This window comes from Drosophila yakuba, chromosome 3L, assembly GCF_016746365.2.
Source record: "Drosophila yakuba strain Tai18E2 chromosome 3L, Prin_Dyak_Tai18E2_2.1, whole genome shotgun sequence".
NCBI classification, from domain to species: Eukaryota; Metazoa; Arthropoda; class Insecta; order Diptera; family Drosophilidae; genus Drosophila; species Drosophila yakuba.
In genome coordinates, this window is record NC_052529.2 from 22125849 (window position 1) to 22194843 (window position 68995).

The 68995-nt window shown below is 44.0% G+C and overlaps 8 protein-coding genes across 13 annotated transcripts; 7 read left to right on the forward strand and 1 right to left on the reverse strand.

The window, feature by feature from the left end:
* Positions 1–434: 434 nt before the first annotated feature.
* LOC26535082 (organic cation transporter protein) lies at positions 435–5020 on the forward strand. Its single transcript, XM_039374868.2, has 5 exons — positions 435–883; positions 963–1200; positions 3535–3638; positions 3696–4647; positions 4713–5020. The coding sequence occupies exons 1-5, from the start codon at positions 669–671 to the stop codon at positions 4908–4910; spliced, it is 1707 nt and encodes a 568-aa protein (XP_039230802.1). The 5' UTR covers positions 435–668; the 3' UTR covers positions 4911–5020.
* On the reverse strand, positions 5008–8404 carry LOC6535122 (DNApol-eta). Its single transcript, XM_002095748.4, has 3 exons — positions 7804–8404; positions 7245–7741; positions 5008–7186 (listed from the first exon to the last, which is right to left on the reverse strand). Exons 1-3 carry the CDS (start codon positions 8233–8235, stop codon positions 5428–5430), a joined length of 2688 nt encoding a protein of 895 aa, XP_002095784.2. The 5' UTR covers positions 8236–8404; the 3' UTR covers positions 5008–5427.
* A 260-nt stretch (positions 8405–8664) lies between these two features.
* LOC6535123 lies at positions 8665–16377 on the forward strand. Of its 2 annotated transcripts, XM_015195547.3 has the most exons (7): positions 8667–8834; positions 10111–10432; positions 10488–12489; positions 13284–13688; positions 13748–15203; positions 15376–15469; positions 15529–16377. In XM_015195547.3, exons 2-7 carry the CDS (start codon positions 10120–10122, stop codon positions 15867–15869), a joined length of 4611 nt encoding a protein of 1536 aa, XP_015051033.2. In that variant the 5' UTR covers positions 8667–8834; positions 10111–10119; the 3' UTR covers positions 15870–16377. The 2 variants fall into 2 exon arrangements, with proteins under 2 accessions (XP_015051032.2, XP_015051033.2); XM_015195546.3 differs by lacking the exons at positions 15376–15469; positions 15529–16377 and having other exon boundaries at positions 8665–8834; positions 13748–14858; positions 14933–15076.
* A 137-nt stretch (positions 16378–16514) lies between these two features.
* Positions 16515–24541, forward strand: LOC26534749 (solute carrier family 22 member 3). Of its 2 annotated transcripts, XM_039374867.2 has the most exons (6): positions 16515–16900; positions 16954–17182; positions 17235–17338; positions 20750–21525; positions 21585–21766; positions 21828–24541. In XM_039374867.2, exons 1-6 carry the CDS (start codon positions 16644–16646, stop codon positions 22002–22004), a joined length of 1725 nt encoding a protein of 574 aa, XP_039230801.1. In that variant the 5' UTR covers positions 16515–16643; the 3' UTR covers positions 22005–24541. The 2 variants fall into 2 exon arrangements, with proteins under 2 accessions (XP_039230801.1, XP_002095786.2); XM_002095750.4 differs by lacking the exons at positions 20750–21525; positions 21585–21766 and having other exon boundaries at positions 22554–24541.
* On the forward strand, positions 23677–28323 carry LOC6539813 (organic cation transporter protein). The gene is made up of 6 exons (XM_002086659.3): positions 23677–24856; positions 24920–25166; positions 26529–26632; positions 26693–27462; positions 27518–27699; positions 27761–28323. The coding sequence occupies exons 1-6, from the start codon at positions 24609–24611 to the stop codon at positions 27923–27925; spliced, it is 1716 nt and encodes a 571-aa protein (XP_002086695.1). The 5' UTR covers positions 23677–24608; the 3' UTR covers positions 27926–28323.
* A 613-nt stretch (positions 28324–28936) lies between these two features.
* LOC26535990 (chitin synthase chs-2) lies at positions 28937–39017 on the forward strand. 4 transcript variants are annotated; one of them, XM_039374853.2, is made up of 10 exons: positions 28937–29621; positions 29684–29925; positions 29987–30156; positions 30625–30751; positions 30850–31056; positions 32359–32534; positions 33617–34177; positions 34982–35231; positions 36083–37312; positions 37604–39017. In XM_039374853.2, the coding sequence occupies exons 1-10, from the start codon at positions 29506–29508 to the stop codon at positions 38767–38769; spliced, it is 4245 nt and encodes a 1414-aa protein (XP_039230787.1). In that variant the 5' UTR covers positions 28937–29505; the 3' UTR covers positions 38770–39017. The 4 variants fall into 4 exon arrangements, with proteins under 4 accessions (XP_039230787.1, XP_039230786.1, XP_039230788.1 ...); XM_039374852.2 differs by having other exon boundaries at positions 28938–29621; positions 33614–34177; XM_039374854.2 differs by having other exon boundaries at positions 28939–29625; positions 33614–34177.
* A 2079-nt stretch (positions 39018–41096) lies between these two features.
* LOC6535128 (delta-1-pyrroline-5-carboxylate synthase) lies at positions 41097–51967 on the forward strand. The gene is made up of 12 exons (XM_002095754.3): positions 41097–41298; positions 45357–45521; positions 45695–45835; positions 45897–46004; positions 46079–46246; positions 46304–46492; positions 46546–46741; positions 47226–47467; positions 49321–49578; positions 50149–50374; positions 50434–50712; positions 51626–51967. The coding sequence occupies exons 1-12, from the start codon at positions 41203–41205 to the stop codon at positions 51886–51888; spliced, it is 2331 nt and encodes a 776-aa protein (XP_002095790.1). The 5' UTR covers positions 41097–41202; the 3' UTR covers positions 51889–51967.
* Positions 51968–54811: 2844 nt separating this feature from the next.
* Positions 54812–56769, forward strand: LOC6535129 (actin, larval muscle). Its single transcript, XM_039374869.2, has 3 exons — positions 54812–54926; positions 55003–55953; positions 56218–56769. Exons 2-3 carry the CDS (start codon positions 55029–55031, stop codon positions 56421–56423), a joined length of 1131 nt encoding a protein of 376 aa, XP_039230803.1. The 5' UTR covers positions 54812–54926; positions 55003–55028; the 3' UTR covers positions 56424–56769.
* Positions 56770–68995: the final 12226 nt, after the last annotated feature.

Here is a 68995-nt window from a genome sequence, read left to right on the forward strand (position 1 = left end):
TTTGAAAATTGATGTTTATTACTAAATCAACCTAAAATTTAAATAGGGATGCACACAGCGTCCTTTCTAGTCTTTCTTGTGACTAGATCTACCAAGATTAACATAAATGATGTTCCACAGCACTACTTACTTATTAAGCTGACTATTAAGAGTGCTTCGGTTATGTGCATGTCATTGATCGATCAGGACGAGATGCTATGTAATAATATTTTTCTTATTTTTGAGTCCAACACATCCGCCTTTGGACTTTGTCCCAACTCCCGCGATCCACCTTCACCACAGTCAATCCCGCAACGACACACGGCATTATAATCTTCAGGCGAGCCTACCCAAACTCGGAACACCATAACACCGGCAATCTTATCAAGGCGCCCATACCCATGCTCATCAACAGTTGGTCGGTAGTGCGATCAGTTCCATCCGCCGACGGACTGCGATCTCGACCGATCGTTGATTGCTCGCATTGCGGAACGGGAGATCTCAGCAGGCCAGTCGCAGTCCGAGACGGGGTTCGGTGCCCTACACATCGCAAAGTGCTCTGCGGCGAGGGTAAAAATAAAAGTATACGTATTTTTTTTGAATGAAAATAACGCAACGCGAGTGCATAAATAAAGCGAAAACGTGTTCTTTGATTGTGCCACCGTACTATCGCAGGCAAAGATTGGGAAATGGCAGCCAGTGAAGCGCCACCCGCAGATCCGGCGGTGGAAGTGTCGCCACCGGTAAAAAACTCCGAAGACGTTACTCTCGACGCTATCCTGAAGCATCTGGGGCAGTTCGGTCGCTTTCAGCTGATCATATTCTTACTAATCTGCCTACCGATGATGTTTCACGCCATGTTCTCGGTCACATACGTGTTTACCGCTGCCACAGTGACGCACAGGTGAAGTTAATGGCCATATAAAGGGTTTTTGGAGGCATAGTTGTGCGAATCGAATGATGAAACTCCTCTTCACCGACAGATGTAGCGTGGAAGAGTGCGATTTGCCAGGAAGCAACTACTACGAGCTATACACCGATTGGAGCATCCCCAAGAACGGCAAGGATCTGGATTCCTGCAATCGGTACATCAACTCGGAGCTGCCCCACTGGAACTATTCGGTTGACATCTGCACGCCCGACCACTTCACAAAAAACACAGAGGCCTGCGCCCACAATAAGTTTGTTTTCCGCGACGATGAAGTTACCATTTCCAATGATGTGAGTATCAATGCTCCCCAGCGGGGGTGTTATTCTCGGGTGCTACGACAACTGAATGCTAGACGACTAAATCTTGATGTGACAGACGTTGGACTTTGTCAATCAGTCATCCGATTAAACCATCTACACACTCATAATAGAGTTTCATCATAACAAACTCACTCTTATCTTTGAACTATCAGAATCAAATATCAAAATATCACAGATTGATTAGTCCGTTTGCGAAGCTAATAACTCAGTGTGGTATTTAATTGCATGTTTATAAAACGTGGGCTCACATGGTGGTTCCCACATTCTTTCCAAATTTTGACACATTATGCCGTCACGCATTTTGGTTATTTGAGTCTTTTTTAATGAGCTTTTAAACATACAATGTAGATAAAAAAGTTTATACTCCAAACGTTACGGGTTGTATACTTTAAAAATGACGCGTTTCTGTAACTGTATAGTACATATACATATATTCTCGATCATATCCGTCTGTGCCTCCGTCCGTCCGTATAAACGTCAAAATCTCGGAAACTATAAAAGCTAGAAAACTTAAGCGAATAACTCAAGTTTGTTTCAGAAGAGTGCACATTTAAACGCCCACAAGCCGCAAATAACTGTCAAGCCCGCATTTTATAGAATATACCCGTTACTCGTAAAGTAAGAGGGTATACTATATTCGTTGAATAGATTCGTTGGAATAGGCACAAGGAAGCGTTTCCGACCATATAAAGTATGTACATATATTCTTGATCAGGGTCAGGATAAAAAAGTGGTAACTGTTGAGTAACAGGTGTCTGATAGTCCAGGAACTCAGCCATAGCGTTCTTTCCTTGTTTTTGTACTTATTTGTGTAATAGTATTAACCTATCCATTAACACGGGTTCAATGACTAAATTCAGCAGTAAATACTTCACTGATAGCCGACTTCGAGTAGTTGACAATCGTAATCAAATAGTGGGTACTCAGACGGGGCCTGAATTGAAAGAAAGTGAAGATAAAACTGCAGTAAATGATCGTAAAACTCTTAACGTATAATACGTTATTTAGCAGTGGGTATAACGCATACGTCCAGTATGCCTGCTGAATCAACAGAAAGACCAATGTGAGGGTCCAAAGGTAAACAGAATTAATAATATTTAGCCAGCAATTTAGGCATAAGCGTGGAATTTTACCACCCAAGGGAAAACAAATTTAGTTCTCGCGGTCACATCTGCTTCCGTAGTTTTTGGACAGATTATTATGTGCCTTATGATAATGTCGGAAGCTGTTGCCTAAGTGGCCTGATGAGTTTTAATGCTAAAACATTCTTTATCAGACAATTGAACACATAGATGCTAAAACGGTGAGTGACAGATAAGTGCCAGAGATGCCAAGCTTGGGTCACAGCAATTGCACTATGAAAACACAAATTAAGATTTAGATGATACCAGTCAAATGATGTTACAATTTAGGTAAATATCTAGGGAGACTGATAGAATTGACTGAATACTATTTTCAACAACACGTGTGAGGTAAGAGTATTCATTAAAAAATGAATAATGGATAGTGATCGGAACTTCCAAAGCGTTGAGCTAAGAAATATATACTTGACAATTACATACTTTATCTCGTATTAAATTCGAGAAAAATGCATTTATTACGAGATACCTCGTTTAGTTTGGTAAATATTTCGTGTACGCCATTGCTAAGAACATGAATGCTCAACATAAGGTAATTTAATTATTTCTATACCCGTTGCTCGTAGAGTAAAAGGTTATACTAGATTCGTTGAAAAGTATGTAACACGCAAAAGGAAGCGTTTCCGACCATATAAAGTATAAATATTCTTTATCAGGACCAATAGCCGAGTTTATCTGGCCATGTCCGTCTTTCCGTCCGTCTTTCCGCCTGACCGTCCGTTAGAACGTCGCGATCTCCGAAATTATAAAAACTAGAAAGCAGACTCCAGCGAGTCTCCAAGCTTGTTGAACCATGTTACCACGCCCACAAACCGCCCAAAACTGACACGCCCATAAACCGCCAAAAGCTGCCACGCCCAAACTTTTGAAAAATATTTTCATATTCTTTTATTAGAATTGTAAATAACGCCCACAAACCAACAAAAAGTAACCACGCCCACACATTGAATTAGACTTGTAAATTTTTCTCAAATTGGCTAACACCTTTTTTGCCACGTTTACTCTATCACCCACCAAAAACTGTCGGTGTTAAAATTTCTCCTTCGCACTTTTACTGGCTGAGTCACGGGTATCAGAAAGTCGGGGAACTCGACTATAGCGTTCTCTCTCGTTAATTCTAAGTACGTGTGGGCGGCAAAAGATTTGAAACACAGCTTCGTTGCAGTTTGGCATTTTCTGCGATGATGAATGGAAGTTGTCTATGGTGGGAACCATAAACAACCTGGGACAATTCTTCGGCATTCCCATCGGAGGCTTTGTAGCGGATCGGTAAGAGTAGACAACATCTTATACTTTATGTTCCTTGCTCACAAAACGTTTGTACAGATATGGGCGGAGTTTCTCAATCGCTCTAGGCGGAATATTGGGAGCCGTGCTTGGCGTAATTCGCTCCTTCTCGCCCAGCTATGGTTGGTTTCTAGTGTTTGAGTTTCTGGACAACATGACCAGCAGTACGCTGTACTCCACCTGTTTCGTGATTGGGATCGAGCTGGTGGGACCCAAGCGACGCGTGCTAGCGTGCAGCGTGATTACGGTCTTTTACGCGGTGGGTGAGGTGCTGCTCGCCATGTCGGCCAAGGTGTTCCACGATTGGCGGATGCTACTGCGCATCACTTACGGTCCTTCGTTGATCTTACTGGCCTACTTTTGGATACTACCGGAGAGCGTGCGCTGGCTGCTCAGTCAGGGGAAGGAGGAGCGGGCCAAAAATATCCTTCGGCGAGCCGCCCATGTGAACAAGCGCGAACTGCCGGAGAGCGTGTTGGACAAGCTTGTCCTGGCAAATCGGGACAAATTGCAGGAGTCATCGGAAAGCCGTTTCCCAATACGCGAAGCTTTCAAGAACTTCAAGTGGCGCATTGCTAACTGCTCGTTCTGTTGGATTGTCCACGTGCTGGTCTACTACGGATTAAGCCTTAATGTTGTGCTGTTGGATGGAGACAAGTACAATAACTTCGCCTACATCGCCCTGGTTGAGATTCCCGGGTTCTTCATGCCTCTTCTCATCATGGACCGCTTCGGCCGACGGTACTCTCTCTGCGGGCTGATGTTGACCAGCGGTCTTTGCTGCATTGGGACCATCTTTACTGGCCCGGACCAGCCGGTGCTTCAATTAGTGCTATTTCTTGTTGGCAAACTGACTATCACTGCCAGCTTTCAGGTGCTCTATTTCTTCGCCTCAGAGATTTATCCCACGAATCTGAGGAACAGCCTGCTTAGCTTCTGCTCTATGATGGGCAGGTTTGGTTCCATGCTGGCCCCACAAACGCCTCTTCTGGTAGGTGCTCAATGTTATTTGGATTTCCGCTTGTATCTAAGAGTTTCATTTTCCTTTCTCCACAGGCCAAGTATTACGCCAATGCTCCTGCCATGCTCTTTGCCGGCGCCGCCATCGTGAGCGGTTTGCTCACTCTGTTTTTCCCAGAGACCACCAACGTTGTTTTGCCTACAACAGTGCAGGAAGCGGACGCCATAGGCGTCAAGAAGCACTCGAAGAGCAAGGATCTCGATCTAGTCGTCACGTCATCTCAGGCGCAATAATTTTAAAGTAATCCTATTTTAAGGCAGTCTGAAATAACCCATTTCTCTGCAAATGTGTTACAACTCTAAGAATTAACCATACTATACAAATAAAATATTTAGTATTTACAGAGCACTGTGTTTTATTAATCAACGGAAGGATAATGGTAATGATCAACATTATAACTTAAGCCTAAACTTGGAAAAATAAAACCAAAAAGAAATATGAGTTTCATTACTCGATTTGAAACAAAATTTACAGAACCCAAAAAATTAAGGATAACTATTCAATCGAGAGTGTATAACTTAAAATAACTCAAAATTACAAACAGCAGCCCAACAAAAACCCACTCAATTTGCTGTCCAGAGCCTGATTGAGATTTTAATAGCTAGGATATGTGCACGCAACGAATTATAATTGTTTGGCACGCTTGCATTGTTTTTGATTCAGCGTTGAATATGAAAATTTGTATCTTAAAAACTAAATTTGTCTTGTACTTATATAGATTTGAACACTTAAAGCGGTGTAATGGTTTCTTTAATTGCTTTGGCTGAAAAACTGTGCAATTGTCTTTGTCCCACTTGAAGATGCTGAAATGGTGGAATTCAGTTTCTTCTGAGATTGTTTCTTTGGCTGACCTGGAGATGTTTTTTCCTTGCTTAGCGCCGCGTTTCGAGTTCGCAGATCCTGTTGGTTAAGTTTGCGCTGAAGGTTTTTGGCTACGTGGTAGTCCAAGTGTTCCGGCATGTCCACACTTTTGATGAAAGCCTTACACTCGGAGCACTGCTGCATATGTGGATCACTAGATGCTTGCTCCTGAGTTGGTTTGGCGCTCAAAAACTTAGTTATGCTGTTAGTCAATGGTGCCGTATTGTTGGAAATGCTACCAGAACCAGTCGTCTTCTTGCTTTTTTTCAGTGGCGTCGGTTTAAGAGATACCTTTTTTAGGCCCTGCATCCTCTCTTCTCGCTCGTTGCTTCTCAGCGTTCGGCTCAGTTCCTGGGCGAAGTGATGGTCTCTATGCGTTTGTAGGGACTTAGCTTCGTCGGGAATGTTCGCTCCGCACTGATCGCATTTAATAGTAGGCAAAAGATCAGTGCGAAGGTTAGGTACTGCAAACTCAACGTAACTTTCCTTGTAATTACTTCCAGAATTTTCGATCTCATCGAACTTTCTTTTCGACGTTGAAGGCTTCAATTCGTCTTCAGTGAGCGGAAGAAGCTCAAGTTGAGCGGAGTTCTTTATACCAGTTTTAGTGTATACTTCATTCCCTGTTGAATCATTCAAGGTGTTTTGATCCTTTTTTTGCACGGCATCCGGTGGCAGTCCTTCAGATTTAGACATTTGGATATCACTAGTTGTGTCCGTCTCCTCCTCAGTGTCTTCATCAAAATCTTTCGAGTTGCCAGCCTCAATGGCGTCCAATTCCTCAGCCAGCCCCTGCACATCTAAGGAGTCCTCCCCCGATATCGAAGACCCCTGGTTGCTTTTTTGTTGTTTTAGGTACTGTGAAAAAAAGCTTTTCTTAAACTCCGGTGGTGTTGATGTAAGAACAGTTTCTTCGTCGACAGCTTCAGTCCTTGCGGTCACATGAAGCTTCTGCTTATAATCCTCTTTAAAACTGTTTTTTGAAGTAGCTTCCGCAGGTGTAGCAGCCTGGGGATCCACAGAAAAACCATCTGGTTTCGCATCCTCTTTCTTGGCCACTTGCAAATAGTTAGCAAAAAAGCTCTTCATCTTAAATTCCTCCGTTTGCTTCGGCTTCTTTTCCATATTAACTTTAGGCGGTTGCACTGGCTCCTCTGCGCTGATCCTTCTTTTTTTGGCTGCCTGGTTGGCAAACATCTCCTGCAGCTTGTTTTGCGCGCTAGAGACGGTTTCGAACTTGCCAACACTAATGCCAAGGAACTTGATAGCATTGTTTAGAGCAGACTCGCTGCCAGGACGTAGAAACGTTTTTGTGTTTGCCTTAATTAGGTCTAGAGAAAACCTAACGATGGACTCCTGGTCGTAATCTTTAAGAGCTGTTGAGCGGGAACTGGCCACCTCCTCGCCGTCAATGTCCTGCACATATTGCACCACCATCTGTTTGGCCCTGCGATTGTTCTCAATAAAGTCCTTTTCAAGGCGGTCATTGATCTCGGAGGAAAGCTCGCCAAGCCAATGCTGAAGGGTTTTCAATCCCGTAATGTTATTTCGACCTGGAAACTTTTGACAGCATCCAATGCTTTTAGAGTAGAAGCGGGGAGTCACAGCTTCCATGTCTATGCCGCGAGATATGTTGAATAGCCAGGTGCTGGAATAAGAGGCAATAAGTTACTTCGAATGTGATTTACTCATCTTGAAGGATTCACCCATTCTTCTCGTCAAACTTGCGCTGCAACTCTACCTCCGTAAACTTGACCACCTGGCCCATGAACTTTATGCCTAATGTCTCACACACCACTTCACCGAATTTGCCGCCCAGCCCCTTGATCTTGCCCACTGGCAAGGAGTCGAAGAAGCTTGCGGTCTCCGCCAGCGGCAAAATGGTCTGCTTGTTGGGCTTGTTCATTCCAGCTGCCAACTTGGCCAGGATCTTATTGTGGGCTATGCCAGCCGAGCACTCGTATCCAGTCTCTTTTTTTACAGCCGCACGTACTTCACCCGCCACAGAGGCGCCAATAAGCAGCCGAATGTCGCTCTGACGGACGGCTGGAAGATCATTTTGGTCGTAGGACATCTGAAAGCGTTCGTCGTCCATGTAGGGATTGGCGAAGCGGTTTGTTATCTTGTTGACGAAGTCGCCAATGTTGGGGTAGCCCACAGCAAAGGTGTTCACTAGTTCCTGCGGTTGCAGAGCAAAGGCTCCCTGCAACGAGTAAAATAATGAGGAAAATAATAAGGAAAATCAAATTGTGGGCTAGCGCTTACACTCTGCATTTGTTGCATACGATGGTTAACGGTCTCAGTAATGTCTAAGTAAGCCTCATCTACGGAAGCGCGCTCCAGAAGCTTCGTAAATCGCTGCAGCACGTTGGCCACTTCCTTGCCGGCATCGCGGTACTTGCTGGTGTCGGCTTTTTCCCTGATATTTGGCACCTGACAGAGAACGATCTCCGGACAAAGGTCCTTCGCCTCGTCGCCGCGCATGTGGCGAGTGACTCCCTTGGCACGAGCCGCGTAGTTCACGGCGATGATGCCGCCCCCTCGCCAAGGATTGTACTGGACAACGGCCAGCGGGCGGTTGCGGTACTCTGGATGCTGCTTCTCCTCCACCTGGCAGAAAAAACAGTCCATGTCCACCAGCAGGACCACGCGGTCGTACTTGCTCTGCATGCTGACATGGATGCGTGCGCTGGCCATGGTTTAATTTCGTATTATTGCGCGAATTTCATTGCGCGCCTGGAGTGTGACCGTGGCTGGGACTTCTTAAAATGCCGATTTAGTAAGCATATGTTGTGGAAAAGAAATGTATTACATTTCCCATATCAAAATCTCATAAAAATTCTGAATATTTGAACGACATTAAACAGTAAATAAAAAAGGGTTCAAATAAAAGAGCTTAATAATAAATTTCCAAGTAGCTGTGAATAGTATTTGCATTTTTTTTTATAAATCATTTCTTAGTTAGTAATTCCTTAAAGTAGGAGTAAACAAAGTTTTGCCAGCATCTTTCCAATAGCAGTGGATTTCATACTTTTAAATCTCCCTTATATTATACCGATACTGTAGTTTGAAAAATTCTTATCTATTCCTAATTCACAAATCACAATATTTTTCAGAGAGCCAGACTTGGTCACTCTATATTGGAAATTTGTATGTTTGTTTTTTCTCACTCGGTAAAAATATAAACAAACGAATAAATATTAAAATGTGCGGTCCGGCGAGGAGTATTATTGATGCGGCATAACTACAGCATATTAAAAATTAACACAAGTTGCCCGAACACCTACGCCGAAGCGGTAAAATTATGCATTTCAAAAATCCTTATACCCTTTCTATATTGATTTCCTGTGTGAAATATATAAAAATCAGTTTATACGTAAGACATTGCCAATGTGTAAAATATTAGCCAAGTTGCTAGCTGCACATAACAAATGGCTTAGGTATTGATTTTTCTCTTTAAGCCGCTGCCGAAATGCAATTGACATACACATACACGTCTCTTGGTGACTCCCCGTTCCCTTCCACTCACATTTTCATATCCTGGCTTTGTCATATACCAAGTTCATTTGGGTTAATGCTCGGATTACGGGCGCGGAATTTATTGATTTGATTGAGCGACCAGAAATAAATGTCCAACCTTGTAGGGCGCTCTATTTCCGGCTACCCCGTTTCCGTGTTCCTCCTCCTTGCCGGCTCTTTTGGTTGATGCTCCGAATGTATGTTTAGCGTATGTCCAATGGCTTAATTAGGCCAACTCACGTATAGCTACTCGGAATCGGGGTTGGGATACCGAGCTCACCTTAATGCCAATGGAATGCGGTGGTAGTGGGCGGCGGAAATCAGGAAAGGCGTGTTTTTGTATACTGTCGTGACCCAATTTCTTGTCTGTTTACTTTATGGTCAAAACGAACGACACCGCAGGACTTCCAGCTGAAGTGATACTTCATCGTGCCAGATGTGAGCACAAGTTCGTTTACATACTTTTGATTCTGAAAGATGGATAATGAATGAAAAAGAGAAGCTTTTTGTTATTTTTATTCGGTGTATTCGGTGTATTGTGAAAGCTATAGTTGATATACTCGAAATTGGCAAGTAAAACGTTAAAAAAATGTAGGAATGACTTTTTGATAAGAATCTAACTTATTCATTCTTTATCCTCTAACGGCGTAGATTAATCAATCCCGAAAGATATATGTAAGCACCAGTGGTGTATACCAAAAAATAACTCTAATTAAATTTTATTGCTTCACTCTTCAAAAGTCCCACCTTTAGCTCTAGCCCATATGCGCTAGACCTAGCCCTCATTCCTCAACCACTCTTCCAATCCCTGACCCCAGCATAAGCGCACAATTATGCTAATGGTTCACATGCCCAAACAAGAACCACTTTAGCCCCGCTAAGCGGTCCTCCAATCCGCTGTCATTCGGAATTCTCCCTTTCTCTGTCCCTCTAGTGGCTAATTTACGGTGAGACCATCAGTCTGTGTACGTCCGGCGATGAAGTCACTCCACTAAGCTGAGGGCGTAGCTTGCAATTCTTGAGTATTAAAAGAATCCCTCATCTTTTTTGTAGTGAGCCACCATGGTAAAAATACTGCAGGCCTACAACTTTGCTAGGCAGGAGACGTATGCCCTAAACGGTGACATCCTGGCGGCCAGCCTGATCGGGAACAACCGCATAGCCATCAGCAGTGCGGAACAGTTCATCGAGATCTACGATATAGGTGCCAAGCAGGCCCAGTCTGAGGACTCCAGGAGAACGGCACCGGAAAACCTTGGTCAATCCAATGAGACGGCAGGAGAATCCACCACCACGGCAGGTGATGAGAGGACGCCAAGCAGGAGCACGCTGGCTACGGTGGGCGAAGTGGTGCAACTTATTTACTGTGAAGCTGGTGAGTAAATATCCATATCTCTCTAAAAAGAAACTAAAGCTTTATATTCTCATAGGCAAATACCTTCTTACTCTTGAAAAAGAACAGGCGGGCAGTCCGGTGCATTCCTCCTCCACCATTAGCTGCACATCGAGCAGCAACAGCAATACAGTCTGCTCCGAGGATGACACAAAGATGTTTGTACGCATTTACGCCAACTTCTGGAAGTTCCCAGACAGTCGGCTTAACGAGCTGCCCATTACCATTCGAATAGCTTCGATGACCACGCCCAAAACGCCGTTGGTGGAGAGTATCGATGTGATTGAGCTCCCGTTACGTAGTCCGCCGGAGCTGGTGCAGTGCTGCCAGACATCGGGAAACATAATTGTAAGCAGTCGCGACAGGATTTACCTCTACGAATACACCCAGTGCGTTCATGAGAACACGCAGCCTAGGTTTGCTTTCATCGACTTTCTGCCCTTTAAGTTCTTCGTGCAACTAAATTTCGTGCCAGTGCGTCTGTGTCTGGCGGAGAACGTAATCGCCTGCCTCAGTCATCGATACTGCGTAGCCTTCAAGGTGGTGGATGCACTCACTAGCAGAGCCAGTGGAGGGCAGGATTTAAGCTGTCTGGACAACGACTATGGTGGCGGAGACGAGCCGCTCTCGGAATCCCTAAGCTTCGGTAGTAAGGCCAGTGCCAGCGGCGCAGGTGGGGGCGTAGTCAATTCCAGTCACAGTCAGCAGAGCTGCGAGAGCGACTCCCTGCAATCGACGAGCAGTGCAAAAGCACAGGTTGTCATAAATGGTGCCTTGCCTGGACGGTCACCGTTAGACTTTAACGTGGCCAAGCTAGTTAGCAATGCGTACGGCAGGGAATTTGAACCGGAATTGCGATCTCAGTGGGACGAGACTACAGATTACGGAGCAGGAAAGAGTCAGGATGACAACCAAGATATAACAATTAGCCCTCAGCGTGCTGCAGATATTAAAATCAAGCTCGTGAACGAGGCTAAGGCAATGAATGTGAGGGGCATAGCCGGGAGCAGTCATCTTGATGATGCGTCGGTGCAATATGACGTGCGCAAGCTTTTGCAGATCTGTATGAAGACCTCGGAGAATCAACCCCGTGTTCTCGACATTTTTCGTTGTATGGATCTCAAGGCCATCTACCAAAGGAATTGCCAGGAAATAGACCAGGAAGACGATGAGTATGACATGGGCAACCAACAGGTGCCCAGTGCTGTGACCACCTTTAAGCACGTGAACCGCAGGACCCTTAAGTCTTCACAGCATCAGAGGTGCGTAGGACACGCCCTCCTGGTGGCCAGTAGTGTGGACGGCTTTCTGTACCAGTTTTCCGCGCAAGGGAAGTGGTATAGTGAGAACGAAAAGCCTGTGGCCAGCTACAGCTTCACGGCGCCTGTTATCCAGGTCCAAATCAACGACTATGTCGTGTATGCAGTGACCTCGGAGTCTGTCGAAACGCACACCTCACGGATTGGTCACAAGCTCTTTCACAATCGTTTCGAGTACCCTTCGATTGGCTGTTTGTTCCCAGAGGAGTCAGCTCCAGATGTGAGTTCCCCCATCGCCGTTGTGGGTCTGGCAGCGTTTATGCATGTTCAATTTGTTTGTGTGAACCGAGAGCAGCTCGTGCTCATCACGAATGCAGCTCTGGAGCAGCACAAGCGGCGAAGCATGGGCGAGATTCCTGGCACTCAAGTAGTAGCTGTCAAGAGAAACATTGCCGCACGCCTACTGGCCGAAGCGAAGGCGAAACACAGTAGTCTGCTTAGGAGCAGCAGTGCAGTCCAATCCTCGACGATGGCCAACGAGTGGACGCTGTACAACCTAGAGGTACCTCGAGTGGAGTGCGTCGTAGAGGATCTTGAAGGCATTGCGGAATCGTATCGCAGTGCAAGCAGCTCTAACTTCTACGATCTCATGGAGGAGGCGCATGTCATGCTGCGATTAGGTCTCACGCTGCAGGGCGAGCGCTTGGGAGCGGAACGGGAGCAGCGGCTTCGGAAAATGTTCATGGCAAACTGCAGAAAACTGGCGGACTTCTCAATACGGTAAGGACCTTAAACTTAACCTCTTATAAATTTTGTTGATCAGCATCAGGCTTACAACCTGGTTTGAACTGCAAGGGTATATACACTTGAGCTTGCCAAACCTAGCATTAAAGTATGTAACAGGTAGAGGTCCTATAATGTATTTACATTATTGATCAGGATTACCAGCCGAGTCGATCTGAGCATGTCCGTCTGTCTCCACATTGCTGTAAACTGTTTCGTTCAAACATTTAAGTTTTGACAAAAGAGAATTTTATAGTCTAGTTCTCCGATTATCAGAATCCCCTTACTCGGCTGGTGAAAGCGTGAACGAGAAATTTCAACATTTTCTGGAATATCGGTAGAAATTGTCTGGAAGCTGCATGGCATGCTTAATCTTAACGTTCATGCGGACAGACGGAAATGGCCAGTTCCACTCGGCTTTTGATCCTGGGCGAATCGGACCATTAGATTAGATCATATAGTGGCAATAGGTATAATTATATAGTTACTGCAAGGCTATATAAACTTCAAGTTGCCTAGCCTCCCTTCTTGTTTTATGATCGTCTTAGCAATTATTACGATTTTACGATTACTATCATTACGATATACCAATAACGGGTTGGCCACACCCACTCTAACGTCCCCCACCATTTTCGAAAATGTTCCGATCATTTTTCGATTTTATCATGTGTCTTCCCAATTACTTACGATGTACCACATTTAAAATCTTTATACTTTTTTTTTTATGTACATAAATAAAATGTAGCTTTATAAAGGTATATTCATATTACTAACCATACACTCTTGAACAGTTCAAACAAACAGGAAGTATATCTCCAGGCTACAGGGTTCTACAGAATGTGTCAGCTTCATCTGGTAGATATTTTCAATAACTACGTACAGAATTTTATGGACAGTGAGGGAAGCGTGAACCCACCTGAGCTCTCCGGTTTGATCTACACAGTTAAGCTGTTCCTTCTCAGCCTGGGAACAGATCGATTGAAGTCGGCCTTTTTGAACCAGACAGTTCGTCCGTATTTTACGCCAGCTCGAGTCATGCAACAAGGTTACAAGCAGGTTTCACTATCGCTGGAGTTCCTTAACATGTTCATTAAACATGCCCCTTTGGAAATCCCGCAGATAATGCTAGTTTCACCTGTTGTAGCGGACTCCATAAGTGGGGAGTTGGTGAACTACCTGAAATACTTGGACAAACTGTAAGTTGACTTATTTCTGTAAAAATATGTTAATATAATTTAATATATTTACTAATTAGTTCCCCCGATGAAAATCTTCTGCTAGCTGTGACTGCTTGCCGTATGTCCAACTATTTGCTTGCGCAGGAAGTAGTTTCAAAGTCCACAAGACGCAACCTAGCCACTGCTCTAATACGGAACAAGAATGTTATGTTCGACGACAGCACTGTGATTTACCAGCGACGCCATCAACAGCATACTGACTCCCAGGCATCAAGCTTACGAGCTAAAAGAAGCCGACGGATGGGGGCGAAAAACAAAACAACTCCGGTTGGTACGCCAGCTCCGAGTACCATAGTATCTTTCTCGGACTTCTGCGAGACCATTCTGTTGGCCAACGAGCAGCCAGCACTGCTCGAAGCTATTAGTGATGCTTTCATCCATGCCCTTTGCATCGAGCACAGCATGACGCTGGACGTGATTCTGCAGCTCTTTCTTAACTATATCGCTTCGCACATTGGTCAAAAGGGATACCAGACCTCTCAGAAGGTGTTCGTAAACATTCTTCAAGTGTACTTCTATGATATCTACGATGTAAGCTCGTCTTTGCAAGCCCACGAGATTCGTTCGCAAACACCGCCACAGCTGGACGACGATTACGACGAGGAGTGTAGCAGTTCGCGGGCTCCCTCGCTGCACAGCGAGGCAGATGCTCAGTCACTGTCCAGCTCTTGCGCCAGTTCGGCACACGAAGAGCGATCGGCGAGCCTGTCGATCAGTGGCAGGCAGCAGCGAATTGTCTACGACCAGCTGCAGGAACAACAGTCCTCGCCTTTTCAGAAGCGCAATTCAAATGCCTCGCTCTCACAGCCTCAGGCTGATGACGATGTGGTTGCGACTAATCTTAAGGGTCTGAAGATCCTATTTCGAATGTACATGGGCCGGCTAAAGGCTCTAAGTGATCTCATCACAGATCTGCAATCAGCGGACGTCGAGCAAGAAACGAGCCGCGAGGAGTTTTTGAACCTGCGAATGGAATGCATTTCGTACATGGTGGGCATGGCACCTAATTACAGCGCAAAACCGATTATAAGGAACCCCAATGATCCGTTGGCCGGCAAGCTTATTTTTGTGCCCTTTATTCCGGACTATAAGCTGCCTGAGGGAGAGGAGTATGATCGCCACATCAAGGTATACATTCGTCCAATTCCCTGCTTGTTGGAGCGACCGCAGTATCTGAACCGCCTTCCGCCTTTTGAACGTAGCGATTTTAGCTACCCGAACAAGGACGACGGAGAGTTCGAGGTGCGCTTTCTTAGCTGGCATAACGAGTTGCTGACCCTCACCCTGAAGATACAGAGTCTGTTAGCTTCTACCAAGGTGGATCGTGAGATCGTCTCGGAGTTTCTCGCCTTTATACAAAAAACGCCCAATTTAATCGGCATAGACAGTTTTCTGGTAATAGTGTTGCCCAAGAATTTGGCCATAAACTACTTGCTTAGTTTCTGTCCCGCCTTTTTGTGGCAGTATGGAAAGGTAAGGCTCACGATCTTAAAAGTTTTAGTGTTTTATATAAGTAATAAAACTGTTTATTATTTTCATTAAAAATAAGAAACAGTATATAGGATGCCATTTGGGTATCGAATCAACTTATATTGAGATTTATATGTAAATGTTTCTTTAATAATTATTTGTGGTTCACTTGCAGTCTTGCGGGTTCACGCCAAAGCATTGGGAGAGCCTATTGCGGAAAATACTCAGCAAGCAGGAGGCGCTGCCCAATTGGAAAGCACATATAACGGGTTTGTAGCTTCTACAATTTTACACTACTTACGTAATTAATCGGCATATCATTTTACAGAGATTTTAAACAATTTAGTGGCTGAGCTGAGCTTTGAAGAATTATTGCAATGCTTTCCCAGCGAAGCGATTAAAAATCGCAACACCGCACAGTATTTCGCCACGGAATTCGCCGAGACATGTATCTTGTATGAAAACGAGGAGCTTGTCTTTAAAAATCCTGATCGAAAAGATGGACACAGGGATCACATGCCGATGGATAACATAGACGAGGACAATGTGTTTGAGTTAACGCTACGCAAGGCGGTGGCCAAGCAGCGGAGTATAGCACTGAGGTCCATGATTGAGTCCACAGGAACGCAGTTGTTTGACGCTACTAGTAATCCCATGTATAACCTGTAGGCGATCTACATTCCTCGTTAAACTAGTTTAATCTTAAATTATCATATTGAAAATCGATGAGATTGATATTAACGTAGCAAAGTAGTGAACTCAAAAAGCTTTTTTATTACGCCTCAGATTGATCGAAATGTATTTTGTAATTTTAGGGCACGTTATTTATTGACAATTATGTTTGAAACAAAACACACGCTCGAATACTCCAGCTTTCGGTAATTTATGGAACTGAGCTTACGTGAAAAAACTCCTAAGCTGTAGGTTGTAAAAAGAACTAGCTCGTCGCGCTCTTATGCTGTAATTGCCATACGTAACCAGATTTACGATCGATACTTTTTGGTACTTTCATTATAGCTGCAACCTAAAAAGTATTTGTAACCTATTTAAGTATTAGTCTTATTGTCCTTTTATTTGCCCACATTCAAGCACACTTTTACGACAAAAACAACAAGATCAAGTGATATTTTTAATTCTTTCATTGAATCTGAACAATAAAAGTATAATTATATTACAATGGCCGAACTTTTTTCCTGCAGCATAAGCTGAAAGTTTATTCACCTGACAGCATTAAAATACAGCTGCATTAGAGCCGTAGCCGTAGTGGCTATACGTATTCTGGCAATTAAGTTCTAGCTTTTGTGGCCGTGCTAAAGTAATTGAACATGCGAAATAGCGCCAGGGAAACTGTTTGCGGACAGATTTCTCCGCCGTGAATAACTTAACCAATTAGGGGCCCTAGACATCTTGCGTGCGGCTTTTCAAGCCGGACTCAGTCACTTGATGGTGCTTGGCGAAATCGGCAGCAGCATGCTAAAGCTCAGGCAAGAAGAGGTGGGTCCAGAGAAGCCTAAATCCGGACCAAATGACATAGAACCAACGAAAACGTCGGAAGAGAACCAACTGGACGCGATCATCGTTGAGATTGGCCAGTTCGGACCCTTTCAGGTCTTCAACTACATATTGCTTTGCCTGCCCATCATCTGCAACGCCTTCTACTCCATTTCCTACGTCTTCACCGCTGGTGATGTGCCCCATAGGTGAGTTAGTGAAATTGTTTTAGGCTGCTCCTTTAGTTGGAAATTCCTCATAGGTGCAACATCACCTTGTGCGATGGATTGGACTCCAGGTATGAAGAACAATTCCTAAATTTTACCACTCCCCAGCGCCACGGGAACTGGGTTCAGTGTGAGCAGTACGCCGTGCGAAACGACATCGCGGGTCAACCTTCGTGCAATGTCAGTAGCTTTGATATGGGTCAGCGAGTTCCCTGCGAAGCTGGCTATAAGCTGAGGAACGACGAAAAGACAATAGCAACTGAGGTGGGTTTTCAAGTTTTAAGGCCTTTAAGGTATCTAATTTATATTACAACAGTTTGGCCTATTCTGTGCTGACCAATGGAAACTTTCTATGGTGGGAACAGTAAACAATATTGGACAGTTTGTGGGAATACCACTAGGGGGTTATTTCGCCGATCGGTAAGAATAAAACAGATATCTCATTTTTAAGTACCAGTAGTTCCGTAATATAATTGGGTCCGCTTTTATTTTTAACCCACCTTAAAAGTATTTAATTTCCAAATTGTGGTCGTTAAATTTTTCATTTTAGCAAATCGATAGAAATGTACAGGACTATCAGAATATTGAATACAGAGAGTGGGTGTGGAAAATTTGAAAACAACTTAAGATGCCAGATTGACTATACTGGCTATTAAACCTAATTAAAATTGTATATATACTATTTATATATACTTTATATGCGTTGTGGGCCGTTGTGGTTAAAGGTAAAATATTTTTCAAAGAATTTACTTTACGAGGAAAATATTTGAATGGTTTATTAAAGCGGAAAGAAAACGCTTATCATTGCCAAATGTTCATGAAGTAAGTTTTTTTGTGTAGCTATGCCATTGTATTTTTAAATGTTTAATAAATGTATAAAGGTTGTCTTATTCTTATACCCGCCAGTCGTAGAGTAAAAACTTTTACTATTGTAGTCGCACTCCTAGAAGCTGAGTAACGGGTATATGACAGTCGATGTACTCCCTTGTTTTATACCCGTTACTCGTAGAGTAAAAGGGTATACTAGATTCGCTGAAAAGTATGTAACAGGCAAAAGGAAGCGTTTCCAGCCTTAAAAAGTTTTTTTTTTTTTTGTAATAGTAATAATTTTTATTTGTTAAGGCATACGCTCCATACTTGGAGCCCCTTTGTGTCCTTCTTTTTTATTAATTCAGCCCATTTGGGCGCGCCGGCTAACTACAGTTAGCTTTTTCTATTTTACAATGATTTTACTACAATTACATAACAATCACAGATAACATATAGGAATTAAGATAAGCGTCAGCTTCTGCTGACCCTTGTCACAGGAGATCGGGATATGAGATCCCTCGGTTGTCTTCTATTCAGCCTTATTAGTGGGCGAGATCTATTTAGAGCGCTGGCCAGCCGATTTCTGTGGCGCTCCAACCTGTCATGGTATCTGCTCGAGTGCTGGTTTATCTCGTCAAATACCGTTGCGAGTTTCAGGTCTCTGTGCAGGGTGGTGTTTCGCACAAACCACTCGCATCCGGTGATGAGTCTTGCGACCTTATTTTGTATAGCCTGGATCCTTTTGATTTGGCTGTCGCATGCCAAGCCCCAGATTTGGCACCCGTACTTCCAGTTTGGAGCTAAAATCTGTTTGTAGATTGTCAGCTTGTTGGAAAGCGACAATTTACTGCGCGGACAAAGTAGCCAGTAGTGCTTCGCCACCTTAGCACGTAGGCGCGTTCTAATGTCGGTCACATGCTTGGCAAATCTGCGATCCAGAAGCACTCCAAGGTATTTGGCTGCATTCGGCTGTGGTACAGGGGCTGCCTCGATGTAGACGGGCGGGGGCGTTCTCCGCTTTAAAGTATAGCAGACGTTGTTGGATTTACTGCTATTTATGCCAATGTTCCAACGTCTTGCCCATTCCGAGAATCGCTCTGCAAAGTCCTGTATACCATCCGCTGCGTCGTGCTCGCATCGGGACCTGTAGGTGACGCACACGTCATCGGCAAATGTGGCCAACATTGAATTCCCGTAGAGGCTTACATCCGGCTGCGGCATGTCGTGGCTATATAGGCAGTAGAGCAGGGGGCCGAGGACACTTCCTTGTGGAACACCAGCTGCCACATTGTGCTCGGTGGAAATTGCTGAATGGAAGCGCACAGCGAACCTCCTACAACCATAACCCATAATATGGAGCAGGCAGCGTCTGCTTGATTTTTAGCTGAAGTCCAATGTGCCACACTCGATCAAACGCTTCTCGAATGTCCAAGAAGAGGCTGTTGCAATATTCCTTGCTGTCGTAGGCAGTGAGAATTTGCTCGACGACCCGATGGAGCTGCTCGCCAGTACAGAGGGCAGCACGAAAACCGAACTGGTAGTCAGGGGTAATCCCCTGGGCTTCCATAATCCTTACAATCCGGACAGCAATCATTCTCTCAAACACCTTCGAACTTGAAGGGAGGAGACTGATCGGCCGGTAGGAGGCGGGCTCCCTTTCCGGCTTGCCAGGTTTGTGGATCATGGAGATTATCCCGAGCTTCCACTGATAAGGGAAGTATTGCAACCTCACAATAGCGTTGAAAACCAACGTTATGTAGAGGATCGCTTGACTGTGCAGGGCCTTCAATGTGGCGTTGCAGATGACGTCATGTCCTGGTGCTTTGTTGTTACTCTGGCGCACAATGACTTCGGCTACCTCGTAGGGTTCAAACGGCGTGATTGGCAGGTCCATTTGAAGCGCTTGGTTCAACCGCTCCTGAGTTTCTTCAACCTGTTGCAGGCTGGCAAGCTTGAATGGTTGAAATCGCTCAGCGAGGTGCGCAGCGAATACCTCCGCTTGTTCGAAGTCGGTCCGACACCATGTCCCGTTGCTATCGACTAAAGGCGCCTTCCTCGTGCAACGCCTTTTGATTGCGCGCGTGACCTTTCACAGCGAATGCGTCGCTTCGCTTTCTACTCCAGTATTGGCAAGCCTTTCGTCGAACCATGCGGATTTGTGCCGCACCAGCGCGCATCGGAGCCTACTCAGCGCTCGATTCCATTCCGTCTTGTCCAACGGGTGACGGGACCTCATCCACCTAGTGCGTAAGCGCCTCTTCTCAGCTATGAGTAGCAGGATCTCCCTGGTTATTGGGATGAAAAAGTTCTGCACACGAATTCCAACTGAAAATAGCGCAAAGAGGAATAACTGTTAACAATGAATGAGCGTATGTACCGTATTATCACCATATATGGCTCTGTATGCGGTACAGGGTTAAACGCCCACAAACCGTCAATAACTAACACGCAAATATTTTATACCCATTACTCGTAGAGTAAAAGGGTATACTAGATTCGTTGAAAAGTATGTAACAGGCAGAAGGAAGCGTTTCCGACCATATAAAGTATATATATTCTTGGTCAGGATCAATAGCCGAGTCGATTTGAATATGTCCGTCGGCCCGGCCGTCCGTCCGTATGAAGATCGAGATCTCAGGAACTATAAAAGCAAGAAAGTTGAGATTGAGCATGTAGACTCCAGAGACATAGACGCAGCACAAGTTTGTTGACCCATGTTGCCACGCCCACTATAACGCCCACAAACCGACCAAAGCTGGCGCGGCCACACTTTTAAATAAAGTTTTGATATTTTTTCACATTTTTGTCAGTCTTGTAAATATCTGTCGATTTGCCCAAAAACTTTTTGCCACGCGGAATCACACACTTTTGCCACAAACCGCCAAAAACTGTCAGTGTTGAAGTCTCTACTACGCACTTCCAATAGCTGAGTGACGGGTATAAGAACGGATCGGGAAACTCGACTATTGCGTTCTCTCTTGTTTAAACCTGCCTGCTGATATCCATTTTTTTCTTATTAAGATATGGGCGGAAATTTATACTGGTATCCGCGGGAATCCTGAGTTCCTTTGCAGGACTCGCTCGCTCACACGCGCCGGAGTACTACAGCTTTCTTTTCTTGGAGTTCCTAGACATGGTCGTGGGGAGTACGCTCTTTCCCACCGCCTTCCTTCTCGCCGTGGAGCTAGTTGGCCCCAAGCATCGCGTGTTGGCGGCCACCATGATTAGCCTTACCTACGGCCTGGCAGAGGCCCTTATGGGCTACATGGCCAAGTATCTGCCCGACTGGCGTGTGCTTCTACGGGTGTTATATACCCCAGCTCTGCTTCATTTGGTTTTCATTTCCGTGCTGTCGGAGAGCGTGCGGTGGTTGCTCAGCCAGTCGAAGGAGATCGACGCTCAGACCATACTACGGAGAGTGGCGCAAATAAACCGAAAAGAACTGTCGGAGCACCAGATTAACGAACTGATCCTCTCAAATCGCCGAATGGTGGCCCAGTCTTCCGCAGCCGGGGGTCACTATAGTTTCCGTCAGATCTTTCAGGCTTTGGGCTGTCGCACGGCTCTGTGCTGCTTTGTGTGGTTCACCCACACCCTGGTCGCCCTGGGTCTGAGTCTGCACTCAGCCCAGTTAAGTGGCAGCAAGTTCGAGAACTTCAGCATGACTGGTCTTATGCAGCTGCCTGGCATTCTGATGGCTACAACACTTATGAACTGGATAGGACGGCGACGGGCGCTCAGCTCCTGCCAGTTCACTTGTGCAGTCCTTCTCCTTGCAGTGGCTGCCACGGATGCAGGTAAGCATGGAACCTATTTTGTGGTTAACTAAAAATAAAAAATATTTGTGCTTGATAAGTGTACCCTGTGACCTCTTCCACACTGTACTTCCTTGCAAAAATGACGTCCACAGGCAGCTTTATGATCCTGTATTTCTTTACCTCCGAGATCTTCCCCACAAACTGCAGGAACTGCATGCTCTCCTTCTGCTCCAGTATGGGTCGCTTAGGCTCCATGCTGTCCCCACAGACCACTCTATTGGTAAGAAGCTCTTCGATTAGAAGTTAATATCAAACCAGTGCCAATCAAATTCCCCGTGCAGATCCCCTACTACAAATATGGGCCCCACCTACTATTCGCACTATTTTGTTTCACCTGCTCGGTATTGGTTTTGTTTTTCCCGGAGACAACGAACAAGGTGCTACCCACAACGCTTGCTGAAGCTTGCGCCCTGGATAAGAGTATACCTAAGGAAAAATTGGTAAAAAGTGTTGTATAATCGAAATTATCGCGTCCCCAGTTTCTGTGGTCAGACACATTGCAGATTGTAATTTTTCTTTACTAGCATATTTTCAAAGGTTAATTGTAAGTACATATGTATATCGACAGTGCACTATGGGGAATTCGACCTGTTTTTTTGGCATAAATTAATATCTCGTAAAATATTTAAGATACGATGATAATTTTTTTGTCTATTCTTATACACACCTTTACAATCAATTTGGCAAAGTGGGCGTGTCGCCGCCTTCGAACAACCGCCCACATCAGCCCCCCCGCCGCCCTATCTTTACGATTTTTTTTCTACCCAATATATTCTTCAGTATCTATTTTAACGTTGAAAAATAAGAAATTTTTATTTTTCATTTTTGTTCGTCATAAGGCCAGAGCCGTTTCAGTGGTAGTTTTCATATGATGTTCAACGGGCCTTGCCTTCCGTCCAGGCCGGGTATTATAAAGCTTTTTATTTCATTTATTTATTTATTTTTATTTTTCATTTATGCAAAAAAGTGTTATGAAACATGCCATAAGTAACCTTGATTAATTTCAGGAAGACTGTCGTCGATATGCCCAACAATGCGTGCGCCACGCTACTAGGAGGGCCGCATTGAAAATTGAGAGGTTGCTACCTAATAATTTAATTTTCGCGAAAAGTCGCAATAAGTCGCAAATGAAACCTATGTGTTCTAAATAGGGAATTAATCACTCTACAACATGGACTAACACACTTACTAAACAAATTTGAACAATTTTTTAAAACTCTATTCAAAGTTGAAATTTTATTTTGAAAGTTGGACGAGAACATCACTTGATAAATATACAAATTGTTAAGTTTACGCGCACGAACTAAGCAACATATTAGTAGAAACACATAGTACACACCTCAAGAATGAGTATTCATTTCAAATTTGACGGGTTTAGGCCTTGTGGTTCAAGAAATATTAATTTTAGTAAGCACTAAAAAAAGAAGCTCTCTGATGCATCGATGCCATCGCGATGGCATGTGCTTTGTGTTTGCAACAGCTGACTTTACAGCTGTTAATTTTAACAGTGGACTGTTAACTTAACATTTGCGTTACAGATTATAAATCTTTGATCAATTCTTAATATGTTAAAAAAAAAATGTCAAAATTTGAAACACTTTAAAAAATACATTTATGCCAAAAAAACAGGTCAAATTCCCCATAGTGCAGTGGCAAAGGTGACGTTAAAAGAGTATGCAACATTTATTTCCTATGGAAGACCTTTGCTGCCATATTAAAATGAAAATCAAAATCAAATGAAATTATATTTTTTCAAAACTGAACTAGAAATACCGAATTATAACATTTAATTATCAAAAACTAAGCAATTATATATTTTCCATTAATTATGTAGTTAGTTATTTCGACTGGTTACTCTGATAAAGTCGTCCAAACCAACATTTTAAATTGTATTGTAAGTGTATATACGTACGAATCGTATTACTATGTAATACTGAAAAATTTGCTATCAACTTCGAGAAATTGGAACTTTAGAATTATATTTAATAACTATACATATGTACATACATATGTACTTATGTTTGTAAATGTATCAATCACATTTGTATACTTATTATTCGATTGTTATGTACACTTTGTTTTACAAGGGGGCTTACTGTCAAAAGGCTTAAACCAAAAGCATTAGTATTTGAGTATTTATTTATCTACATAATTCCGATTAGAATCGGAGCTTATCAGCTGGATGACATGCCTTTCTGAGAGATATTACAGATTTATGGCAGCCATTCAGAGGGGTTGTGTCATACATCTATCAAGCAATTACAGCGCGCCAATAATTCACGAGCTCTCACTTGTGGTTTCGTCGAAACTTATCATTGATTTATCAATCTGGTTGGAAACCGGCCGATCGATCGAATATAGTCAGTCATTCAAGCTCTTGACTTGTTGGGTATACAGTTTCAGCTCCTCCACCTAATCATCGCAATGGTCGGGTAGAGCAAACCAAGTGTAAAGTCAAGACAAACAGACACCCAAAGTCAATGGCATGGCGTTAATAGCGTAAGATAAGGCGGCCAACAGGCCAGGTCGGCCAACTTGTTGACCCAGTGGAGCAATCAGCTAACAGGCGGAAACAGCTGTTGACCACAACACACTACCCACTACCAGACACCATGTCTCGTCGTCTGAGAGATAAAGCATAGCTGCGATACTATTGATATCTATTGATATCTGCTAACCCATATACAACTTAACGCGTTCGGATGGTGGTACTCGAAGTTCTCCCATTGTTGGTAAGTGTCCGTTTCGGATTGGGGCCTGATAAGACCCCGATAAGAAGGGAATATGGAGAAGAGCAGACGGGCTAAAAATAGAAAGGCGAGAGCGGCCACAATCGAAAGAGAATAATAACTCGAATCAAAACACAGCACTGGTGATGTGGTTAAGTCATTCGTTGAGTGGCACTGCTCCCAGCGAGACGCTCCAGAGCGTCTATAAATAAGCCCCAACGCTAACGAGGAAAGACCGCGGGCCGCGAGTTATAAAACACCGATTAGAAGGAGAAGTGCATCCACCACGTGGCTGGCGGGCATTTGATTGTAAAAATATATAATTCAGACATTATGACCAGCCAGAAGGAGGGAAATGGAAGCAAGCCGACCGATCACAAGACCAATGGACATGCGGACGCGGAGGCGGCGACGGAGAAGGCTGGCGGGGATGAGGACAACTCTCTGGACGCGATTCTTGTCCGGATCGGCCAGTTCGGGCGCTATCAGATCATCAACTATGTTCTGCTCTGCGTTCCCATGCTCTTCAACGCGTTCTTCTCCATCTCCTATGTTTTCACGGCGAGTACGGTGGTACACAGGTAGGCAAAAAGGCCTTTTAATAAATTGGCTGGTCCATATCTCCAATTTCCCATTTGTCCCAGGTGTACTGTTCCGCAGTGCGATAGTCCCAGCAGTGTCTATGAGGAGGACTGGCTGGGCTTTACAATCCCATACAAGAACTCCGCCTGGGATGCCTGTCATCGGTACGCCGTCAACCTATCTGCGGCTATCACAGGATACACCGACCCATCTGGACAATACTGCCTCCAGGAGTATTTCACTGATACATCGGAGACCTGTGGACGCGACTTCAAGTTCAGGGATGAGGAAAAGACCATATCAACGGAGGTGAGTAAACGAAGAAAAGGGCATCCTTAAGTTGACGGAAGTTCCGAGGGAAATAATTATTTTGATAACAAGTTAGAGGCAGATATTTTCAGAAGGCAGTAAATGAAAAAGTATCAATCATTAAAACGAATATTTCTGGATTATGAATTTGCAAATTACTTGGTAGGTTGTAGGTACATTTATTGCATTATTTTTTTTTTAAATTAAGGTACGTAATTTCTAGTAAATCTGCTTGGAACAGTGAAGTTTAGCCGACTAACCAAGTCGGGACTATCCACTTCACCACGAATAAGGTTAAAAATAAAGACTGTTCCAAGCATCGTTCTACGGTTAGCTAAGGAGGGTAAGTTAATTAACATTAATCTACTCGAATAAGGAGGTAATCTACGGTTTGCATCCCAATTAAGGCGCCGTAAGGCAAAAAGTAAGAAGTTCTTTTGAACCGATTCAATGCGGTCCGAGTAAACTTCATATTGTGGACTCCAAACAGGTGATCCATACTCGAGGATCGGACGGACTAGAGAAATAAATAAGGTTTTGGTCATGTAAGGATCATCAAATTCCTTTGACCACCGTTTTATAAAACCAAGCACACCCCTGGCCTTATTGACAATAGACGAAATATGGTCTGAAAATTTAAGTTTAGGGTCCAGAAGAACACCAAGATCATCAACATGTGTTATTCTGTCCATAGAGCACCCACTTAAAGTGTAAGTTGCGTGCATTGAGTTGGCACGACAAAAGGTCATAACTTTACACTTAGAGCCATTTAAGTTTAATACGTTATCACGGCACCATGTTTGAAAGCAATCTAGATCGGATTGTAAGTCCAAATGGCGATAAATGTCCTTATATTGCAAGCATAATACATCATCAGCGTACATTAGTACACGCGAATGATTTATTATTAAGGGAAGGTCGTTAATAATTTAATTGCTTGTAATGTAATTGTAATAATGTAATTGCTTGCATCCGATTTGCATTTGAGTATCTATATTACTTTACACCGAAATAAGCACGTACAATAAATGTACGTGAAAGAACTTGCGTACTGAGAATAAAAGGTTTTTAATTTAAAGTCTATAAAATGCTTAACTTAAAAAGACTAATATATCCGTTTTTTGGTACCTTGGATTAAATATTTTTTAATCAATTTTATAGTTTTGTTTAAACTAATACTTTTCTTACATATTTGTTTACTATTCAACTGATTTTATAAGTGTAAAAATCTTGTCTTGGCTGGTTCGTATATATATATTTTATTTATACATATGTATGTATATGAATTTAGTATATAGACATACAAAATGTTGGAGACCTAATAACTAATAAAGTAACAATATTTACATTTCATCTCCACAGTTTGGAATATACTGTGAGGACGAGTGGATGCTTTCCATGGTGGGCACTATAAACAATGTGGGCCAATTCGTAGGCATACCCCTTGGAGGATACTTTGCGGATCGGTAATTAGTCCCTGTTTGGTAAGATAAATTGCAGTCTAATAACATCTACATCTACCCCAGATACGGACGACGTACCATGCTAGCTGTAGCCGGATCCTTAAGTGCTCTAATGGGCGTGATCCGTTCGCTGTCGAGCAACTACTCCATGTTCCTGGCATTCGAGTTCCTAGACATGGCCGTGGGTAGCACCCTCTTTCCAACCGCCTTCCTGCTGGCAATCGAGTTGGTTGGTCCAAAGAGGCGAGTGGCTGCGGCCACAATCATCACTATCTTCTACGCGCTGGGCGAGGCCTTCCTCGGATTCCTGGCTTCCCAAGTGCCGCACTGGCGCTGGCTGCTCCGGGTGCTTTACGCTCCGGCTGTGCTGCAGATCCTATTTTTGTGGATCTTGCCGGAGAGCGTCCGATGGTTGCTGAGTCAGGGTGCCGAGGAGAAGGCGTCCAATGTGCTGCGACAGGCGGCGCGGATCAACAAGCGGCCCCTGCCGGAGGAGCAGGTGGAGGATCTCTTGAGCAGCAATCGACAAAAGCTGAGCCAGGCCAACGAGAGCCAGTATCCAATAATGCGAGCCGTGGTGTTCTTCTCGCTGCGGATAGCCAACTGTTGCCTTTGTTGGTTCACGCACACGCTGATCGCCTTGGGTCTTAGCCTAAACTCTGTTAACCTGGGCGGCAACAAGTATACCAACTTCATGCTGAACGGTTTCATCCAGATCCCTGGCCTGTTGCTTCCCCTGATCATCATGGACCGCGTTGGGAGGCGCTATTCCCTCTGCGCCTCGATGTTGCTCTGTGCCATTTGCATGGGCGCCTCTGCCGCAGTGCCAGCAGGTGAAGGAACACGATCTATCAGTTAATTGTTCTCTAGAATATAATTTTCCATTAGATAACCGCGCGGGTTCTCTGACCCTGTTCCTGATTGGAAAGCTAGCCATCACTTGTAGCTTCCAGATCTTGTACTTCTTCACCTCGGAGATCTTTCCCACCAACGTGCGAAACACCCTTTTGTCTCTCTGCTCCATGGTGGGACGCATCGGTTCCATGCTGGCCCCACAAACCCCTCTATTGGTTAGAACGGATTTACCTATTTATGTTCGAACAGCTAACTATCGGTCCTTGTCCCTTTCAGGCCAAGTACTACATATACGCCCCGCAGATCCTGTTCGCCACCTTCGCCCTGATCAGTGGCTTCCTGACCCTGGCCTTTCCCGAGACGTCGGACAAGGTGCTTCCAACGACCATCGAGGAGGCGCGCGATTTGAATCAGGCCAAGCGGCGTAGGGAAGAGTCGTGATATCCGTGATATTTATGAGCAGCATTTAGCATCGTTTTTAAAATCATAGAAGCCACTTTTTTGTTTTGTTTGTGATTTTGTTTCTTTTATTATATACATACATAGTAATTCCAAAACGGTACATATATCTGGAGCTTATCTCCTTTCACAATTTGGGCTTACATATAGGTTTAACTTTATTGCGTATGCATGAGTATTCTCTGTCGATCAATGCAATTATTTATTTAAGTAATAAAATAAATTTTTACACGGATCTGGTAAGCATAGATTTCGAACTAAATGTTTTGATCAAATACGGGGCTGCAAATAAAAGTGTGTGCTAGATTTAACTAATGTAATGAAGTAATGAATAATTCAATTTAATAACTCATGTAAGCAAATGTAGATAAATATGTAGTTATACATTGACATATACATGAATTGTGGCGCCCCCAAACGATAGGTGGATGTACTTTTTCTGCTAGAATATATCGATTAGTATCGACACTTGTGTGTCGAAATCGGGATGGCAACCGAAAAGTATGTATTTTTAAATGGCGTTATACGTATTCAAAAATTTATGTTACTATACGATCGCCGTTTTTATTGATATATTCTTTAAATGTGCTATTTAATTTCTTTTTATTTCTGCTTTTGCTCGGAAAACAATAATTTTTGTATCTAAAAGATCCAGAAAATGTATATATTTTGTGCAACTTGGTTAACCCGACGGTGTAATGTGACTGAATTACTAATTTAATTCCTTTTAAATTTATATTGCATTAGTTATAAAAGTAAAAATATTTTCCTGGAATTATTCCTGTTATTAATGCAATTTTAAAGTTATTAAATCATCCTAAAACATGAGGATTTGATGATTTCAATTAAATCATTAAAGAAAATTTCTACATTAAAACTTTCGAAAGAAAAGTTTGCAATAATATTCAAAATCTCTAATTGCAAGTATTTATTAACTTATTACCAATTATAAAGAGATCATATATACCACTGCATTCAAATTCTAAATTTGTTTAATATATAATATATTATGGCAATAAAAAAATACAAAAAATCAGCCTTTAAGAAACTTCATATTATTTCTGTTCATGGCGAAAAACATTTAAAAGGTCGTGCATGTAATGATCATTGAACTGATCAAACATACTTCACAAACAATTCAATGTTGTAGTAAACTCGAGTAGCCCACCTGTGTCTCTTAGGTAGTTGACTGATATCGTCGATACTAGAGAAGGCGAGTTGAGACTTTGAAGTGCCATGTCGGACAACAACCTAAACAACTATGTGTAAACAATAGTAGGAGTGAAGAACTGAGTTCATTGCCGGAATAATAAACACAAACAAAGCCAAACCCGCAGTGAGGTATAATAAAGGGGAACAATAGTGACCCTAAGACACGCCTCGTGTGTCATTTTATGAATGGTTAACGCTGGTGTGATTTGATTTGATGGCATTTGTAATTGCAATTATAGTCTTTGGGTCTGTGGCTTCGAAAGGTGTCTTATCGGGACTTGATGACAACTTCTGCGCCTTGCAGCGATGATATCGCAACCTTATCTCCGATCTGACGATCGCCCGATCGGATGGCCAGGTCCGGAGAACCAAATGCCGAGTGCCAATCAGTTTTGAATTGCCCATGGGACAAGACAGACATGAGCGCAGGAGACTACGAGAGCGGTGACTACTTCATGCGCAGTCGGTGGGTCCGTCCCCAATCGGGATATGATGTCACCGATAACCAATGCTTCCGACTGCTTCCAGGAAGCATCGGGACAAGCCGTCGCTATGGGATTCCTTCCAGGACCCGCCGTCCAAGAAGACTAGCGGATCCGATGCCGACTGGAAGAAGCTCCAGTTTTGCCTTAAACTGTTCAAGCTCTGCATCTACCTCCTTGTCTTCGCGGTTGTTCTTGCCACTAGCGTGTTCGCCAAGGTTGCTTATCTCTACATGGCCGGAAACACAGGTGGCACCGGGCCACGCGTGCAAGTGTGCAGCAAGTATCGTGAGTAGAGTTCAGTTATTTGTTTGATTAGCATTTCTATTGTGGTTCTTTTCCTTCCTAGTTCTCCGCCACGGCCAAGTGGAGGCGGTGCCCAGCGAGCTGGACCAAATCGCCTGGGTCTGGGCCCTGATCTTCGCCTTTGCCGCCCCTGAGCTGTTCACCTTCCTGCGCGCCCTGCGCATTTGCATGTTCAAGCGCGAGCTGCGACCCAGCGGACTGGAAGTGGGACTGGTGAGTATTTTCCATGTGGTACAGATAGGGTGGCACGATTTGAGGGAAATATGTTTACTGACATGTTTGAAGCTCTTTGGGCCGAGAAAATGACTTATCTATTTTGCTGGATGAAAACATTTTTCAATTAAATATTTGTCTTCTTATGGGTTACAAACCTCGAATAAAATTTTAATGTGAAATAGTTAAAGTCAAACTATAGTATTTAGCTGAAGAATATAATTTTTTTGAAGCAATTTAAATTAGCCCGACACGGACAATCATTCGTTTGATAAAAGAAATAGCTTAGCAGTCTTAAATTGTTACGCACATACAAGTTCAGTATATCAGCGCTTAACAATTAAGCTGAAAATGTCACTAGATTTAAAAACCACAAGTGACGGTAGCCCCTCAAATGGCACCACCCGCTCGAGCTTTCTAGCCACCCTAACCCGGACGGAGATTGATTGATAAGCCCCCGCCAATCAGGTCACGCTCTTTGAACTCCTGCACGTCGTTGGTCTGGCCCTGCTCACCTTCACCGTGCTGCCGGCCCTGGATGTGACGCGTGGGGCGATTCTGGGCGGCTGCGTCTGCTTTGTGCCTGCCCTGCTTAGTAAGTTCCCCTTCCGACTAGAGCCCCCAGATGTTATCGGTGCCTAGGCACCGACTGACAACAATTAAATTGATTGCCTCGGCTGCTATACGTTTCAGACTTGCTGACGGGAACGCGGGTGCACTGGAGGTCGGCAGACAGCCTGGTCCTCGGGATCTCCATCCTGGCCCTGGTGGCGCAGGGCAGCGTCTTCCTGCTCTGGCCTTCGTTGAGCAACAGTCTGGAAGTTCAGCTGCTGGCCATTCCGCTGCTCCTCATCTCGTTTCGCTGGTGGGAGAACTTCGCCAACACTCACGAGGCCATCGGTATGTGCTTGCTCAATGACTATTTCCCGAAAATACGTTTATAGTTATCTACTCGTGCTAGGTCCTCGTGGTATTCAAAGTCGCTTTATAAGATATCACTCAACGTCTTTTAAACACATAGGTTTAGTAATAACAATTATAATGGCTAGTTAATAATTCAAAGTTAGAAGAAATATTTGCAAATCCATTACGTCCGAGATTTATTTTTTATACTTTTTTTTATAGTTATATAATAACTAATTTAAAGAGACGATTAACTAGCAACTGTGGCCATCGACTCGACTTATTATAAGATCGGTAGTTATGTTAAATTTGGTGTATAACTAAAAATTTGTTTAAGAAAGATAATAATAGGTTTGAATTATTTGGTGTTAGGTTAACTAATATATTTGAGGGCGGGTGGCACGAGGGAGATTTATATCTTTTTTGTCGCGGTTGAAGTGTTTATACCAGTGGTTAAAGGATAACCAGTCATTCGATTCGATGTCCAGCAATATCTTTTTACGACCAAGATTTAAATTCCATTATTGAAGGGAAATTTGTTGCCTCTATATAATTTAAACATTTATATAAACATCCATATTAAACAAAGTAGAGATATAAGAAGACATTTTTGTAAATTAGTTGGACGAGTAACAGGTAATTGAGAGCCGAGAAATTGTACATTAACATTCCTTAATATTTATAGTATCTTTAATGCTTGTGATTTTAGTATTTTGTTATCGTATTCCTTTAAAATGGCTTATATTAAAACCTTAAACCTTTAAGATTTAATTCAATTTAATTAAAGTTAATTGGAAATGTTTAAAAATGTATTATATAAGTATAAAGTATATAATTCGTTGAATATACAATTACATATATGTTATAATACAAAAGGGTATACTAGCTCGTTGAAAAGTTGTAACAAGCATAAGGATGCATTTTTGGCCATATGAAGTTTATATATTCTTGATCAGGAGTCGAGTCATAGCCGAGTCGATGTGGCCATGTCCGTCTGTCCGTCCGTATGAGGGTCGAGAGCAAGGAAGTTGAGATTGAGCATGCAGACTCCAGAGACATAGACGCAGCGCAAGTTTGTTGACCCATGTTGCCACGCCCACTCTAACGCCCATAAACCACGCAAAGCTGCCACGTTCACACTTCTTGATGTATTTTTTAAAACATTTTTTAATGGTTTATTAGTCGGGGAACTCGACTATAGCGTTCTCTCTTGTTTTTTTGCATACTAGCATATTTTCTTCTTCAGAGATTTCTAAGTGTGAATGTAGACTGATTCCTCATCCTTCCCTCCTTCGGCAGCCTATATCATTCGCACCATCCGCTGTACCCGATCCCGATACCACACGTACCTCTACCTGGCCCCTCTGAAGGTGCTGGTTTTCGCGGGGATGGGCTTTATCCTACATGGCCAGGAATTCGTGGCGTACTTCAGTCGGTTCCGTGATGCCTTTCGGCCGCATCTCATCACGCTGGTGGTAAGTGCAGTCCAGTCATTAATGCTCGAGGTTACCACTCATAAAGATAAGTAGAACATATACATATACATATACACACGTCTAAAAGTTAAAAATTTATTTTATAAGTAATCCTAAATATTTAGTTTTTATTATTTATTTGTTCAATTATTTGTTAAAAAAATAAGGGTAAATTCGAAAATAGATTTTTTTAAACACTATAAAATCTAATATCAATGTTTATACCCGTTACTCGTAGAGTAAAAGGGTATACTAGATTCGTTGAAAAGTATGTAACAGGCAGAAGGAAGCGTTTCCGACCATATAAAGTATATATATTCTTGATCAGGATCAATAGCCGAGTCGATCTGGCCATGTCCGTCTGTCCGTCCGTATGAACGCTGTGATCTCAGGAACTACAAAAGCTAGACAGTTGAGATTAAGCATACAGACTCCAGAGACATAGTCGCAGCGCAAGTTTGCCGATTCATGTTGCCACGCCCACTCTAACTCCCACAAACCGCCCAAAGCTGCTACGCCCACACTTTTGAAAAATGTTTTAATATTTTTTCATTTTTGTATTGGTCTTGTAAATTTTTATCGATTTGCCAAAAAACTTTTTGCCACGCCCACTCTAACGCCCACAAACCGCCCAAAGCTGCTACGCCCACACTTTTGAAAAATGTTTTGATATTTTTTCATTTTTGTATTAGTCTTGTAAATTTCTATCGATTTGCCAAAAAACTTTCTGCCACGCCCACTATAACGCCTACAAACCGCCAAAAACTGTGTTTAAGACTCTCCTTCTCCCTTCCACTAGCTGAGTAACGGGTATCAGATAGTCGGGGAACTCGACTATAGCGATCTCTCTTGTTTTAAATTCCAAATGATTTATTGTTCTCATGCATACGATTTTGATAGAAACGTTGCTTTCCCTTTAATGCGGCATTCTTGCACTGTTTTCCCTAGCGTCCACTTCCTTAAAGATTATTTATGGTATACATAATTGTAAAGTCGGTTGTAAGGGAAATAAAAGAGCGGAGATATACATTTGCATTGCTTTCCGTATTTTAAATTTCCCACTATTTGTGAACTTTCAGCAGTCCGGTGGTGACCTCGATGCGCTTATTTCAGCACAGGCGAACTTATCAATCGCAGCCCCTCCTCTCAGGACGCTGTTCACTGTCCAGTCCAGTTCTAATGCGGTTTTCTACGCATTGGCGGCCCAGGTGGGCGCAGCATACCTGTGCCACATTTTCGGTAAGTTCGCCTGCAAAATCAAGATCCAGAAGTTCAGCTACGCGCTGCCCCTCAGCCTGGCAGGACCAGCCTCCATCTGCCTGGCCACCTTTCTGGCCCAGCTGCGGGCCTCGGATCCGTGCTCCCTGCACGGCCTATTGCCGGACTACCTCTCGCTTCAGGCACTGGGCCAGAGTGTGGAGGAGATGGGCCAGAAATGCCTCGACTACGCTCTCTGGCTGTGGCCGCTGTGGTGGTTGGCCCAGGTGTGGACCTGCCTGCACATCTGGCAGCCTCACAATGACAGGAACGCGCCCACCGAGAAGCTATTCGTGTGTCCCTGGTATTGCGGACTGCTGGTGGACCAGTGCTCGATGATGAACCGGCGGATTGTGGATTGGAGCGAGGAGTACTTGGCAATCAAGGTAAGCGGGGGTCGTTGCCTGCTGAAATAAGTGCGCCAAATCAGATGCGAGTCAAGTTGAGTTAATGTTAATGAATTATTGTAATCAGGCGCCTGCCTGGCATCAATCATCTCGCCAAGCTCGCAGCTTCCTGCAGCTCTTGTTCCAATCCGCGCACCCACATCCATTTTTGACTATTCCGGCGGAGGGGGCTGCCGGCACTACTGATGTGCGCTTCAAATGTCAGGCAATGTAATTAAGTTAAATGACGGGGAAACTGCAAAGTTCAGGAAATGTTTGCGTTTCGCCCTTTTAGGAAAGGGGCACGGCTGGGATGCCAGTGCTGGGATGGGTTTTCGGTGGGTGTAAACTTAATTAAAAGTGCTTCAGCTCCACTCGCATGTTTTCGGGGCCTACCCAGCATAAAGACATTAAAGTAATTAAAATCAGGGCATACGAGTTGATTTTAAGGGCATAATTTAGGGGCAAAGGGAATTATGTGCATTCGTAATAGCCTTGCTAAAATAGGCAGGCTGAACCGACCTTTAAGTCCTTCGAAGTTAATACAAATTTTCATTCTAGTTAAGATTAATCTGCTGTATTGCCAAATTCCAAATACGTTGTTTAACTTGAAATGAAGTTTGAGGTTTATCTTTTGTGCAGTTGTGTTCGGTTGCCAAATTAATGCTGGAGTCCTTGCCAAGAATTTTCGTGCTCTTGAGGCTCCGCAAATACCGCATTGGATATCTCAATAACCCACTTGGTATGCACTGCAATCATACGGAGCTTAAACTAAACCCACCTGCATCTGTTTTCTCTTGGCAGAGCGACCTAACCGCGCCGAGGGATCCTGTGGTGGCTCTGGCAGCCGACATCAATGCCAGCCGGGATATCCTAGAGGAGGACAAGGTACCGCAGCTGATAGTGTGCGCCACCATGTGGCACGAGACCGAGGACGAGATGATGGAGTTTCTCAAGTCAATTGTCCGCTTGGATGAGGATCAATGCGCCCGCCGCATGGCCAGGACGCACCTCAATGGCGGCAAGGCGGACGACGAGTACTATGAATTGGAAAGTATGTAAATGGGCCAAACTTTGCGGGTAAGGATGCTGATGCTGCTGCCGTTGCCAATGCAGAAGCCACTGGTGTCTTCTCCAGTCCTCACCAGCAACATTTGCATTGCACATTTAAAATGTGTCAAATGAGAAATTTATGCAGCTCGGCACGCTGTTTGCAGCTCTATTTATAGCGCTTGGCGACTTCATTTGCGCCTTTGCCAAAATGGCTTTAAGCCAAGCATCGGCAACTGTCTGCGACAACTTTATGATCTGCGCAATACCGCCCCTACATGGAGAATAAAAAAAAGGCTTAAATGCAACTATTCATTTCACGTCCGTCTGTATGTCTTGCGCAATATAGTCTTTTATGCTATCCGTATTTAACTTTCCACAGAAGTCTTCGTTATGCAGCAGGTAGGCATATCATATAGATTGCTATAGCTTTCATTGTTACTTTTGGTCGTAAAGTCTCCTAGTTAGGTATAGGCCCTAGAAACATTCGGATAATTAATCAAAAACAAGGGAGAACGCTATAGTCGAGTTCCCCGACTATCTGATACCCGTTACTCAGCTAGTGGAAGTGCGAAGGAAATGTAAATCGAAAGAAATTTACAAGACCAACGGAAATGTAAAAAAGTATCAAAACCATTTTTTAAAAGTGTGGGCGTGGCGGCGTTGGGCGATTTGTGGGCGTGGCAACATGGGTCAACAAACTTGCGCTGCGTCTATGTCTCTGGAGTCTGCATGCTTAATCTTAACTTTCTAGCAATGAACTTTTAGTCTACGAGTAACGGGTATAACATTGTTGTTAAATTTACAGTAAAGATTCGATGTTTCAACTTTTTTATTTTGCCTATATTTTCATAGCCAACATCTTCTTCGACGATGCATTCGTTTCGGATCCGCGTCAGTGCCAGAACAAGCGTAACCCACCCATCAACGAGTATGTGAAGACCCTAATCCGAACCATCGACAAGGCCGCCTTTGAGGTCTATGGAGTGAACATCCGCATAAAGCCCCCTCTGAAGATCGAAACTCCCTACGGAGGCCGCTTGGTGTGGACCCTGCCAGGACGCACTAAAATGGTGGCCCACTTAAAGAACAAAGACAAGATCCGGCACAAGAAGCGCTGGTCGCAGGTCATGTACATGTACTATCTTCTGGGATATCGGATCATGGAGACGATGGAGCTGTCGCCCCGCCGCAAGGCGGTTATTGCAGAGAACACATTTATCTTGGCCCTGGACGGAGATATAGACTTCCAGCCACGGGCTGTGCAGCTGCTGATCGACCGGATGAAGGCCGTAGACGAGCTAGGAGCGGCCTGCGGTCGGATTCACCCAGTGGGAAGGGGTCCGATGGTGTGGTACCAGAGATTTGAGTACGCCATTGGACACTGGCTGCAAAAGGCGACGGAGCATGTCATTGGTTGCGTGCTCTGCAGTCCAGGATGCTTCAGTCTGTTCCGAGCCAGCGCCCTGATGGAGAACAGCGTGATGAAGCGGTACACGATGATCAGCTCGGAAGCGATGAAGATGGTGCAGTACGACCAGGGCGAGGACCGCTGGCTGTGCACGCTGCTCTTGAAGGCCGGGTCCCGGGTGGAGTACTGCGCCGCTTCGGATGCGTACACTCACGCGCCAGAGAGCTTTAACGAGTTTTACAACCAACGACGTCGTTGGGTGCCCTCCACAATAGCCAACATCTTCGATATTCTGGCGGATGCAGACACTATGGTGAGGAAGAACAACTCCATTTCAACGATGTACGTGTGGTACCAGGGAATGCTGATGGTTGGAACCGTGCTGGGACCGGGCACCATATTCCTCATGATGGTGGGAGCCTTGGTGGCCGTGTTTTCCATTGACATCTGGACCGCTTTCCTCTGGAACTTCTTTCCCATCCTCCTTTTCATTCTGGCCTGTGTCTACCTTAAACAGAAATTTCAACTGCTGATAGCATTCGTCATTAGCTCTATTTACTGCCTGGTCATGATGGCAGTCCTAATCGGCATCATTGTCCAGATGCTGGAGGACGGACCATTGGCTCCTGCATCGCTGTTCTTCCTGCTCGTAGCTGTCCAGATTACAATTGCAGGTAAGGCATAAACATATGTAGAACTTGGAAGATAAAGCTTTTATTTTCTTAGATTAATAGATCAATAGACACAAAAGTAAAGTACTACGCCCAGAGCTGACTAATATTCATTGTTATACCCGTTACTCGTTTACTGTTTTGATAGTTTATTATTTTTCTATTAGTATTTTTTAGAAATTCGAATTAGAAATTTTGGTTTCGATCGTTTCGTTTAACGCCCACAAACCGCCCAAAAACTGGTCTGGTAAATTCAAAGTTCTTAAATCTGACTGTCGTTTCCCGGTTTTCCAGGCTTTATGCATCCGCAGGAGTTCTGGGCGTTGCTTTGCGGGGTCATCTACTACATCACCATCCCTTCGATGTACATGCTGCTCATGATCTTTTCTGTGTTCAATATGAACGATGTTTCTTGGGGCACTCGGGAGGCGCCAGTGCTCAAGGACGACGGAAAGGACGCAACCGATGATGCGGATACTTACCTTCCAGGCTGGCTAAATGATCCGCTATTGATCGACTCGGAGCTGGGCGAAGTATCGTTAATGGAGCAGAGATTCTGGAAGGATTTGATCAAGCAGTATCTGAAGCCGCTGGAACTGAGTAGGGAGCAGAAGCAGGCGATGGCCGACGGACTTAAGGAGCTGAGAAACATGATTGCCTTTGCCTTTGTGATGGTGAATGCGATCTTTGTGCTCATTGTGTTCCTGCTGCAGCTGAAGAAGGAGTTCCTGCACCTCAATTGGCCCATTGATCCCACAGACTTTGTGTCCTTCGACAGGGACAACCTGATGGTTGGCATCTACAGACAGTACAAAGAACTGGATCCAATTGGTCTGTGCTTTGTGATTTTCTTTGGACTGATCCTTATTATCCAGTTCCTGGCGATGTTCTTCCACCGCTTTGCTACCCTGTGCCAGCTGCTGGCCACCACCCAGGTGGATTGGTTTCGAACCGGAGGTCAGTTTACTGATGAGGATGCCGCCACCGAGCTGAAGGGCAGTGCTGTCAGTATAGCACGGAATTTGCAGCGACCCAAGAGGCTCTTCGACGACGACGAGGTCGGGGACCCTCACTACGACGAGGTGATGATGGATTCCTTGGAAGGAGAGCACAGGGAGAGCGTGGTGCGCCGGCAGACGATCTTTCGGCTTCACGAGACCCGGGACAAGCAGCACAGCGACTACAGCAATCTGGTGCTCAACTTTGAACGCCGTTTCTTCGGAGACGACGAGCTGAACCTCAAGAATCTGGCACTCAACCGAAAGTCAGTAAAGCTCCTGCAGGCACGTCGCTCGGCGGCCAAGGTCAATGCAGCGGCCACGCCCGAGGGCACGCCGACTCCGAAGGCTGGAAAGCGTCCGCCTCTGGTGCCGATGGCCAAGAAGGTGAGCTTTACGACCCCAAACCAGAACAGCATGGCCTTTTACGACAACGGCGGATACGAGCAGACCGAGTTCTAGAAAGGATCGAGCAGATGACCCAAGTATTAGTCAGAGAATCTTGTAAAGTACTAATGTACATATCTAGGTGTTTTCCATTCTGGACTCTTTAAACATCTTACATTTATTATCCGTACATACCCACATTAATCGATATCCTAATTAATATGTATACGGTTGAAAGCCATCAAAACACCCTTTATATTTGTATATCCTTATGCGATTATATAATCGAATCCCCAAGTTTCTTGGTGGCATAAAAAATATAATTAATTGCATTTAACTGTAGTGGCAGAGGCACCCAAGTCTACTTCCCATCTAACTGAAGACATCTCATTAGCATAATTACCAGTTGCAGTCGACGGCAATGCAGGGAGGTGGGCGAGGAGCAGGGCAGAGGAGGGCAGAGGAGGGCAGAGGAGGGGCTACTTCATTCATCAATGTCGGGGCAACGCTTAGAGTTAAGTGCTCGTGGTGGCGATGCGCTTTTTGCTTGGAAAGTTCTTGCTCCTCTTCGTTACAAAATGCAAATCAAAGTGTGATTAGCTTGGATTTGGTGAAGTTTCTGCAGCAAGTTCCCTCAGCCGCGCCCATTTGATGCTGGTGTGTGTGCGCGGGGGCGTGGCAAGGTGTCAGCGTAAGTGTTTTGTAAGTGAATTTTTTCACTGCCTGCGCAAAAAAGGCGCAAAGGGGCAGACGAGCAAGTGCGGAAGAAGAGTCCTTTCACCAAGGACTGGCAGGACTTACTTTAGCAATGCGCATACATTAGGGATTGAAAGTAAGACGGACGGAACCAGGAGCTGTACCAGAAGACGGGACTAACTTTGGCTTACTAAGTGAAGAAACCCAAGATTGCAGGGTTCGAATGCACGGCGAAGGAAGCGGCTAAGTAATGAATTCGGTTGGTCAAACGGAAGGTATACATCGATTCGATGGCGTACCGATGTTCATGAAGTTGTGCACAACTTTGTTGGTTTTTTAGCAGTTGCGGAATAAGGTGTTTCAGAAACGGATTTCGGGTATTATTGAATTGGAAAACTCTTTAAATGCGCGCTGAAATGCATTCAGACAGATAAAAGAGTTACAACAACCAGATATTTTCATTTGAAACAATTCCGAGTTGAATAGTTTCAAATTACCTGAACTGAACTACATCATTTCGCTTGGCGCTACAGCTATTTTAAGCATTCCTGTGACCAGCTTGGCGTATGCGTGATGTTCTCACCTTTTTACCCGCATATAAATTGAGACTGTTCTGTCGACCTGGGGTCGTTGGTGCAACAAACATATCCCAGATCCAGTAATAAACAATATCACAATTCAATTTAAAAACTTGTGCCAGTTTTTGTGGAGTTGAAGAAAGGGGGGAAATAATTTTGAACTTATCTGACCCCAGGCAGCCCTACCCAAAACAATCCAGAGCACTAACCCCGCCGCTCCAGAAGCCTGTTGCATTTGGCATTGTACTTTATGGCTTTTCTATGCATTGCAATGGCAATCGAGGACAATGCACAGGACACGGGACTCAGGAACCGACGGGACACAACTATGCAGGGTCCGCAAACAGCTGCAACAAAACTTTTTAATGTCACTTAATTATGAAAATAATTCTGCGTCCGGGTGTCAGTCGGGGTTTTAGTTCAGACTTGTTTCTGCTGTTTACCGGATCCATTCCGGACATTCTGAGTTAGAAGAGCCCTCATTTCCCTGGTCATCTGACCGTCGATTCACTTATTATTGGTGTTGGAAAATAAATGCCTTTTGAAAATAATTTAATAAAGGCTGCACAATGTGCTCTGATTATGCGCTCGTTGAAATTCTGTGTCTGTAAATTTGCGGGCCCAAGGTCAGGGGCTTTCCATCGAAGTAAACAAGTTGACAATTCCAGCAGTTAATTAATATTTGTAACGTCCTGTTTTTTATAAGTATTTTTTCACTGCTAGAGCTTTGTTCGATTGGCAGAGATACTTGATGGTATGCTTCACTGTGAAAAATACCAAGTTGCATTTCCGTTGAAGTGGAGGCCCATCAATGATTGACTGTATCAAGGGTTTTCGTGTGATACCTTGCATCGTCACTACTCCAATGCACTGCACTAATGACCTGACAAACACCCATTCGCCAGATAAGCCCACTTTCCGCTGCCTGCTCCAATTGATAAGGCCAGCACTCTCCCCTGTTCAATGTTTGTCCCAGTCCGAGCAACCGGAGAGTGATAGCTGCTTGACTGATAACATTTTGGGAGAGTCCGCCGAACACAAACTTTTAATCGCAATCGCAATGAACACTTACAATTACACATGTTTGCCCCACATTATCTCTTCCAGTGACCAAGGCGGTCAGTCCGTTGGTTCGCCTCAGTAGAAGTCGTCGGGCTTTACGGTGCGGTACCTTGTGCGTTCCGTGATTTGTTATAGCGCTTTAATAATACCTTCCCCTAACTCGATTCCCGGAATGCTGCGAAACAGTTTTTACCTGGCCCAGAGCCTCCGAAACGGCTTTTCCAGAATCGCCTGGCGAGCGGTCAGCTCCCACGGACCCCGGCAGCCAGTGAGTGAGGTTTATATAACCGCAGTGCGATGACAGTGATTTTACGATCTAATGCTACGTCTGGTGCCGATGGAAAAGTTCTTAAATGCAAAGTCCGTCTCGGTTTCGACCTACTGTGATTGGACCTTTGGATGATGATCAATCCTTATCAGTTCTTTGTGTTTCGGTCAGGAGAATCATTTGTGCAGCGGCGAAACTGATTAGAAAATGGTTCAGAGTGGGAGTTATTGTAGACATGGATAATTGATAGGACTGTTTATTTTGTTTTAAGCTTAGCTTACAACAAAGACTGCATATAAAATAGAAAGTTTCTGATCTGATCAAAATATGTATATTTGAACTTTCCTTTCAGGTCCACCCTATTAAACACAAATACACATGAATACACAGAGTATAATATATTTTAAAAGCTATTCAAAAATTGACAGTATATTGACCGATAAGCGTCGATTAATGTACATTTCAGCGAAGAAATTTATGACTGCCCGAGTCATGACTACTGAACGTGAAGCCATTGTCAAGGGGCTTCTGGCTCCCCAGATACACCGAACCCATGGCTTTATACTGATGAGCAACAAGGGGCTCTTCTCAGTCTAGTGCTTTGTTTTGATTGCATAAGCTCTTCAACAGCTTCTGCTGATTGGAGAGATACGTATGCCTCATTGAAATTTTCCTTTACACTTATGTCTAATCAAAGCCCAAATAGAAGCAGCAAAAAACTTTCGTGGGATTTTACTCCTAGTTCTTTATGATCGACCGACAACAGCTTGAAAGGGTTTCGGAGTAACCCTAAACCAGGCCATAAACTGGGGTAAATGGGCCATCAAAAGCGGGAAGTCCGGCTAATTGAATGAGCATTGGGCGAAGGCCTCCCACTCAGCGGAGCTGTAAATCATTTACAGTTTCGGTTTGATTTCCACTGACATGAAAACCAGGCGAAAGTTGTGTTGTGCGGACTGAGAAAAGTGCCCGACAAGCTGATAAAATGTTATCACAGCTTGACATCTGCTGAACCGTGCATGACTATTGGGTCCGAAAATGCAAAAACGTGTTCAAATAAATTCTAAAAGTGTAAATATTGTATTTGCAAGGGAAATGAGAAGTTGGGTGGCCTCACAATAAACCTAAATTCCCTTTAAATAAGCAACAACCCTAGTGAGGCTTGCCCTCAAGCAAGGACTTCCCCCGGGTTACCCCTTCCTTACACGTCGCATATGCATATGTCCGACATCAGGCCCAGCCTTTGACACTCAAAACGATTTGCCTAGGTCAGGGTCGTAGAGCACCCTTTTTTCAGCCACCCAGCCGCCCAGCCACACAGACACCCAGCCACCCCTTCCATTCGACACCATACCCATGCGGCGCCACCTCCCCGTTGACTCACTTCATTTTGACACGTGTTGGCAGTTATGGCGCCTATGGTCCTGGTCTCGACTCTCTTTCAAGCTGTGCGTGTGTGAGGCACATCATAAAAAGTCTACTTGAGAAAGCCGACTATGAGACACCCTGCACTCGATTCGTGTGAACAATGTCGGTGTCTCCACTATCAGATGCGACCACTAGCCAGTTCTGCTAGCTCATCCAAACACTAAAGCATATATTTCAAAAAGTTTTCCAATCGCGTAAAGTTTTGGCAGCTGGGTGATACAGGAAACATAAGTGTTTTTATAGTCTAGACTTCTGATGCTCTCAAGTATGCCAATGCCATTCTTTTAGCATTCGCACCCATTTGGCATACCCATTTACACAATATTTAGTGGGTATAGGAATTGCTTAGGAGCGGTTTCTCAAAATCCAGTTAGGAATAACGTGCACATTAAGTTAAATGAAAGCGTATATTTTCCCAATTCATTTGTCAATGTAGCGATTTCAAAGAATGAAAGTGTGTGTTGGGGGTCCACCCTCCTGTACTTTATTACCCATTAGTGAGCTGTATAAGTTGTATTTTCTACTTCCAGGACTGTGATGGCACATAAAGTACAATTACTATTTACATTGCAGTCAATTAATGGTAATATTATAACTAAATGAGGAAGAGGACTTAACCTTTTACTTCAACTTAATAATGGGTTGCCTCCACTGGGGCAAAGTTTATATTATTGTTATACGTTGACGTTGACATACGACCACAGGCCTAGCCTCAACACTCTCCGCATTGTATCTTCCAAAATCTGCATACTCTTTAGGTAATGGGTATGAAAATATAGTTCATTTTACTTGTCATTGGTTAGCAGTCGTTATTTATGAACTTTTAAAATAACTCATAAAACTTTGTTTTGGATCATACACTTCTCGTTAAACTATTCCGTTGTTGTATAAATTCTCTCACTTCTGATACACCCTTCTACTGTACGAGAACCAGGTATAAGTAAAACACAAAATTCCGTGTAAACATGAAGCACTGGGAAACATGCGTGAAGCCCATCAGAAATGGCAGCCTGCGAAGGGGGCGACACCGTGTCAGGGGATCCACTAACATCATTGCCGAACATCTGTCGAGGGCTGCGAGAGATCGTCAAGGTTGGGCCGGACTGTAGATAAGTATAAAGTCTGCGAGGAGCCACAACTCATGTGTGTGGCAGAACCAGCAGTAATTGCTCAGTAATTACACGGACTGTCATCGCATTTGACAGGCCTCAGACACGGGACAGAAGGGGGCAGAAGATGGGGCAGTAGATTCCGGTCACTATCTGCACTTCGATTAGAAAACAATCGAAATGGGAGCTGAGGCCGAGGCGACTTCTGACCTTCGACTAATTGCATTTGGTATCACGCATACGCCATGAGAGCCGGCAAAACAAAATTGGTTTTCAGCCAGACGCAGTCGTAAAATTTATTGGTCGCTTTGCTTTAGGATTTCTTTGCGATAGTGATAAAAGGTTGTTACTTGATAAGACATGGGCGAACAATTAAACGAAGTTAAAAACAGAGCATTCGTGATTGTCGACGTTTGCTTTTATTGAGCTGCACTTGACACTTGCCATCAGAATTTTCTGACGAACATAACGAAATCAAAATATTTACGCCTCAATTTGAGTTGATTTTTTCTGAAATAATTGACACGACAAACGCGACGAGTTCTACGTACAAAAAGCCCCCATTCGATGTTATTGCGCCTGAAAGGCAATCAAAGCCACCGCCCAAACAAACCGATGGAGCTGGGGCGAAAAAAAAAGAATAGCTAATAAAAATACTTTTGATTGATGGACGAGCGAAGTGGAATGATGAGCTGCAGCTGTTGGGGTAGGAAAAACAAATTCGCTGTTTACTCGCTTGTTTTCTGAGCAGTTATCTCTTTAACGCGCTAATCTTATCCTCTTTCTGTACTCTTTTGGAACGGGTATATTCTTATTGTTTACAAAATCGACTTCTTCTAATTTTCTTTATAATATTATATTCATGGAATGTATAGTCATGGAGTTTATCATCCGATTTCCGTCGTAAATATTTGTCAACAATCTCGCGAAAAAATATTTATTTTCTATTAAATATGATTTTTTCTGAAATTAGTTTTTTTTCCACTAATCAATCAGATCAGAATGATGTTCAAAAGTTTGAGTAAACGGGTAAACCCCTTCTATTAAAAACCTTCGTGCTTAAGATATGATTATGTAGTGATGATAGGATTTTGGAATTGTGCAATTAAATTAAAACAAAAGAGAGCTGTAGTCGAGTTCCCCAACTGTAAGATATCATTTACTCAACGAGAAATTTCAACATTTTCTGGTATATCAGGTATTCCGAACAAACTGACTTTTGAAACACATGCCGCTGGCTAAAAAACCCATTAACACATAACGATTATTAGAAAACCAAATAGAGCCACAGGGGAAAGTCCCTGCGCGTGTATTGCAGTTTTCAGTTTAGTTGATTACGAACTGATTAGGTGCATTCAACGGGGACTGATTAATTAATTGGATTGCCATTTATGCCTCGATTTGTTGTTTTTATGGATTGCTCTGTTGCGTCGCAATTTATGACTTCATTCGGCTCGATTGAGGCGATAAGACTACTGTTTGGCCCCGAAGAAGTTGCCTAATGTTTTCGACATGTTTCAGCTGGTGTCGCCGGAGCGGCGCTTGGAAAAGGCGCATCCCACCTTCACGGAAAGGAGTCAGTTGAAGTACGCCCGGAGGCTGGTGGTAAAGTTGGGCAGTGCAGTTATTACACGAGAGGACAACCATGGACTAGCCCTCGGACGACTGGCGTCTATTGTGGAGCAAGTACGGTTTTGAAATCTGTTTCATCTTTACTTTAAGCAACAACTAACCTATTTTTATCACATTGGCTTCAAGTCACATATTAATATATATTAATAAGTTCTTAATTAAGTTTTTTGGTAATCGGAAATGAAATTGTTCTTCATGTTATGTTTTCTCACCAAACAACTTAAAAGGTTGCCGAGTGCCATTTGGAGGGACGTGAGGTGATGATGGTCACCAGTGGAGCGGTGGCCTTTGGAAAGCAAAAGCTCGCCCAGGAGCTGCTCATGTCCCTATCCATGCGCGAGACCCTAAACCCAAAGGATAGCAAAGAGGTATCTGTTGAAATAAGCCAAGCTTGAGCGTGTACTCACATGCTTTGCTATCCCAAATTAGTTCGACGGTGCCACGCTGGAGCCGCGAGCGGCGGCTGCGGTGGGTCAGTCAGGTCTGATGTCCCTATACGATGCGATGTTTGCCCAGTACGGCGTCAAAATAGCCCAAGTAAGCCCTGAATCACATCTAGCAGCTAATTAGAACACACAGATTTAAACGAGATGATGGCTGTTTGGGTTTAGGTGCTGGTGACCAAGCCGGACTTCTACAACGAGGAGACACGCAACAATCTCTTCTGCACGCTCTCCGAATTAATTAGCCTTAATATTGTGCCAATCATAAATACTAACGACGCCGTCTCCCCACCGATGTTTATACGTGACGACGAGCCAGCCGGCGGAGCCAGGAGGGTGAGTTGGATGTTGGAGTGCAGAGATGCCTTCGTGTTACGAGGTCCTTTGTTTCAGGGTATTCCCATTAAGGACAACGACAGCTTGTCTGCCATGCTAGCCGCCGAGGTGCAGGCGGATCTGCTAATCCTGATGTCGGACGTCGATGGTATCTACAATAAGCCGCCGTGGGAGGATGGGGCCAAGCTGATGCACACCTACACCAGCGACGACAGCAACAGCATCGAGTTTGGAAAAAAGTCAAAGGTAATCCAGCCTCGTCCTCTGTGTTCTTAACCCACTTATCTGAACACCCACAGGTGGGTACCGGCGGCATGGACTCCAAGGTGAAGGCGGCCACCTGGGCCCTGGACCGTGGTGTCAGCGTGGTCATCTGTAACGGAATGCAGGAGAAGGCCATCAAGACCATAATTGGCGGCCGGAAGGTGGGCACCTTCTTCACGGAGGCCACCGAGAGCGCCAATGCAGTGCCCGTCGAGGTGATGGCCGAGAACGGTGAGTGGACCGCAGGACAAATGGCTTATGGGGCGAAAGGATAATGACGGAGAATGATGTGGCCAGACAATGACAAAACCTCTTTTCAAGAGCTTTCTGCTTTCTGCTCTCAAGTAAAGCGCATAATTAGCGGTTTTGCAAATGGGCTTCCAACCACATCGATGGCCAATCATCCGAAACGGAGGCCGGGTCCAACTCATACAGATAGTAACGATTAGTGGCGTCCAAGTTGCAGGATAGTGAGGGAGAGGGTCATTAGAAGGCCAAAAGAAAGGATGTAGCAAGTGGTGGCAAAAGAGGAAAGTGGGTCAGCCAGAACTGGATTTGCTGGAGAATCCTAGGTGGTGCTGTTGCTATTTCGAGTCGGGCCAAATTAATTTAATTGTTATTAAGGCTAACTGCAGCAGCTGTGCGAAAGTGCCTGTTAATTAGGCGGATGCAACTTGTTGTCCCAGACTACACCCCATATTCTTCTATTTTTTAGCGCGAACCGGGAGTCGCCAGATGCAGGCCCTCACGCCCGCTCAGAGAGCCAGTGCTGTCAACACCTTGGCCGACCTGCTGGTGAGCCGCGAGAAGTTTATCCTGGACGCCAACGCCAAGGACTTGGCCGAGGCCCAGAAGAGCGGACTGGCCAAGCCGCTGCTATCGCGCCTCTCACTCAACCCGGCCAAGCTGAAGAACCTTTCCGTTGGCCTGAAGCAAATCGCCGAGGACAGTCACAAGGTAGGAGAACTTAATTACTGGCCACTTTCCAGAGTAGTGGCCAAGGAACTTGCCCTGCACCTGGCCCTGAGTTCGAGCAAATTGCATTTGTTGCAGTGTCGAAAAGTCAGCCCCAAATTGAGTTAACCCCGGGCTGGGATTTGTCTGCCTGCAAGATGGCAAAAAGGCAAACTGGTAAAATGGCCATTTCTTGAGCTGCAACAAAGGCGGACTTGGGGAGCCATATGCAGTTTTCAAACCTTAACAGCATTATGAAATCTCCGAGCAATTTTACACTTCAACAAAAATTGACACCCCAGTCCAAAGCGATGCTCGACTTGCTGGTGACCTAACCAATCCACCCGGGAAGTAGCCACCGGAGCAGCCTTAAATGCCCGGAAATTTTCGGGATGGGGCGGCAGCTAAGTAAGTGGAAGATAAAAGACAGTTTCTTGTATGCGCACTCGTTTGGTGTCTTGCCAGTGACATTAGCCCGCATCCTGGTCCTGGCCCTCACCCTGCCCTTATTCTCTTTTAGTGCAGACTGAGTTGATCGAATATCGCTTGGGAGGTATGGGGCTTGGGGGTCCGGGGGATTGCGTTTGGTCCTCCCAAGCCAACCGTTTTATTGGATGTGATTGTGCGGAAACGCAGAAAGTTTTCCTTCATGTTTTTCTCTAGAAAAAAAAGTTTTTCCGTTCAGGGCAGGGGTGGGTCGTGGAGCTGGGACATGAGTTTATTGTAAAAATGGCAGGCGAAATTGTGACACAAAATGGCGGCAGCGTGAAAAATCATAAAAAGGCGAGCGCACACACACTCATACAGCAACGGGCTGGGAATACTGAAAAACCATAACGCACTCAATAAATGTCGCTCGGATGGCGAAAAGTGTTGTTTGTTTTTTGTGTCCCTTTTTGTCCTTTTTTTATTCTGCGACAAACAAATGCCACGGACATTGTTTGGCCTCTGGTCCACAGAAGCCTTCGAAAGTTGGTGATAGGTGAGTGTCCTGGCAGTGCTTCAGTTTTCAATTACACGGGCTACTTACGCATCGCATGAAAAGTTTTAAAGCTCTATAAATACTGAATAATTGAATAGTGTTAGGACCGGACATTTTGGAAATACTGAATTTACTTGCTGAAATTGCCTTATACTCATTTTTCAATTTTCAGTGAGGATTCTCATAAGGCTGTATTCCCAGCATATTTCAGGTCTCCAAAACCTCGTCCAACCTTTCCTTGGATACTTCTACTTAAGCTTGGCCCCTCTACATAAGCTCTGACTTATCCAATTGTCCTTTGCAAATTTTATTTAAAGTTTGATGTCCTGCAATGCCGGAGTCAATAATAATGGCCATACAGCCAAATTTACCCAGCACCCGAATCGAGTTTACCGACTAAGCAAGCGCTGGAGGACGTCTCCATTCTACGTAAACAGGGCCAGCCAAACTGGTGTTAGTAGACGTCCAGCCCAGACCAACCAGCAATCTTTTTATGTTATCTGCAGCCAATTTTCTAAAAATTTTGCAGGCAGGCTGGAGGTGGAAGGGCCCTCTCAAGGGGCGGGTCAGCAAAAGTGCGGGGGCGTTGGACAGCAGGCTATTAAAAATAAATAAAGATTACGACGCACTGAGCGACTTGATTTATGTAACGCCTCAAAATGGACGCCGGGGAATCGAGATGCTGTGGGAGGAGAAGCCTTCCGGTTCTCCTTGCGAATGAAACTGTCGCATAAATATCGAGTTATTTTTATGGCCCGTTCCCACATGGCGTATGCGATATGCTGACTTGTGAATTGCCTTTCACACCCCTTTCTCCACCCCAATAATAATTTATATCCCTCATTCAGTATCTCATTCGGACTTTCTTTTGCAGAATGTTGGGCGTGTCCTGCGACGCACCCGCCTTGCGGATCAGCTGGAGCTCAAACAGGTTACCGTTCCCATAGGCGTCCTGCTGGTCATCTTTGAATCCCGTCCAGACTCGCTGCCTCAGGTGGCCGCCTTGGCAATGGCCTCAGCCAACGGACTGTTACTGAAGGGCGGCAAGGAGGCAGCGCACAGCAACAAGGCTCTGATGGAACTGGTCAAGGAGGCGCTGGCCACCGTGGGAGCGGAGCACGCCGTGTCACTAGTGAGTTTAATTTGTATTAGGACAGTTTAAGTTTAAAACAAGAGAAAACGCTATAGTTGAGTTCTCCGCCTATCTGGTACTTGTTTAATTATCTAGTGGAAGTGAGGGAAAACTATAATACCGAAATTTTTTGGCGGTTTGTGGGCTCTAGAGGGGGCTTGGCAAAAACATGTTCGGGAAAAATATACTAAAGACTAACAAATAGGTGAAAACATTGGTCAACAAACTTGCGCTGCGTCTATGTCTCTGGAGTCTGCATGCTTAATCTTAACTTTCTAGCATTTATAGTTCCTGAGAACTCGACGTTCATACGGACGGACAGACAGACGGACATACTGACCAGATCGATCCTTATAAAGAATATAAATACTTCATATGGTCGGAAACGCTTCCTCCTGCCTGTTACATACTTTTCAACGAATCTACTCTACGAGTAACGGGTTAACAGTAACTATTAGTGAAGAAAAGCGTGTACAGCAATACACACCATGCTCCATGTTCCACGTTTGTCTTATATTTCAATTAACAAAACCTTTTCACGAGATTATTATATTTACTTCTCCATTAAAGGTTTCCACGCGCGAGGAGATCAGCGATCTGCTGTCCATGGAGAACCACATCGACTTGATCATCCCGCGCGGCTCCTCCGACTTGGTGCGCAGCATACAGCAGCAGTCGCTGCACATCCCCGTTCTGGGCCACGCCGAAGGTGTCTGCCACGTATATATCGATCGGGATGCGGATCTGCAAAAGGCCCTGCGCATTGCACGTGACGCCAAGTGCGACTATCCGGCTGGTACGCAACCAACCACTCAATTCACCCATAAAGCCAGCTCTAGATGTCCTTCGTTTCAGCCTGCAACGCCATGGAGACCCTGCTGATCCACGAGGACCTGATGAGTGGCGCAATCTTCGGCGATGTCTGCAACATGCTAAAACGTGAGGGCGTCAAAATCTATGCCGGACCCCGGCTGAACCAGCAGCTGACCTTTGGCCCGCCGGCGGCCAAGAGCCTGAAGCACGAGTACGGAGCCCTCGAGTGCTGCATAGAGGTGGTGCCCAGTCTGGACGAGGCCATTAATCATATCCATACGTACGGCAGCAGCCACACGGATGTCATTGTTACGGAAAATGGTAACGAAATGTTGGAAAATTGAAAATTAATTTCGATTGCCGGCAATCGAAGTTGAAAAATGGTCTATCCCTTTGCGAGTCCCCATATCTAGCCTTGTTGCGCTCAATCCATTTCGATTTGATTTGCGCTTTGTGGGGTAATGAGAATTGCAAACGGCTGGCGGGCTGTTCATCATAATGTCTTTTCCTGCATGTGACTTGAATTGGCTAACTGCGGGGTAGTAGGTAGAATGTATACTTTTAGTATGTGAAAAGGTTGACTTTTTAACTACTAAAATTACATTCGGAAATCTATTTATATCTATGGGACATACACGAGTGCATAGGGTTTCTGCAAAAATTACTTCGCCTATAAGTAATGCAATAACACATTATTCATCTGCTTATAAAATTTCTTAGTGTACCCGCTTTTAATAACTTCCTTTGAATTTTTATTATTTTTGATCATAATGTGCAATGTAATAGCCCAAAGGTATGTAACGCACGCCAGTGCTAAATTAACATTTCATTTTGTTTTTTTATTTGAATGGCAGTGCGTACTTAAAAGTACATTTTTGTTCGGGTAATGGCATGACCACTTCATACCGTTACCAGTAATTCAATTTAGCCCTCAATGCCAAGCAACCATGCACTTCTCCAGCCGGTCAGCTATTCCAACTGGAAACCGTAACCAAAGCCAAATCCTAATACAAGTCGGGCAAGTTTAACGTGCAAACTTTTGCATGTATGCAGTCTCAGCAAGTCCCCATTCCCCGCAGCTCACCACGACAAATTTAAATCATTTGGGAAATTAATTTTATTCAACACTTATTCCCTGCCGCACTGCCACACTTCCTAGTGCAGTAGTGCCACAATTTGTGCAGTTTCTAAATTTCCACACACATTCTCCCCCACTTTCCATTTCCATTTGCAGATGCGGCGGCCAAGCAGTTTTTGGGCAGCGTGGACAGCGCCTGTGTGTTCCACAACGCCAGCTCCCGGTTCGCGGACGGCTTCCGGTTCGGCCTTGGCGCCGAGGTGGGCATCTCCACCGCCCGGATCCACGCCCGCGGGCCAGTGGGCGTGGAGGGGCTGCTGACCACCAAGTGGATTCTCGAGGGGCAGGACCACGCCGCCGCCGACTTTGCTGAGGGAGGTGGCCGCACGTGGCTGCACGAGACCCTGCCGCTGGATTAAATAACCTTAAACTGAATTGTACTTAGATGTAGCATATCGAATCGCGTTCCGAAGTAGATTGTTATTTCGTCATCTTTAAGAGGAGTGCATTTTGAGCGAAGGGTAATTACTTGGGGAAAGGTGTATACGGATACGGATCTGGAAGTGGATGAAGACGGCGATGTGCAGCTCCGATGACAGCTGCCGTCGTGGCCACATGGGATATATTAATTTGAGTGAAAAATATTTGCCGAGACAACTTGTGTAATTAATAAAGTGAGAGGAGAAAACAGGGGGTGGGGGGGAAGGTTTATAAAACTGTCAGCCCTTGTCTTGGGCCCGCAAAGTTTTTAGCGAAAGTTCCGCCCCGCAGATGGAGGATAAAAGAAAATAAAATTAACTGAAAGAAAGATGGAGGAATTTTGCTTTAAGTTTCAATCTTTCGCGTGTATTATGTATAAACGCGAATTCCTATTACAAATCATAAATTAGCCTTGGAACGTGAAATGCAGCTAAGCATAGTTCTGCTCCCCGGCTGCTCGGAGGCTCCTTCAGCTTGGAATGCAACCGCGCGGCAAGTATTTTAATTTTCCTGTGCACTGGGGCAAGTTTCTTAGGCCAGGTCTCCTCGCTCACTTTCACTATACAAAACTTTTCGCATTGCGTGCTGGCCGGAGGAGCCGTGGAAGGAGCCGCAGGTGGAGCTGTGGACGGGCAGGGCGTGGCAGTTGATTCCGCCTAAGGTGGCTCCTTCGTCCTGTCAACGCGCTAACTTATTCGCCGAATTTTCTGTTTGAAACTTCAAGCTAAATTGATGTTGGGGTCAGCCACTAAGGGTGCATGGGAAGATTGAGGAGTATCGAAAACGCAGAATGGAGGTGAATTGTTCTTTATCTACTTAAGGAAACCTATGTACGAGTAGGAGTAATCTATGATTTTGTTCATTAACTCCACTTTTCGCTGCATTATGAAAAATGTTCACCTAATTGCTCGATAGCGAAACATGCCTTACAAGCCTTATTTTGATTCTAAACTCTTCATTAAAATTCATTTCTGGGATTTCCAAAAAAATCCCTCTTATGTGTTGATCGAAACAAGACTTACTAAAATCTTGATTACAGAAACATCTACCCACTCCGCAGCTGATCTTTTAATATAAGAAATACCATCTTCCCATCTCAATCGATCTGTGCCGGTCAACTATGAACTGGAAAAGTTTCAACATATCGAAGTATTCACTGCTCCACCACCCCTAGATGTAGTTATCTACTGTGTCGGAGGAACCACAAGTTCCTGCTGGCGTGCATTATTTTTACCTCTTTCAACTGCTCGACGCGCGTACGGAAAATGATACGTGGATGTTGTCCGTACCTGATCCGCAGGGCGGTCACGTAGTGCTCCGCAGTTGGTGAGCACTTGGCAAAGTTAACGTGGCAAAGTTGGAGCTCCGAAGTTTGTCCATTTGGGAAATGCCCGCGGAATGCATTTGCTGCAGTGGAGGCAGTCAAAGCAGCGATGGCAGCGAAGGCAGCGAAGGCAGCTCCTCGGATAGGGAACTCTTAATTAGAATAGCGGGCATTAATCTTGTGGGTAATGCCAAGATGAGATCGAGTGATATCGGTGGACAGGCGCAAAATTGCTGTTGGCCGCATGCACCCGTACCTCTGGCCCCCCACCACTTCCCTTTGGGCTCCCAGGGTTATGTACCGTGCATAGCCGTACAAAATTATTTGATTCTATTTTTTCAATTTGATTTCAATGAAATCCACACGACAGCGTCAACATTTATAACATGCATAAACGCAAGTGCTTTGGCTGCATTTTTGAGTGTGACAACATTCGGGCCACACCATCTATGGGCTGAGTGGGGGCCCCGAAGAGCATTGGCACCAATTTCTCTTACTCGGGCAGGGAAAAGCTGCCTACAAGACCAAGAAAAAGATCTAGAGGGAAGGCTGGCCACTACATTGCATTGTTCACGCGGTGTTCTTGTTGCTGTCGCAGCCGTTTTGCGGGGGTTTATTTATATAAAAACTTAAAAATATATATACAGATGCCTATAAAAGTCCTGGCGCATATTTTGATATGTTCTCTCCTCTGTTCTTTGTCGAAGTCATAGCAAAGTTGGCAGCCAGACATAATTTAGCGAAAACGAAATGAAACTAAGTGATAAATGGTTTTTAGGAATGTAGCAAATTGAATACTCTAAACGAGCGCGAAATCCAGATAATGCTCTGACCAATAAGACTTAAGCCCTGATGGAAATAAATTATTCTATCGAAAATCTGAGAGCCGTTTGTTAGAGCTTTAATCGAAGCTCGTTAGACTAATCCATTTGTTAGCTTTGTGATAACATATTTCGCCATTGAATGCTTAACTTAAAAATCATAAGAGTTGCAAGTATTGTTAGTTGTCAAAAAAAAAATATATATATTTTATAAAAAGATATATATATTATTATATATATATAATAGTAATATTTAATATACATTTCATGGCTTACAACCCGAAAACCAGCGTCCTACAATTTTAAGAGCTTATGCAACTTTAGATTTCATTGAAAATTTTTTTGAGCTTTCTTGAGTTGTTAACAATTTGAGACCAGAACGACGTTTATTTTCCCAAAGTCTACCGATATAACAGGAAAACATATTTTAGATTTAAATCGGCTTTTGAACTGTAACTGGCCAAAGTATAGAACCAATGAGCATTACTTTTTACTTCGGTGTTCTAAGCTGGGGCTAAACTAAAGTTCCTTAATTCATAATCTTATTTGTTGGCGTAGGCGCAATACCCGAAATGAGAATACTTTAGTGAAATCGAAATGATGTGCATCCGACCCTCCGGCTCGCCACCCTCCCTGGGAACGCCTGATCCCCAGCCAGCGTAGCATATCGCGGAATTCATCAACATGTTACTAGATGAACAATTGTTCAAGATGACAGGGACATGGGCGTCGGGCCGGCGGACCGGCGGGCCGGGACAGAACTTATTTAAATGCAGCTGCCGGAGCGCAGAACGAATCACTCTGATCGCTGTCGCTGTTGGATTTACACGTCGTGAGTGTCGCCTTGTCTGCCCATCCGAAATCCGTAATTCGTATAAGGGATAACCAATCTGTCTGTATCCTTGTAGTGCCGCCCGTACCAAACTAACCAAACATGTGTGACGAAGAAGCATCAGCCCTGGTCGTAGACAACGGCTCCGGCATGTGCAAGGCCGGATTCGCCGGAGACGACGCGCCCCGCGCCGTATTTCCCTCGATCGTAGGCCGTCCCCGTCACCAGGGCGTGATGGTAGGTATGGGTCAGAAGGACTGTTACGTTGGCGACGAGGCGCAGAGCAAGCGCGGTATCCTGTCGCTAAAGTACCCCATCGAGCACGGCATTATCACCAACTGGGATGACATGGAGAAGGTGTGGCATCACACCTTCTACAACGAGCTGCGTGTGGCCCCCGAGGAGCACCCCGTCCTACTGACCGAGGCTCCCTTGAACCCCAAGGCCAACCGCGAGAAGATGACCCAGATCATGTTCGAGACCTTTAACTCGCCTGCCATGTACGTGGCCATCCAAGCCGTGCTCTCCCTGTACGCCTCCGGCCGTACTACCGGTATCGTCCTGGACTCCGGTGACGGTGTCTCCCATACCGTGCCCATCTATGAGGGCTATGCCCTGCCCCACGCTATCCTGCGTCTGGATCTAGCCGGTCGCGATTTAACCGACTACCTGATGAAGATCCTTACAGAGCGCGGCTACAGCTTCACAACCACCGCCGAGCGTGAGATTGTGCGCGACATCAAGGAGAAGTTGTGCTATGTCGCCCTGGACTTCGAGCAGGAGATGGCCACCGCCGCCGCCTCCACCTCCCTGGAGAAGTCCTACGAGCTGCCCGATGGTCAGGTGATCACCATCGGCAACGAGCGCTTCCGCACACCGGAGGCCCTATTCCAGCCCTCGTTCCTGGGCATGGAGTCCTGCGGCATCCACGAGACCGTCTACCAGTCCATCATGAAGTGCGACGTGGACATCCGCAAGGATCTGTATGCCAACAACGTGCTGTCCGGCGGCACCACCATGTATCCAGGTGCGTAATCTACATTTTTAAATAGTACCATAAAGTTGAGAGTGAATTCCACTTAGGGAGTGAGATTGAATTCATAAGTGGTTTAAGCAAATAGTATTCTTTAATAATAATAGTAGTTACGTTACAATAGCAATACAATACAATATATTGTATAGTGATTTATTAAATGTATAGTGATTTATTATTGTAATGCCATGTAATGACTACATCAAAGCTCCTCGGTTCTGTAGCATTCCTAATGGATTCTATTTTTGACCGCTTCAGGTATTGCTGATCGTATGCAGAAGGAAATCACCGCACTAGCCCCATCTACCATCAAGATCAAGATTATCGCCCCGCCCGAGCGCAAGTACTCCGTCTGGATCGGTGGCTCCATCCTGGCCTCGCTGTCCACCTTCCAGCAGATGTGGATCTCCAAGCAGGAGTACGACGAGTCCGGTCCCGGCATTGTCCACCGCAAGTGCTTCTAAGCACCCAACCCACCAACCCGATCAACATCTCCTCGAGTGCAACCCTGGTGTTTGTCTTCAGTGTTAGACATACGACCAGGCACCGGCGCCAAGGATGAGGACGCAGTTCAGTGAAAAGTATCTTTAAATTACATTTAGTTGATGAAGAAGTTTTAACATAGATAGAGAGAACAAGAGAAAGAGACGAGAAAAGACCGGAAACGAGCGGCCACGCCTTCTCTTTTATTATTATTGCTATTTTTATTTGATTTGACTCGGAATTTGTACTGCTTGACTCGCTTGCCAGCGCGTAAAGTGGCCAAAACAATCGGTTGTACGTACAATAAAAACCAATAACCCATGTGAATCGAATCCATGTCGAACGTCACAGGAGGAGCAGGAATGCGTGCTGGGGAAACTTTTCTAATTAGGCCTTGGCGAATGTCAATCAGGCATTTGGCCGGCAAAAACTTTTATTCTCAAACAGCTGGCATGGCAATCCAAGCACGGGTATCTATATCTGTTGCTGTGCATCTGTATCCCCGCATGCTCGTCTGTCACATTTTCCACAAATCCAGATGAATTTTCCACATGCGACGCGGTTCCGAGTAATGGCTTCTGGAGGACAGAAGTCGGAAATACAAGGAGCAGCGACAGTCTTAACTGACGGCCAACTGCTCACAGAACTTTCAGCAAACATAAATGTTTGTGATCAACTTTTGGCTCCAAACTTTTCAGGTTTCGCCAAACTATGCATAAACCAGGTGCCAAAAACTGTTGCTTAATTAGTTAGGGGCGAACTTGCTGGAGTTGCCAGAGAAAAGAGTCTTACAGCAACACGGAAACTCTTCTTATGACATGGGAACAACATTTCCACTCCTATTGCTTTTTTGTCCAAAACAAATTTCAGCCCCTGTTCAATTATGATTTCAGAGATGCAGTTCTGAGGCTTCTGGCACGTGCAGATATCAATGGACCCATGCAAATGAACTTTTGTTCCACCGTCCCTGAACCAACGGTGCTGCTCATCGGTCTATTGGTTATTGGGTCCAAGTGCGGTTCATTATCCGCACTCCAACCAGGGATCGCGAATACAGAGAATTTAGCGACGCCCGTTGGCATACAACTAATTGTTTGCGGACTGGCTGGTCCGAAGTGATTGGAAAGGCCTGGCTGGAAATCGCTACTCAATCAATCAGTGGACGCAGCAGGTCAACAAATCGCCATAAAGCCCCACAACTGAGGGGTTGAAAGGGTTGCGAAGGTTATGGGTCAATGTGGGCCACACTCAGAGAAGTCACTAAACGAACTTGTTTGATTGCTGAATGTATTTATCTGTAAGTTGCGAAGGAAATATATTTCCGTGGTATAGTTAACTTATGTTAGGCAAAACAATTCTTAAACTTATATCATTTTGAATTACAATACAATTTTTGCTAGATAGTTTTATGAAAAGGGGAGTTAAATTCGTGCTTACATTTTTTCTTCTTTTAGTGCAGGATATCAGAGGGTCGAATAGTGACCGAAAATGCGTTCTCATATTGTTATGTTTGCAGCACTTGCCTGTACATCAAATTGAATTTAATTACAGTCCGGCCAGAGTTTTCGTTATTCCCATCGTTAGGGTAAGGATGTTTGTTTGTCTGTCTGTCGGCTTCAGCTTGCGGAAATTGTTTTGCATTTTGCATTGGTTGCCATCGCAACTGCGACTGCAATATCGAGCTGCAAGTTCCGTGTGAGCCCTGTTTATTTTATGCTAATTTAATGCACTCGCCCTATCAGCCGCCTCCATTGATACCATTATAATTTGGTGTTAATTCCAAAGGCAAATACTTCAATATATTTGCCATTTTCATTATGCAGATTTGCCCAGGCGCAAAATAAACAAGCTGGAATTAAAGCCCAAAGTTGACGAGTTATCTTTCGTCTGCTGTGAGCTAGGGGTGTGAGTTGTAGGAGGAATGAGTTTGGAGGTCCCACAAAACTTGGACTTGACGGTCGATGGTTTTGACAAGCTAACAAATTGTTTTCCCTGGCTGGAGGTGCACCACATGCGGACAGGAAATTAATAAAGAAAAGGGCTTCACCATGATACCAGTCCCCTCAATCTTCATCAGCCTAGGCGTTTTCCCTCACATCCCGCTTGCCACCTAATGGCCCTCCTCAACGTCCTTTAAGCTTAACTGACCGCAGCAGACCTCGTAATTGAGGCGACTCTATCAACATCGTAGCCATCACCATCAGTTTCCGCAGACTGCTGCAAATTTAAATTTATATGCCAAATGGCTGCCACTGACACGCTCCCAAAAAAGGGGAAAACTTTAGCACACGCACATGCGACTCCATCACACTCGCTCGTCTTAGTTGATAGTAATTTAAACTTGAATTTAATTAATGCCCAGCAGGTGCTGGAAGAATTGATGGAGAACGGTCGCCAAGTTGTTGAGCGATGCAAAACCGCACAAAATCGACATTGACTCATTGTCGAGCTTCAAAGGTCACCATTGAAGTATATGCACATATACATATCTATTGCGTTTCCTTCCTTCTGTCTGTTACATACGAATATACCCTTTAGTATACCCTTTTACTCTATGAGTAACGGGTACAATTACTTTTTGCTATTGCAGAAAACGTTCTTTAAAAAACACCCACATTTAAAGTAGATATCATAAGCAGTTCCATTCCACAAAAAACTATTGTTATATACCTCCACACACGCGAAATGACGAATACTCACATCACTGACTACATCCTGTGAATGTGTCCCTGCAGGACTTTGCACCCTTTATCCCTCCTGCGGGGCAAGTTTGGGGCTTACGTCCCATGAATGAAGCGATTATTGTATCTTTGTCTGCAGCATCATCAGCAGAAGCAACAGGGACAGTGTGGGCAGGCATCCGCCCCCCGACATGAGGCAGCAAAAACAATCTTTAAAAGACGAACCCGTGTTCTTTTACTTTTGTTAGGACAGAGATGGAAGGCATCAAAATACTTTACCTAAGAGGTACGTGTTATGACTGAATTCAGCTTACAGTGCCTACGGATAAGCAGTATCTACAGATATAATTCATTGGTTAAAATCGTTAGAAATTAAATCAAAATCTTATAATATAAATACACTTGCTAATTTTAATTTAAATCGTAATTTATTTCTTAAATTTCATTGAAATTTTTTAAGTTTGCCTTATTTTACTTGAGATGAATAATATTTTCCTGTAGAGATAATTATATATTCTATCCTCTCATCACCCTGGAAAACTACGGCCTCTCTCACTCCGACGGAAGCAAGGGATTCATAAACATTTCTGGCAAATCCCGGCTTCACCAGATATTGGAGTCCACTTTCCGCTGCCCGGCAACGTGGAATCCTTTTCTCCCCTTGACAACATTCCCGCACCTCGAAGCTTGAGTGGCTGTGCGTCCTTCTAATTCAATTAATAGTTGCTCGCAATTAAGTGTAGTGATTATTGAAAAAGAGGAAAAGGCATTACAATAAGAGGCATGCCGGTGGAGATGGCGGCAGAGACCTACTCCACCCACCTCCACAGTGATGCGGAGAATGCCAACCGAGATTAAACCGACCCACAGATGAGGGTGGAGAAAGGGCCTGGGAAATGGCAAAAGGAAAGCCAGTATCGAGTATGTAAAAGCGGTCGGGTTTTTAATGCCCTTCCGTCCGCATAAGCTTAATACCGATTGGAAGGATTCCGCTGAAGCTCAAGCGATGATGTGATGAGTGCAACTCAAGTGCTCGAGCATACATAATTACCAGAGCGGAGGACAGAATGCCTGCTAAATGGGGGAAAACTGAATTATACATGGAATTTAAACTGACTGAAGCAGTGGTTCCACCATCCAGCACTCTTGCTTTAATTACCATGAAGTTAGCATTTTTAGCTATGCTGCGACGGAAATTCAAATACGCTAAATCGTAAAAGTACTTCCTATAAGTCGTGGCTCCAGGTTTCCGGCTGTCAACAGCTGCTCGACTTCAGCAGAAACAATTTGCATAAGGGAGTAGGCGTCTCCAGCTTGCCGGGTCCTTAGAGGTTAGCCTCCTCCCCAGAGCATTTTTTCCAATAAGACTGCTCCCATATGCAGGTGAGTCGGATGGACTGCTCTATCGAGAGTATTTCATGCTGAGCAGCTGCTATTTATGGGATTGTAATTCAGTGGGGAGGGCAGACAACTTTCGGTATAAAAAATGTCTCGATAAAAAGTCAATAAACAAGAAAGTTAGGGAACTTTCGTTGGGGAGTTTTTTAAAATGTTTGCGATTCGTTATTTTTCCAAATATCTCCCATTTGTAGGCAAAACTGGCACTTTAACTTGTGCGTTCTCATATGAAAACATACGCCAGAGTTTTCGGGACAACAGGACCAAGAAGCAGAAGCTGTTCTGACCTTAATTTTCTTGAATTTTCGTAAAAATTTGACCATGAATACTGCTTGGTTTCTCAGCTTGCATGCGCAGGCAGCAAACTATTTTCATTTGCTAGTCGAACAAAGCCACAAACGGGTGGGCAGAAGGGTTTGGCCACTGCCAACGCCAATAAAAAGTTTCGGGCTTAAACCGCAGAAAAGTTGAAAAGTTCGCTCTTGATTTTATGAATATTGACCGAATCAAATTCAATCGAATTGAAAAGGGCACCGCACACAGGAATCGCAACAATTGCTTGGCAAAAACTATTTAAAAGCGCATTTCGGTTTCGGCCAAGTTGAAACAATTGCAGTTTAGCCTCTGTTATGGCGCCATTTAATTGCAGCGAGAACGCTTTCCGAGTTTTTCGCACCATGAGATCCCCACGAAGCCTTCGATTCAGCTCTTAATTGCGGTGGGCGAGGGACAAGTTCGGCATTGAGGCTGGAAAATCCAATCAGCAAATCCGAAAGCACGAAAATCTTTTGTTGATGTGTTTCTTTGTGCTGGTTATTTATAATTCCACTGTAATTTAATATATTTGCATTAGGTCGTCCCTAAATAGAAATGCCCTTTTCTTCTCGACCGACCTGGTTTTAATAATAACAATATTGCTGAATTTAAATTCAATATTTTCATATTACACGAGCTTCGGATATTGAAATTCCAGACGCGGTCTCGGTTTGTTTGCAGTCCCATTGTTGTTGCTACTGCCCCGGGTTTTCTTTTAATATTGCACACAATATGCACAAGGTGGAGGAGCTAAAGGGGCTTGGGGTGGCATGGCAGTTCGGCTGCAAAAAAAAAGTGAGCAAGGAAAGTGAAAAGGTCGAGCAGAATATGGCAACTGTTCCACTGGCTTTTGCAGTTATTGTGCGAGTTTAGCTAAACGAGTTGGTTATGCCGGCGAGTTGTGGCCGTAATTTATGTGGCCCGATGGGAGAGCACATTGTGGGTTGGCTAAAAGAAAGCCAAATGGACAGGAGATGGAATCGCAGTTTACTTGAAAGCTGGCTTCAGCCAGGATATTAAAATGGTCAAGCTAAGCTGATGGAAATAGGTGGGGAAATCATAAAATCGTGTTTCATAAAAGTATATTATATTTGATAACTCTTTAATTAAATATCCCGCGCTCTTAGAAACCACATAGCACATTTTTGGTAAAGTGATCAAATAAAGTCATTGAACTATAAATATCTAATTAAAAAATAATTCAATGAATTCAACAAAGCTCCACTCGAATGTATAATAAATAGCTCCGCATTGATGGCAATCGAAAATGCCATTGATAAATAAATATAGCCGCGCGGCTCGCTCGATGTCATCAAAAATGGAAAATTTTATTATCCCAGCCACAAAACTGAAGCAGCACATCAACTGCCATTTGAGGGCAGAGCTAAACGGAGTTCAATATTGAAAACGTGCAAAACATGGCAATAACAAAAATCGCTTGACACTTTGTTATTGACGCAAAACATCATGGCAATAAAATGGGCCACCACAATTAAATTTCTGAAAAAATTGGGCATTTGAATTTAGTTTGGATCGCTTTTTTTTCATTACGGTTTTTGGTTGCGGTGCTGATGGGTTCTGCTTACGGCTCGCTTAAAAGTTATTATTAATAGCCCGCTGCAAATAAAATTGTAAATCAAATTGTAAGCTGAAAAATTAATTGCATTGCATGTGCATTAATGAACGGTTCAATTCGCCGGTAAGCGAATTAATGACGGCTAAAAATACATATATGTGTTCTCGACAGAGTCAACAAAAGGACACTCGACGTTTGATTTACCTTTAGGTCCACCCGAAGCTCGAGCTTCGAAAGTTTAAACATGTTTAATTGTTTGTGATGTCGGAATAAATGAGCGTGACTAATTAAGATTTAATGGGATCTGCAATGGAGCGCAGCTGAAAAATTGTTACTCTGATGTTGTTTCCAAATGAGTTCAAGCGAGTTGACGCTGTGCAGGATTTCCCAACCTCAAAATCTTCGCCGCATTAGCACGTCATACCCATAAATGCATCTGGTGCTGGCCAGCCAACATCTCATTACCCCATCATCATCGTAGTGGAGTTCATTTCAACTTTGCCCCAACTGAGCTATTTGGATCTCTGCAACACACTTTTCCCATTCGCATTCTCTGCGCCCACTCACAAAAATCATGTGCAACAAAAATCATGGCCAAACAGTTGTTGTTTTGTTGCCAACATGCAAAATGCAAATGACGCGCCATTACCTCAAAACAACAGGAGAAACATCTGTTAAAGCAGCTGCAGTCAGGGAGAATATAGTGGGCGAAAAGGGTGGGTTGAAGATGCTGTTTCCACGAATACTTTTTGTAAAGCTCTAATGGGTTTTAATTGTTAAACGAAATTGGGTAAAATTCTGCAGGCAACGACCGAAGACCGGCACACGTGGCGTATGCGCAGTATATAGCATACGCCTCGTTGGACAAAGAGCAATAAACCTTAAAGAAACGGAGCTTTTAGAATTGTATACAATCACTAGATGACCATTTAAGCAAAGTAGATTCGGAACAATTATTGCTTCAAGCCTATATAACTAGGAATTTATCAAAACTCTATAACTCACTCTTAATACTCACCCATCGATGATTCCATTTAATTCGGTGTTCATTAACTTGAAAATTTTGTATGTTGACTTCAAATGCTGAAATGTGGTACAGCAGCACTGCTTTACCGACCGCCGCTTTCTCTTCGCCGGCTCTGTTTCTCTTTCTTGTTCTCTCCTCGGGTTCTCTTGCTTTCGAAAGCAAATAGAAGTTTCCCTGCCCGCCTTCTCGGCTGCCTCTAGGCACAAATCACAAACAAAATCGCGCCGTTGAGTAGGTCAAGACACTAACTCAATTTGTTTTCTAAGCAAAAAGCTATCGCCTTGCTGCACTCGAGAAGGAATCAGTTGGCAGCGGTCAACCAGATGTTACGACGCTATATTTTGATTCTTTGGATGGTGGACTTTACCATAATAAAAAAAAGGGTTAAACGATTAAAAGACAATTTGAACATTTAATTAAAGAATATAACGTGAAACATATATAGAATTGAAAATTTCTTATTAAAAAACAAGAGAGAACGCTATAGTCGAGTTCCCCGACTATCTGATACCCGTTACTCAGCTAGTGGAAGTGCGAAGGAGTGTCTTCAACTCTGACAGTTTTTGGCGGTTTGTGGGCGTTGGAGCGGGCGTGGCAAAATTTTTTTTGGAAAATTGAAAGAAATTTACAAGACCAATACAAAAATGAAAAAATATCAAAACATTTTTCAAAAGTGTGGGCGTGGCAGTTTTTGGCGGTTTGTGGGCGTGGCAACATGAATCGACAAACTGTATGCTTAATCTCAACTTTCTAGCTTTTGTAGTTCCTGAGATCTCGAAGTTCATACGCACGGACAGACGGACATGGCCAGATTGACTCGGCTATTGGTCCTGATCAAGAATGTATATACTTTATATAGTCGGAAACGCTTCCTTCTGCCTGTTACATACTTTTTAACGAATCTAGTATACCCTTTTACTCTACGAGTAACGGGTATAATAAATAAATAAATGTTTTATTATTCCTTAAAACTTTGGTTGTTGCCAAATTGAATTTGATTGTGTACTGCAAAGGAGTGAATTCCGCAACAGGGAGAGGAATTTGGATTTTATCGTCAGCCGGGCCAATAGCTTTTACTTAACTTAACAACTTATTTTGCATAAATAATTAAATATAACATAAATAAGACTTTTGGAGTCGACTCCACTTCTCGAATCTTCACTCTACGTTTTATTTGTCTATTTCAATCAATGCCGAATAACTTGAACTATTTTTTTCGTTTATTTGCATATCTTTCTGAAATGTGATTTGTTTTCTGCAGAGCTTAATTACCAATCAAACTTACATCTACGATTGCTTTACACATGACCATCATTAGTTGGTTATGTGTTAATTGAATTCAATCTTAATTACCGTTTTTAGTTTATACCCCGTTTTCGCACTGTGATTTTCCATACTAATTGCACACGTTTTTGCCTCCGTCTGATGTTTTTAAAGAAACAAACAGACCCAGATGGATGACTATCCGTCCGCCTTGAACGCTTCACTGACTGACACACAGTCGCTCCTCCATTTCAGCAGGCGGTGTCCAGAGGAAGGAAGACTGACAGAAAGAAAAACATTGTGTGCGGAGGAAAAAGTATCTGTTATTATGATTGTTTAGTGCTGTCGCCGGAAATTTCATTCAAGTGGATGGAGAAAGAAAACAACAGCAGACGTAGTAACGACTGCAGGCGACAAAACTGCAGTTCGTGGGGTGTTCAGGGGACAAGAGACTCCAAGGAAAAAACTCAGAACCAAAGCACACTAAATAATACTTTGCGCGCAGTTGGAGCAACAAAAACGGTTCAGAAAAGCCAAAATTTAAGAGCCAAAGGAGGGCAGTGTACATATCCCATTTGATGCAATTATCCTGATTCTTCCGGCCCGGGTGGGCAAATACTTATCCTTGAGCAGGTCGCTTTCAAAGCAAACACCAAGTAAACTTGTCGCAACTGATGATATAGTGTAAGTACCTCCGACTACATCTGCAACTTGCAACTGCAACTGCAAGTATTTATTGCTGTGATGCCCAGATGCTGATGCAGGCCATGAAAAGTAGTTTTGCATTTTTCATGGTATTCTGAGACGGAAGGCAGCCGGGCTGCGATTGCCAGAAATTTTGCCATTAACTCACACGACCTGAGGGGACTGGAAAACTCCTCCCACTGCTCAAGATGAGACCCTTTTTTGCCCCGCTCTGTTGGGCACAACGCAGCTCATTTCGTCATTGTCTTGCCTCGTACTTTGTTCCCCTTAACAGTTTAATCATTCGAATTACATGCGTGAGCACGGGGAGCGGGTGGGGATAAAAAGAGGCTCACCCACTCGCGCCGAGCGTGTGTATGAATTACACACAGATGTGTACTCGTACTCCCAGCCTGAGTGGTTCCAACAGTTTTCCACCGATTGGGCACCAAGTACACTTCATGAGTATATCTGATTGAAGTTGGTTATTATCATTGAACTATTAATTTTCTAGCTCAGAGTATTCAACGTTCAAGTCGGAGCTGTAGCTTATGATTTAAAATTTTCATAAAATAATATAAAAGATATTTTATGAGTATATATGAATATTATAAATGTTTTAAGTATTTAAAAATGTATGACAAATCTATACAAAATAAACAATAAACCCAAACATTTCCATATATTTGTAAGCCCCTTTTACATTCTTTTATGAAGCTAAAAAACTGTTGATCACCCCCCGGAAGCTGAAACAATAAATTAATAGTAGCATTAAGTATGTATACCGCGAAAATGAGTATAAATTTATGTCGGCGCTTTTTCATGCGAGCTCACTCGGAAGTATGCAACGGGCAGATTAAACTGCAATAACGGGGGAGGAGGAGGAAAGAAAGAAGGAGCCCGAGGTGGCACGGACGGGGAAGATGTATTGGGAAGTGGTAAAGACAAATGCTTAATGTTGCATGACTGAGAGAACTCAGCGGCTGATGAGCTGCACTAGATAGGATCCGAGGGCTGTTGGCAAAGGAAATCCGACTGTTTATGAAACATTAACCTTTCCAGGTATTTCACAGTTGGGTAGAATCTAATTTAAATTATTTCCCGAAACTCTACGTCTTTAAACTCTCTTGCGGGCTCGTATTGATTTGTGGGTACTCTGTATTTTAAATGAACCTTGTGTATGAGAGTATAAAACTTATAAACTAGAGAACCATTTTGAGAATTGGATTCTTCTTTCGAAAATAACAACCAAAATCGTTATAGGGGAAGTTGAAATACGCAGCAGCTTGGAGGAAAACTCAGTCAGGCGATGTTCAATTATTTTGTGACAAACTAATTGATTTTGTTCTTTGGTTTCCATGAACGACTGTCGCGACAGTTCGACAGAAAAATGAGAGAAACCTCTATAGTCGAGTTCCGCGACTATCTGACACCCCTTACTCAGCTAGTGGAGGTGCGAAGGAGAAATTTCCACACTAAAGTGGGCGTGACAAAAAGATTTTTAGAAAATCGATAGAAATTTACAAAACTAATGAAAAAATTCCAACCAAAAATTTTAAAAGTGTGGCAGCTTCGAGCGGTTTGTTACTCTACGAGTAACGGGTATAATAATATATGCAAAAAGTTGAACATCAAGACAATCAACAAAACGTTAAATTATCCTTCTATTGTTGCACCATGAATTAAGTTTAAAGAGATCCAAGAAATATTTTTGTCAATATGTTTACGCCTCTGTGCGAAGGAAAGTCATAACCGCATGCCAAGACACTTTGGTAAATCTTAAAGGACGTCCCTGTCGGTTTTGTGACTGATGGTCAGCTCAAACCATTCCTCAATGCCCCTCATTTCATCATTTCATCCAGTGAGAAGACGGCACTTAAATTCTTGTTGTTTGTCCATTAGGAACCAGACATCGTGTTGAAATGCTAGCAGAAAACATTTTCCACAGCTCCATCGCCTTTTTCATCCTTCTTATGGGGTGACAGTCCCTTATACCCCTGCTATTATCATCATCCTTCGCATCGGCATTGGCATTGTCATTATCGTTTTCATTTTCATTTCGGAAATGCCTTCAACGCACAAAGAAACATTTGTCTTGCTTTGAACAATTTTTCTTCGTTGTCGAAATAAAACAAATTGTATGAATTTAAGTGGACTTCCGCTCGCAAATGCCCGTAGTTATCATCTGCCATCTATTATGTGCTTCAATCGAATTGTCATTTGGCCAGGACACTTTAAATGAAAAATGTTCATTCCATTGCCAATGCCCACCCGTATGTTGCGGTCTGTGTAACGAGCAACGCCCCTGCCACGCCCACTCTGACTTAATTGCCTACGTCGGCGGAATCTGTGGGATGGGTCAAAACAAATTTGTGACCCAGTTGGGGTAGAAATAGCCGATTGAAGGGATATACATACAAGCCCATCAGCGGGTTTCCTTTTGACACACTACTACTTATTATCCAAATTGCAAACAAAAATATGGTCAATAGAAATGTTTTTTAAGACCGGCCAAGAAAGTTTGCCTCTGCAGGATCAATATTTAGGCAATTGATTTGGCCCAAACTTCAGTGGCCACTCTGCGACCCTCGTATCTGAAGTACTCGTGCGTGTTTGTGGCTTAGTGGCATTCAACGCTCGCACCCTGCGGCCTGCCCCAACATGTCAAAAGCGATGGGCAGCAGGCTCTGGGGGTGCGGATCCCCTTTGTCAGTTACTTACACGAAGCATTTCATTTGCCAATTTCCCCTTAAGCTAAAATCAACGTTGCATGAAAACGACAACAGCACAAGGGCGGTCAAGGAAGGAAAACGCGATTCGCAGCTGTGAAAATGGCAGTGGGAAGATAAAATCCAATTAAAATAGCGTGGAATTTATAAAAAAAAAGAGACTAGATGGATCCGCCGGACTAGCAAACACTCTTCAAAAAAGCGGTGCAAGGCTCCAAAGTGGCATTTTATAAAATAGCAATTTATAAAATAGAAATTTATTTGACGAATTCAGATGGCACCTATATGAAGTCAAGACCTCAACCTTAAATCAGTTTACAGAACCAAGGTTGGTCGTTAAAAAAGGGTGTCGGGCTGGAATATAAAACAAAGCGTGAAATCTATTTGCAACTGGCGAAACGGGGCAGCAAAAGTTTATGCCATGTAAATAACGACATCATAAATTTGGTTACGTGGGTTCGTTCCTGCCGTGCATATCTCGGCTATCCATACCCCACCGCACCATTCCCACATATGCAGTGGCCACCGATGGGGGCTAGTTCCGTTTTAGGGCACAAATGCGAGGTTGCACAGGAAAAATTGTTTTTAAAATATACTCAAAAATTCCAAAAAATGTTGTTCTTGTATTTTCATAATTAAGAAATTTTTTTACCATGCGTATGGCCTTTGTATTATCTTTACATTTTATAATCCCATTTCTTACCGTGTGAAGGTCCCACGCCATTTGACTGTTTCCGTTTTCACGGGGGCCGTTGCAAGCGTTTCTTTGTCATAAAAAACCGACAACAATGAGGGGTTGTGGGTGAAATGGGCGCCAGGAAAGAGGGCTCGAGTATTCGCTCTTTTCACGTGCAGCCATCAGGGGAAATAAAAGTTACGT

Coding starts and splice junctions, on each gene's coding strand:
- LOC6535122 (XM_002095748.4), bottom strand. CDS start 8,235: ATGGCCAGCGCACGCATCCATGTCAGCATGCAGAGCAAGTACGACCGC. Junction 7,742..7,803: donor GTATGCAACAAATGCAGAGT/GTAAGCGCTAGC, acceptor TACTCGTTGCAG/GGAGCCTTTGCTCTGCAACC. Junction 7,187..7,244: donor AAGTTTGACGAGAAGAATGG/GTGAATCCTTCA, acceptor CTCTTATTCCAG/CACCTGGCTATTCAACATAT.
- LOC26535082 (XM_039374868.2), top strand. CDS start 669: ATGGCAGCCAGTGAAGCGCCACCCGCAGATCCGGCGGTGGAAGTGTCG. Junction 1,201..3,534: donor AAGTTACCATTTCCAATGAT/GTGAGTATCAAT, acceptor GCTTCGTTGCAG/TTTGGCATTTTCTGCGATGA. Junction 4,648..4,712: donor CCCCACAAACGCCTCTTCTG/GTAGGTGCTCAA, acceptor CTTTCTCCACAG/GCCAAGTATTACGCCAATGC.
- LOC6539813 (XM_002086659.3), top strand. CDS start 24,609: ATGACCAGCCAGAAGGAGGGAAATGGAAGCAAGCCGACCGATCACAAG. Junction 24,857..24,919: donor GCGAGTACGGTGGTACACAG/GTAGGCAAAAAG, acceptor CATTTGTCCCAG/GTGTACTGTTCCGCAGTGCG. Junction 27,700..27,760: donor CCCCACAAACCCCTCTATTG/GTTAGAACGGAT, acceptor TGTCCCTTTCAG/GCCAAGTACTACATATACGC.
- LOC26534749 (XM_039374867.2), top strand. CDS start 16,644: ATGGTGCTTGGCGAAATCGGCAGCAGCATGCTAAAGCTCAGGCAAGAA. Junction 16,901..16,953: donor GCTGGTGATGTGCCCCATAG/GTGAGTTAGTGA, acceptor AATTCCTCATAG/GTGCAACATCACCTTGTGCG. Junction 21,526..21,584: donor AGTGGCTGCCACGGATGCAG/GTAAGCATGGAA, acceptor GTGCTTGATAAG/TGTACCCTGTGACCTCTTCC.
- LOC6535129 (XM_039374869.2), top strand. CDS start 55,029: ATGTGTGACGAAGAAGCATCAGCCCTGGTCGTAGACAACGGCTCCGGC. Junction 55,954..56,217: donor CGGCACCACCATGTATCCAG/GTGCGTAATCTA, acceptor TGACCGCTTCAG/GTATTGCTGATCGTATGCAG.
- LOC6535123 (XM_015195547.3), top strand. CDS start 10,120: ATGGTAAAAATACTGCAGGCCTACAACTTTGCTAGGCAGGAGACGTAT. Junction 10,433..10,487: donor ACTTATTTACTGTGAAGCTG/GTGAGTAAATAT, acceptor ATATTCTCATAG/GCAAATACCTTCTTACTCTT. Junction 12,490..13,283: donor CTGGCGGACTTCTCAATACG/GTAAGGACCTTA, acceptor ACTCTTGAACAG/TTCAAACAAACAGGAAGTAT.
- LOC6535128 (XM_002095754.3), top strand. CDS start 41,203: ATGCTGCGAAACAGTTTTTACCTGGCCCAGAGCCTCCGAAACGGCTTT. Junction 46,247..46,303: donor CAGCCGGCGGAGCCAGGAGG/GTGAGTTGGATG, acceptor CCTTTGTTTCAG/GGTATTCCCATTAAGGACAA. Junction 46,493..46,545: donor AGTTTGGAAAAAAGTCAAAG/GTAATCCAGCCT, acceptor GAACACCCACAG/GTGGGTACCGGCGGCATGGA.
- LOC26535990 (XM_039374852.2), top strand. CDS start 29,506: ATGGCCAGGTCCGGAGAACCAAATGCCGAGTGCCAATCAGTTTTGAAT. Junction 30,157..30,624: donor GCGGACTGGAAGTGGGACTG/GTGAGTATTTTC, acceptor CCCGCCAATCAG/GTCACGCTCTTTGAACTCCT. Junction 35,232..36,082: donor CGAGTACTATGAATTGGAAA/GTATGTAAATGG, acceptor ATATTTTCATAG/CCAACATCTTCTTCGACGAT.